General features: G+C 34.7%; 6 protein-coding genes across 10 annotated transcripts; 3 read left to right on the plus strand and 3 right to left on the minus strand.

Annotated features, from left to right (window-relative positions):
* Positions 1-1473: 1473 nt before the first annotated feature.
* Positions 1474-5342, plus strand: LOC122281581 (probable cinnamyl alcohol dehydrogenase 1). Its single transcript, XM_043093199.1, has 7 exons — positions 1474-1626; positions 2070-2170; positions 2582-2695; positions 2769-2999; positions 3595-3880; positions 3984-4134; positions 4802-5342. The coding sequence occupies exons 2-7, from the start codon at positions 2082-2084 to the stop codon at positions 4996-4998; spliced, it is 1068 nt and encodes a 355-aa protein (XP_042949133.1). The 5' UTR covers positions 1474-1626; positions 2070-2081; the 3' UTR covers positions 4999-5342.
* Positions 5343-8044: 2702 nt separating this feature from the next.
* Positions 8045-11897, plus strand: LOC122282802 (probable cinnamyl alcohol dehydrogenase 1). Of its 3 annotated transcripts, none has more exons than XM_043094837.1 (7): positions 8045-8283; positions 8665-8765; positions 9229-9342; positions 9416-9646; positions 10227-10512; positions 10616-10789; positions 11144-11319. In XM_043094837.1, the coding sequence occupies exons 2-6, from the start codon at positions 8677-8679 to the stop codon at positions 10772-10774; spliced, it is 879 nt and encodes a 292-aa protein (XP_042950771.1). In that variant the 5' UTR covers positions 8045-8283; positions 8665-8676; the 3' UTR covers positions 10775-10789; positions 11144-11319. The 3 variants fall into 3 exon arrangements, with proteins under 3 accessions (XP_042950771.1, XP_042950770.1, XP_042950769.1); XM_043094836.1 differs by lacking the exon at positions 11144-11319 and adding an exon at positions 11431-11897 and having other exon boundaries at positions 8046-8283; positions 8671-8765; positions 10616-10766; XM_043094835.1 differs by lacking the exon at positions 11144-11319 and adding an exon at positions 11431-11897 and having other exon boundaries at positions 8047-8283; positions 10616-10766.
* A 1250-nt stretch (positions 11898-13147) lies between these two features.
* On the plus strand, positions 13148-16735 carry LOC122280786 (probable cinnamyl alcohol dehydrogenase 1). Of its 2 annotated transcripts, none has more exons than XM_043091806.1 (7): positions 13148-13431; positions 13959-14055; positions 14646-14759; positions 14845-15075; positions 15562-15847; positions 15987-16137; positions 16241-16735. In XM_043091806.1, the coding sequence occupies exons 1-7, from the start codon at positions 13365-13367 to the stop codon at positions 16435-16437; spliced, it is 1143 nt and encodes a 380-aa protein (XP_042947740.1). In that variant the 5' UTR covers positions 13148-13364; the 3' UTR covers positions 16438-16735. The 2 variants fall into 2 exon arrangements, with proteins under 2 accessions (XP_042947740.1, XP_042947742.1); XM_043091808.1 differs by having other exon boundaries at positions 13154-13447.
* A 185-nt stretch (positions 16736-16920) lies between these two features.
* LOC122280785 (WAT1-related protein At1g43650-like) lies at positions 16921-19046 on the minus strand. Its single transcript, XM_043091805.1, has 6 exons — positions 18852-19046; positions 18532-18711; positions 18184-18442; positions 17921-18079; positions 17652-17803; positions 16921-17444 (listed from the first exon to the last, which is right to left on the minus strand). The coding sequence occupies exons 1-6, from the start codon at positions 19022-19024 to the stop codon at positions 17270-17272; spliced, it is 1098 nt and encodes a 365-aa protein (XP_042947739.1). The 5' UTR covers positions 19025-19046; the 3' UTR covers positions 16921-17269.
* A 3721-nt stretch (positions 19047-22767) lies between these two features.
* Positions 22768-24566, minus strand: LOC122282808 (60S ribosomal protein L9). Its single transcript, XM_043094842.1, has 3 exons — positions 24152-24566; positions 23523-23645; positions 22768-23154 (listed from the first exon to the last, which is right to left on the minus strand). Exons 1-3 carry the CDS (start codon positions 24521-24523, stop codon positions 23068-23070), a joined length of 582 nt encoding a protein of 193 aa, XP_042950776.1. The 5' UTR covers positions 24524-24566; the 3' UTR covers positions 22768-23067.
* Positions 24567-26799: 2233 nt separating this feature from the next.
* LOC122281020 (nuclear pore complex protein NUP98A) lies at positions 26800-38513 on the minus strand. 2 transcript variants are annotated; one of them, XM_043092211.1, is made up of 14 exons: positions 38355-38511; positions 38127-38189; positions 37890-37960; positions 37127-37453; positions 35295-35981; positions 34902-35123; positions 34224-34813; positions 33404-33491; positions 33070-33130; positions 30262-30400; positions 29977-30093; positions 29693-29870; positions 28313-28375; positions 26800-27743 (listed from the first exon to the last, which is right to left on the minus strand). In XM_043092211.1, exons 3-14 carry the CDS (start codon positions 37906-37908, stop codon positions 27115-27117), a joined length of 3120 nt encoding a protein of 1039 aa, XP_042948145.1. In that variant the 5' UTR covers positions 37909-37960; positions 38127-38189; positions 38355-38511; the 3' UTR covers positions 26800-27114. The 2 variants fall into 2 exon arrangements, with proteins under 2 accessions (XP_042948145.1, XP_042948143.1); XM_043092209.1 differs by lacking the exon at positions 38127-38189 and having other exon boundaries at positions 38355-38513.
* Between the last annotated feature and the right edge of the window lie 17106 nt (positions 38514-55619).

The following is a 55619-nucleotide window of genomic DNA, read 5'->3' on the forward strand; positions in this document are numbered from 1 at the left end:
TGTGTATAGTGTAAGCTTATAAATTTATTTTTATAAAATATATTTTTGAGTAAAATAATTTTTATTTTAAATATAATTAAATTTATAAATGAGAATTATTTAGTTTACGTATAAATTTTAAGTAATATATTTTATATATAATTTAGAAAAAAATTTACATTAAAGTCTTACACCACACACTTTTATCTAATTAACATTTAATTTGTTGTTTTTGACATTCCTTACTAATACTTAAATATGTGTGCGTTTAATTAGAAGAAAAAAAAAAGCACATATTAGTTAGAAGGAGATGTGTAGTATAATGTTTTTTTGGAAAATTTTTCTATAATTTAATATTATCTTTTATATTATATTTTTTTTACCTTAAAATAAATGTAATATATTATGTTAAATCAACTCAAATTACCTTTTGAGGCTGGATACGTGAATTCGGATAATGCATTTGAATTACCATGAGGTTTAAATTGTACCTCCATCAATTACATATCAATCATCTTAAAACAATCAAAAAATTGAAAAGAAATAAATTATCCAAAACAATCAAAATAATGGTTGTTTATTTTTTTTCCTAGAAAAATGGATGTATGTGACTATGTATCAGGCTGTGGAAAATGCTTGTATGCCCCTTCCATTTACTCTCTCAAAGTGACCACTGGTCACAAAAATTTTTATTTTAATTTTTTTAACTTAATAATTAAGGAGTGATTTTAAGTGTATTGATATTTTTTTTTATTTTTTAAAAATGTTTAAATATATTAAAAAATATGAAATGAAAAAAGAAAAAAAAATACAAAGGGCAGCATGCCCAATGGTAAACACTAGGCGGCATAGTAGCATCGTCCATCAGGCTATTTATGGTGGCAGGTGCTCCACGTATAACGATCTGTTCGTGATTTTTACATCCATTTTTGGCCTATAATTATTAGTATACACAATTATTATTTATTATTTTATTATTATTTTATATATTTTTTGCTTTTTTATATTACTATTTATTATTATTTAATTTTTTTTGTTATTTTTTTACTACTATTCACAAAATATCTGATATCATCTTACTACCCACACACAACTTAAGGTGGGATTTGGTTTGATGAATCTTTGGGATTATTTCATTTCATTTGATTTTATGTTAATATTTAAATAAAAGTATTATGTAATTTTTAGTTTTTTCATCTTATTATAATATTTTTTTAAAAATATTTATATAATATATAAAAATAATTTAAATTTTTTAAAAGTTTAAACAAAAATAATATTAAAAAATTATACTTTAATATTATTTTAATTTTAAGAAATGCTTTGGACCCAAAACCCAAATTTAGATCCCGAATATTTTTTTTACTTAATGTATCAACGCGCGTCTAGTAACTGAAGACAGAATTGTCTTTTGACCCGAGTTGGACGCAGCTGGTGCAACCTAGAATTTGTTAGAGCAACTTAATGATTTAAGAAAATAGAATCTACTTAAAAAAAAAAAAAAAAAAAATTTACATGTAATCTATTGATTTAAAACTTAAGCGAGATATTCTCTACTATAAAAAGAGGAGATTGCGAAGTGAGATTAGGGGGGTATCACTGTCTCACACTCACCATTCTCGAAGTATTCTTCCTCCGTCGATACCGGTAAGCCTACATATTCTCGTCGCTGCTGTCTGTTCTTCTTCGAGTTGTCGAGTGAATTACCCACGTCTCTGTTTCTTTCTTTTTGTGTTTTGTATCAGCTCACAACATGAGAGATGCCGAAAGTATTTACAAATACATATACAATCAGGATCTTTCTTTGACTTTATTCTATCTTTAGAGAAACCTTCGAGAATAGAATATCCCGTGATTTTAATTTCTTAGCATAAAAACGGAGTCTTTTGTGTACTTAGCGGCTGTGCACTAAACATCTGTCTCTTAAGAAATATTGAGCGAGCGTCAATGATCACGACTGTCCTCTTATGCTAGAACATCATTTTCTTTGTTTTGTTATTAGTAGAAGTGGGAATGCTTTATAACCTTCGGGTTTCTTTCCCCAGTTATTTTTCCTTCGGACAAAACTGATGATTGATTGTTTTGTGCAGAAATAGTCAACAATGAGCTCCTCGTGTGAAAATGCTGACTGCCTTGCATGGGCAGCAAGAGATGAATCTGGATTTTTATCACCATACAAGTTCAGCCGCAGGTATATTTAGGGCCTCTTTGGGGGTAGAAGTTTCAAAAAGTATTTAAATAATAAATAGTTTTAAAATTTTATTGTTAGAATAATGTCATACCTCAAATCTATTTTAGAATAAAAATAATTTTACAATTTGACATATTACGTTAAGTCAAATCAATTTGTAAATTTATTTTTGTAAAATTTATTTCTGGACCGAGCAACTTAGAGAAACTGAGCTGGAAGTGAGTACAAGATATGGATTTCTCATATCAGTTGTTGATAAATATATATGATCCCATGTATGCTTTTTCTATACAGTTTTGGGAACTGTGATGAAAACTTAATGCAGATTTACATCTTGAATACGTTTTGCTTGATTTTGTGCTGTTTTGTCTGAAATTCTTATACATAATCAATGTCGGAAATCTAATTTAGGGCTCTTGGAAGTGACGACGTTTCGATAAGAATTACACACTGTGGAGTTTGCTATGCTGATGTAAATTGGACAAGGAATCTACATGGTGATTCGAAGTATCCTTTAGTGCCTGGGTAAGTGGGCTAATTTTATACCATGAGTAGTCTTAGGTTTCCTTGAACTAATGCATCTTTAATTGTTCACCAGACATGAGATTGTTGGAATTGTGAAAGAGGTCGGTTCAAATGTTCAGCGTTTCAAAGTTGGTGACCATATTGGAGTGGGAACCTATGTCAACTCATGCAGGGATTGTGAGTATTGTAATGATGGTGACGAAATTTATTGTGCAAAAGGAATGACATTCACTTTTAATGGTGTGGATGCGGATGGTACTATTACAAAAGGAGGATATTCAAGTTATATTGTTGTGCATGAAAGGTATGTGCTCTCTGAAGCTGTTTTCTTGATCTTATTTTCCTCAAATATAAAGTTCATGATTATAGAATAAAATATCCCCCCCCTTCCAGTTACTGCTGAATGTATGATGCTATTTCTCATATTTGCATAGAAGTGTTTACATCTAAAACTCTCAACCTCATGTACTTGCGAAAAAGGAAATATTCAAAGTTCAGACTAAATGGAGTTAACATGGTAACGTGGAAGTTACTTGCCAATGTATATGAGATTTGTTTCATGTTGATGTTGCATGGAGCTTGACAGCTTGTTGATGTTGGTGACATAAGGCTTGAGGCTTCCTGTGGATCTATGCCATTGTCAGAATTGGCAATGGTTGGGCATAAGTTATAGAGGGTTATGAACATTATCTTTATCAAGTATGTCTAGCTTCTCAACATCAATATATAGATCTGCTTGCTTGTGATTGTGTGTTTTAGAGCTTGCATGCTTCTGGGAAGTGGATACAATTTTCATTGCTGAGGTTCTTTTAACAAGTAACCTGATTTTGACCTATTAGCTTGGCAATCAAGGAATTTTACCACAAATTACGGATGTCAATTTTGGTGTTGGAATACAGGTACTGCTTCAGCATACCTGACGACTATCCATTGGCTTCAGCAGCTCCTTTGCTTTGTGCTGGAATTACTGTGTATGCTCCCATGTTGCGCCACAAGATGAACCAACCGGGTAAATCTTTAGGAGTGATTGGACTTGGAGGTCTTGGTCACATGGCTGTGAAGTTTGGTAAGGCTTTTGGGTTGAATGTGACAGTTTTCAGCACTAGTTTGTCCAAAAAGGAGGAATCCCTGAGTTTGCTTGGTGCCGACAGATTTGTGCTCTCATCTGACCAAGAGCAGATGAAGGTTGAATTAGATAACCTTGTTGTAAAGCTTATGTTGTGTTGTTCACATTAGTGATTTCGAACTCGATGACATATCCTGATTGTTGTTGGATTGACTTTTGCAGGCCCTGGATAAGTCCTTTGACTTTATAATTGACACAGCATCTGGTGATCACCCATTTGATCCATACATGGCGCTGCTGAAGACTGCTGGTGTTCTCGTTCTTGTGGGGTTCCCTAGTGAAGTCAAATTCAATCCTGCAAGCCTAAATCTTGGTACTTTAAAGAACTTTGATGAAATTTAAGTACATTTTGACTTGGGGCTCGTTAGGACATTTGGAATATCTTAGAATTTTGTGAATATTAGTAAAATAGTTTGTGGATAGTTGTGAAATGGTTTGAGTTAAGGTGTTTTATTGAATTTTTGAAAATGAGAGAGAAAAAGTTGAATAAAAAATATTATAATGTTGAAAAACTGTTTGAATATAATTTTTAAATAGAATTTTTGTTTCAAACTTTAAAAAAATTGTATTAATTTTGTGTTTTTTTTTTTAAATTTGTAAAAATTATAATGGCTAAGTAATGGTTAGATAAAAAAGTTGAAGATTTGAAATTTGGAAGTGTTTTATGTTTGAGTGATTTTTGAAAAGGAAATTGTACGAAGTTTTGAGAATTTCTCATCTCATCTTATTACTCAAATGTACCTTTAGTTACGGTTGTAAGTTTTTAAAGTTCTGCTAGTTGTAACATCCTAAGTGAAATACCTATGCAACACCATAGACAGTCATTGATGTTTAGTGTTGCATAAGCCATAAAAAATGCTTGGTCTGACTGCTTGTGATGTCAGCGGGTTTCACGGGTGTTATACTTAAAGAGTGTTGCAAGTAGAACTCATGGAGTTTCTAACATGTGTAATGAACTGCCTGAATTGAATTTTTGGCAGGAATGAAAACTGTTTCTGGTAGCATAGCAGGCGGTACAAAAGTGACACAAGAAATGCTAGACTTCTGTGCTGCTCATAAAGTTTACCCAAAGATAGAAGTTATTCCAATTGAGTATGCAAATGAAGCTCTCGAGAGGCTAATAAAGAGAGATGTGAAGTACCGGTTTGTGATTGATATTGAGAAATCTCTGAAATGAACTGCTGGAGAAATGGGGAGTTCTTCTTAATGCACATATTCATGGTTTTGTGAACGTTGAATGCATTGATCACTTTGTTGCAACTCAAAAGCGCATAGGGGTTGGCTTTGATTAGGTTTCTGGGTTTGATCTTCTGTATCATGCAAGTAGGTAGCTTTGTGATGTTTTGTGATGTTTCTGAATGGCTCATAGCTTTGCACTTTGCAGCGTATGAGAGGCTGTAGCCGCTATGGATTGCTGTGAAAATTGATCAAAAGCTTGTAAAAAACAGGTTGCAGTGTATCTTTTTCGTTTTAAAAGCTAAAGAAATAACCAACGGAGAAGCTCCGGAAAGCTTCACCAAAGACGTCTAATTTTTATGAACTTGCCATGTTTGGTTGGTAGGGTCATCTCATGGGAGTCTGGAACTCACTATTTTTTCAACATTTTATTAAAAAAAAAATTAAAGGGTTAAATCTATCTTAATTTATTTCATATATACATTCAAACACATATATTAATTTATTTACATTTAAATTTATTTTAATTAGACTTATAAAATATTATTATTTACAGATCAATTTAGATCATCTGAGATTATCTTAGTATTTAAACGCTGCACAGTTTGATTAATAAGTAGGATTTATTCACATTCTCTTTTTCTTTTTTTTAAACAATATTCTTTTTTTTTTTTTTAAATATTAATAGGGATCCGGGGAACCGCTTGGAACTACCGCTTCAATTTTTTTTAATGATTAAGAAAATATTGTTTAATAATATTGTGAATTTTTTTTTAAAAAAAAATATTTAAAAGTATTAAAAAATTGATGTAAAAAAATAAAAAACAAAAAATTATTTGAACTGGAGTTTCCGCTACCAGCGGTGGGTGTAGACCCACCCAATTCATAAAGAGTCAGGTAAATTGCGCAGTCCACCTTCATGAATGCGTCCTCTGATCAATAAAATTAACCAGAAGTTGCTAGTTGGCATCATCTTCAACTGTCAAATTTATTCATTTAGTCAAACAGTTTAGATAAAATAAGATATTTTATTAGAAATTATATAAAATATTATTATAATATAATTTTTTAATATTAATTTAGTTTTAAAATTTGAAAAAGTTAATTTATTTATTATATTTTATGTAAAAATTTAAGAAAATTATTATGATTAGATAAAATAAGATAAAATGAGATAGTTTGGCATTTGATAACCAAATCAGGTCTTAAATAACTACTGTTAGTTAATTTTTAATCCACTACAGTTTGATACAGCATATAGATAATTTGTTGTAACTGTGGCTGAAGGGATTGCATATAAAATTACAGAAAGTATTAAATATTTAATTTACATATAAAGTTGAAGTAATAAATTTTATATATAATTTAAAAAAACTCTACAGAGAAGAAGCCTTATACCGTATATATCCACTTAATCAACTCTAATAAAAAGTAAATGGACCTTGACCAGAATAACACTCATATAAAAAAAATAGCTACAGGCCCACACATAACCAAGGGACTGAGCCCAACGATTAACCCTTTATTACACAAACCCAAGCCCACAATGCGTTGGTCTGGGATGTTCTGAACTGTGACAGAAGGAGTGGTCTGGCTCATCTTTGTTTCTTGCGGGGCCACCTACCCAGGCTACCCTTCTAAGAGTTCCGGCTGGGGTGGGCCACCTAACCTTCTGGGACTTCCGCTACTGCAAGTTAGATACGACGGGTAAGTGGAAACTTTACCATAAAAGATGTCAGTGCGTTCGTCAGCATTATTGGCCTTTCTTCTAAAATTTTTAACTAATTACTATCATTGTTAAATAATTAAATTAGATTTCGCTCCTAATTATATTTCACTCTTTAGATATTATTTTTTTAAAAAATTTATTTATTATTTTTATACACCACACATTATATTTTTATTTATTTATTTTTTTATCAAATATATGCTATATAAATAATGAGTAAGATAATTAAATAAGTTTTAAAAAATAAAATATTAATTAATTAATTAATTAATTAATATGACGTATAGTATATGAAGATGATGAGTTATAGAACTCTAAAATAATTTTTTTCTTTTTTTAATATTTTTTCTCTCACATTCTTTTACAATATTAACTATTCATTATTTTATCCTTTTTTTTTTTTTTTTTTTTTTTTTTTTTTTTTTTTATGTTTTGAACTGTTACTCTCAATTAAAAATCCAAATTATTTCTTTGTTGGTATAATAATATTTTCAAAATAATTTTTTTTTTGTCAAAATTCATCTTCTCTAACAATAATATTTTATAAAGGTTAAATTATAAAAATTAGTAGAAAATTGAAATATATTATAAAATTTAAAATAAAAAATCTAAAAATATATAATCATTAAGGAATTCAAATAATACATATCACTGTAGAAATATGTGTTTGCTTACTGCTTATAAAAAAAAATTAGTTAAATGTTTAGTAAAGATGACTTTATTTAATATTATTGAAAGATATAAAAATTTTATTTGTCTTACATTAATAAGAATAATAAAGTTTAATTTTTATAATATTTTATTTGGAAGAAAAAATAAGAATAAAAAATATGTCTAAATATTATAAATTCAAAAAGCAAGAATGATTTAGGATTATTACCGTTATTCTCTAAATTTATTGTTCTCAAAGTTTGGAGAGTAACTATAACAATCTTAAAATTAAAAGTTAATGGTTTAGTTTGTTTTTATAAATCTTTTCATCTCATCTTATTTAATAATTATAATTTTTTTAAATTTTTAAATAAAATAAAAAATTTGAAATTTTATATTATAATAATATTTTATTCAATTTTAATCTTATCCATCTCTCTCATATAATTAAACGAGACGTTTAAATTATGTTTAGGTAGCGAGGTGATTTTAAATTTCTTATAAATAGTAATGAAAAAGTATTAAAAGTGGTGAATAGTAATACAAAAATAATAAAAAGTTAGTAAAAATAATAATAACAGTAAAATATTTTTAGAGCTGCACCACCTGAACCAGCATTAGACTATTGAATTAGCTCAATTTTTTCTTCACTCTACATATTTGTTTTCCATAAAATTTGGCTAAGGAATTACAGGGAGTCGGATGGGATGCGAATGCTCTGGAGAAAAGGCCACCAAACCGATTTTTAAATTAATGGTCCATAGTCCACTCTCTGGTACGAATTTCTACCTATAATAAAATGAGGAGATTGGGAAGTGAGATTCACTCGTCTTGCCTGGGTTTTTGGAGAGTTGGGAGTGTATCTGAGTCTCTCACTCACGAAGTGTTCTTCCTCCATTAATCCCGGTAAGCCTATATTTTCTCATCGCTTCTGACTGTTCTTCTTCGACTTGTCGAGTGAACCCACGTCACCGTTTCTTCTTTTTGTGTTTTGTATCAGCTCACAACATGAGTGATTGCCCAAAGTATAAGATTGTGTCTTTACGGTCTACCCAAAAATGTCCCAGTTTTTGTGTATTTAGCGACTGTGCACTAAACATCTGTCTCATATTTCCTCTCTTAAGAAATATTGAGCCTCAATGATCACACTGTCACCCCTTTTATGCTAGAACATCATTTTCTTTGTTTTGTTATTATTAGAAGTGGGAATGCTTTATAACCTTCAACGGTTTCTTTCCCCAGTTATTTTTCCTTTGGAAAAACCTGATGATCGATTGTTTTGTGCAGAAACAGTCAACAATGAGCTCCTCGTGTGACAATGCTGACTGCCTCGCATGGGCAGCAAGAGATGAATCTGGATTTTTATCACCATACAAGTTCAGCCGCAGGTATATTTAGTGAATCCTCTTTTATCAAAAAAGAGAATGAAATTACTTGTGTTCTCAGGAAATGAAAACGAGAAAGATCCTTTATGTGATTTGCATCATAATTCACTATGGGTGGTTATCTTCAAAAAAGAGAATGAAATTACTTGTGTTCTCAGGAAATGAAAACAATAAAGATCCTGTATGTGATATGCATCATTATAAACGAATTTTCTAAATTTACTTTTGTAAAATTTCTTTTTGGACCAAGCATTTCACTTGGAGAAACTGAGCTAAAGTGAATACAAGATATGGATATCTCGTATCTGTTGTTGATAATTATGATCCCATGTATGATTTTTCTATACAGTTTTGGGAACTGTGATGAAAACTTGGTGCAGATTTACATCATGAATACGTTTTGCTTGATTTTGTGCTTTTTTGGATGATATTTTGATATATAATCAATGTTGGAATTCTTATTCAGGGCTCTAGGAAGTGATGACGTCTCAATAAGAATTACACATTGTGGAGTTTGTTATGCTGATTTAATATGGGCAAGGAATGGACATGGGGATTCAAAGTATCCTTTAGTGCCTGGGTAAGTGGACTAATTGTATACCATGAGTAGTCTTAGGTTTCCTTGAACTAATGCATCTTTAATTGCTCACCAGGCATGAGATTGTTGGAATTGTGAAAGAGGTCGGTTCAAATGTTCGCCGTTTCAAAATTGGTGACCATATTGGAGTGGGAACCTATGTCAACTCATGCAGGGATTGTGAGTATTGTAATGATGGAGACGAAGTTTATTGTGATAAAGGAATAGCATTCACTTTTAATAATGTGGATGTGGATGGTACTATTACGAAAGGAGGATATTCAAGTTATATTGTTGTGCATGACAGGTAAGTGTTCTCTGATGCTATTTTCCTTCTTATTTTCCTGCAAATGTAAAGTTCACAATTATAGAATAAAATATCCCCCCTTCCAGTTACTGCTGAATGGATGATGTTATTTATCATATTTGCACATTATTTACATCTAAAACTCTCAACCTCATTTACTTGCAAAAAACGAAATATTCGAAGTTCGGAGTTGACATGATAATGTGGAAGCTACTTGCCATTTATATGACATCTGTTTCATGGGCGGTGTTGCATGGACGTTGTTAATGTTGGTGAAATTAGGCTTGAGGCTTCCCATGGGATCTATGCCATTGTCAGAACTGCCAATGGCTGGACATAAGTTATAGATGGTTATGAACATTATCTTTATCAAGTAGGTCTGGCTGCTCAACATCAATATATAGATCTTGCTTGTGATTGTATTTTTAGAGCTTGCATGCTTCTGGGAAGTGGATACAATTTTCCTTGCTAAGGTTCTTTTGACAAGTAACCGTGATTTTGACCTATTAGCTTGGGACTCGAGGAACTTGGCAAGGTTTTACCAAAAATTATGGATATCAATTTTGGTGTTGGAATACAGGTACTGCTTCAGCATACCTGAGGAATATCCACTCGCTTTAGCAGCTCCTTTGCTTTGTGCTGGAATTACTGTGTATGCTCCCATGGTGCGCCACAAGATGAACCAACCTGGTAAATCTTTAGGAGTGATTGGACTTGGAGGTCTTGGTCACATGGCCGTGAAGTTTGGTAAGGCTTTTGGGTTGAATGTGACAGTTTTCAGCACTAGCTTATCCAAAAAGGAGGAATCCCTGAGTTTGCTTGGTGCCGACAGATTTGTGCTCTCATCTGACCAAGAGCAGATGAAGGTTGAATTATATAACCTTGTTGTAAAGCTTATGTTGTGCTGTTCACATTAGCGATTTTGAAATTGATGACATAACCTGATTGTTGTTGGATTGATGTTTGCAGGCCCTGGATAAGTCCTTTGACTTTATAATCGACACAGCATCTGGTGATCACCCATTTGATCCATACATGGCGCTGCTGAAGACTGCTGGTGTTCTTGTTCTCGTGGGCTTCCCTAGTGAAGTCAAATTCAATCCTGCAAGCATAAATCTTGGTACTTGAAAGAAATTTTATAAAGTTTAAGTACTTTTTTACTTGGGGCTCATTTGGAGACTTGGAGTATCATAGAATTTTGTGAGTATTAGTGAAATGGTCTGTGAATAGTAGTGAAATGGTTTGAGATAAGGTGTTTTATTGAATTTTGGAAAATAAAAGAGAAAAAGTTGAATAAAAAATATTATAATGTTAAAAAACTGTTTGAATATAATTTTTGAATATTATTTTTGTTTTGAACTTTAAAAAAGTATTATTAATTTTGTGTTTTGTTTTGAAATTTATAAAAATTGTAATGGCTAGGTAATGATTAGATGAAAAAGTTGAAGATTTAAAATTAAGGAGTGGTTTATGTTTGAGTGATTTTTGGGAAGGAAATTGTATGAAATCTTGAGAATTTTTCATCTCATCTTATTACCCAAATGTACCTTTATTTCAGTTGTAAGTTTTTAAAGTTCTGCCAGTTGTAACATCCTAAGCGAAATACCTGTGTAACTCCATAGACAGTCATTGATGTTTAGTGTTGCATAAGCCATAAAAAATGATTGGTCTGACTCCTTGTCATGTCAGCGGGTTTCACAGGTGTTATACTTGAGTGTTGCAAGTAGGACTCATGGAGTTTTTAACATATGTGTAATGAACTGCCTGAATTGAACTTTTGGCAGGAATGAAAACTGTTTCTGGTAGCATAGCAGGCGGTACAAAAGTGACGCAAGAAATGCTAGACTTCTGTGCTGCTCATAAAGTTTACCCAAAGATAGAATTAATTCCAATTGAGTATGCAAATGAAGCTCTCGAGAGGCTAATAAAGAGAGATGTGAAGTACCGGTTTGTGATTGATATTGAGAATTCTCTGAAATGAACTGCTGAAGAAATGGGGGGTTCTTCTCTATGCAATATTCATGGTTTTGTGCACGTTGAATGTATTGATCACTTGCAATTCAAAAGCGCATAGGGGTTTGCTTTGATTAGGTTTCTAGGAATTTAGTCGTAATAAAAGTCATCTGGGTTTGATCTTCTGTATCATGCAAGTAGGTAGCTAGCCTGAAATAAGTGAATGAGTGGTAGGGTGGTGTTTTGTGATGTGTATGATTGAATAAAAAATAGAAGTACGGACTTAATGATTCTCATTTCTATCGTATTGTTGTCATGTATGCTTGCAGGGCAAATCCATTTGGCAATGGATTTGCTTTATTTTGTTTTGTTTCCAGGAGGACTAAAAAAATTCCTCCTCCACCAGAGCAGGGAGCCAACCTTAGGCACTAAGTTGAAATCTGATACCAAGTTTTGCAACATTTGAAATTCAAAATTTCGAAGACCTCAAATTGTTGACATGGCCCTGTACTTCAACTTGTTCAACGAAAGAAACGAAAGGTCACTTCCATCATAGCACGAGAGAGATGGAGGCAAAGCTCCCTTCTGAATGGCTCGCAGCTTTGCACTAAGCAGCGTATGAGAGGCTGTAGCTGCTATGGATTGCTGTGAAAATTGATCAAAAGCTTGTGACAAAACAGGTTGCAGATCAGTAGGTGGTTTTTTTTTTATTTTTTTATTTTTTATTTTTTTATTTTTTTTTTAAGTTTTAAAGGCTAAAGAAAGAACCACTGAAGAAGCTCCGGCAAGCCTCGCCAAACCGACGTCTAATCTGTGAGAACTTTGTTTGATTAATAAACAGGACTTACATTCTGCAACTATCATTGTTTTTTTGGTCTACATTTCCGATATATAAATTTGGTGGTGTCCACCTTCATGAATACTTCATTAGGAACGCATGCTGATTAATTGGCAAGTAGAACATTTAATACAAGAGAAATGTTTTAACCACAAAAAGAATTATACAAAAGAAAATCTATAAAGTGATGTAGTTTGATGTAGTATATTAGATCAAAACAAAAAAAAAACTCAAAGGATGTCACGGCCAATATCCGTGTCTGGATGCCCTTAATTTGTACAACACGAGGATGGTATTCGTATAAATTTCAATACTAGCTGTAATTAGGTGTTTACGCAGTCAAAAGGGCATATGCCAAATGAGTCTTGTTGTATCATCTCTAGTGTAATATCCCAATAACATCGTGAAGGGGTTATATGATAAATTTAGGATACAAATAATATGGCATATATAAGGATATATCGATGATTAAATGTCATGCTATCGAAATAAGTACTCTGGAAGGACTATATTTTAATGATATAAAATGTGTCTTTATTTTATATATCTAATAATTATTTTTTAATGGAATATTACGTAGCCTTGAGAGATGTTAGTTGTAAAGTATTATAGTCAAATAAAGAAGGAAAAAGGGGAAGCGAGATTTGGGGTAGACAATTTGTTATACATGCAGTGAAAGCATAACAAAGGGTAGATGGGATCAAAACGGAAGTCATATTTTATAGGCTACTTCCAACGGTATTATCGGATCATGTATTCCTATGATCATGTTTGTCTCTCTCTGACTCAGTTTTATGGATTGATGGTGGTTGTGATCACTTCTTTTAACGCACTTTTCTTTTAATTTGGAAAGAAAAAGTAAAACAAAATAAAATAAAGAAAAATAGAATTCATGATATTGAGAACTCTACGAATGGTGAATTTTCAATGCGTGCTATTCGGTGTGGGCAAATTCCTGTGAATTTTCAATCTAGCTACAGCGCTGTAGTCCCGGGTGAGCCACCCTTTTGGTAATGCAATCTTTCTCTTTACCCTTTCTTTTCAATCTGGTCATGAATGTTTGGGAATCTCTCGTTCATGGTATATATTATATATATTATATATATACACACACAGCGGAGAGATATATACATATACATATTTACACACACACACACACACACACACACACACATATATACTGCACTAATGTTATCTTTGATTCACAAAAGAGACTGTTTTCTGCATTTTGAAGATTTTATGTATAAGGTGGCAAGAGATGTTGAAATGGAACTTCTTGCACAATGCTGACTATGCGTGAAGCTATCATTTTAGTACACAAATGTTTTTTGTTTGTTTTTTTCACCATACGTGGTACTGAGTGTTTGTTGATACATTGCATGTCGCATGGTACAATGTGCAATTATATGGTCTATATTTTTGAAGTGGATGGTGCTTACAGCATTGATGGATTTCTTTTTGTTGGCTCCCATTAGTGAAAGAAAACTGATGTTTGCTATCTTTTATGTGGTGGATTATAAGGAACAATGAGCTCTGCAAGTGAAAATGAATTAGACTGCCTTGGATGGGCGGCAAGGGATGCATCTGGTGTTCTCTCGCCGTACAAGTTCAGCCGTAGGTATGTTGAGTTAATTTTTCTTTTCGAGGAAATAAAATAAAAGAAAACCGTACTTCCCAATAAAGTGTTGACAAGGAGAGAAGAGCTTGTTTCCTATAGCATTTCTCTTTGTTTATTGCCAATTTATATATCCAAAGCATGAAAATGCTACTTGCATTTTAATGTCCTCTATTCAAATGGTAATTTCACCTTGTACCGAGGGAAAAGAAACTCAAGAGTGTGTTTGGTCTATGTTTAGCATGCCTTTGTGTATCTTATACGGTTGTTCACACCTCTGTAACTCTGTTTTGCTTCAAGATATCTAGTAACCACTCAAGTCATTAGGCGCATTTGTTAATGGCAAGTTCACTTATGTTGATACAGATGGAGTGGAACATAACATGCTTACAGACTTTCTATATATTCAAACTGGTGATTTTTGTAGATAATTTGTTAAACACTGATGACCCATTACGTGTGATTTGCCTTGTGATTTCAGCAACTATTATTAAGAAAACTTTGAAACTTGCATGCTGAACTTTTCTGCTTGATAGTATGTTGCATATATTTCAATCAAAGGATTAATTAACTAGGTTGGGAATTTTATTCAGGGCTGTTGGAAGAGATGATGTTTCAATAAAAATCACGCACTGCGGAGTCTGTTATGCTGATTTAGTTTGGACCAGAAACAAAACAGGAGACTCAAAATATCCTCTAGTGCCTGGGTATGTGCAGTGATTTACTGATACGAGTAGTTCTTACAGTTCAGCAGACTGATGTATCATTGATTATTGATTATTTGCACGCCAGGCATGAGATTGTTGGAATTGTGAAAGAGGTTGGTTCCGATGTCCACCGTTTCAAAGCAGGCGATCATGTTGGGGTTGGAACTTTTATTAACTCATGCAGAGAATGCGAGTATTGTAATGATGAGATAGAAGTTCATTGTGAAAAGGGAGTTGTTTCCACTTTTAATGGCATCGATGTGGATGGTACAATAACAAAAGGAGGATACTCCAATTACATTGTTGTCCATGAAAGGCAAGCATTTTATGATGTTGTTCCTTTAGGTATGAAATGCAACAATATTACAGAGTATGATCTGGGATATTGTTGCAAGTTTTCTGTCTCCTGTTAACCTCACGCACTTGGAAAAATTTCGATGCTGATGGTGGTTTCTAGAACCTGCATCTGTGTTCCCTACACCATTAGGAGGAGAAAAGTATCATTGCCTTGCTAAGCTTCATGGGCATTCAGCAAGAACTCATTGTATCTTTGATGTCCAGAACATGACAAGGAAATTGAATATTAGGTTTTGTGCAATACTCTTTACCATCTCATTGCTAGGAAATCTGTGGTTTTAGTGCAAGATTGTAATGTGGTGGTTTTCAGTGAGTCAGTGACAGAGATTGTGCCAATGGCTGATGAATTACTGATGCCATAAACATCACCTATTCACCTTATATAGGTCAGGGAATTTTGGCAAATACAACAAATGAAGATACTAATTAGGTCTTGAATACACAGGTACTGCTTCACAATTCCTGACAGCTATCCATTGGCTTCAGCAGCACCTTTACTCTGTGCTGGAATTACAGTTTACGCTCCCATGATGAGCCATAAGATGAATCAGCCTGGCAAATCTCTAGGAGTGATTGGCCTTGGTGGTCTTGGTCACATGGCAGTGAAGTTTGGGAAGGCTTTGGGGCTGAAAGTGACAGTTTTCAGCACAAGCGTATCCAAGAGAGAGGTAGCCCTGAGTGTGCTTGGTGCAGACAGATTTGTGGTTTCATCCAACCTAGAGCAGATGGCGGTAAAATGCATCAGGCTTATTGAGAGCACGTTTTTCCCTGATGGCATATGCAATATTAAAGTTGATGACTTATCCGTTTTGTTTTGTTGGGTTGATGATTCTTACTATGTTCTTTCTCTTCTTTTTCTTGTTTTTTCAGGCCTTGGCTAAGTCATTGGACTTTATAATTGACACTGCATCTGGTGATCATCCTTTTGATCCATACATGTCACTCTTAAAGGTTGCTGGTACTCTGGTCCTGGTGGGTCTCCCTAGTGAGGTCAAATTCAGTCCACTAAGCCTTTTACGAGGTAATTTGGCAATTTCATACTTGAGAGCCTCTTGATATTCACAATTTAATGTGTTAGTACTGTATCTTGGTTGGTTAAACTCTATGCATTGGCCTCTTGGCAGGTAGGATTACTGTTTCTGGTAGTGCAACTGGAGGTACAAAAGAGACACAAGAAATGTTAAACTTCTGTGCTGCTCACAAAATTTATCCTGAGACTGAAGTAATTCCGATTCAGTATGTAAATGAAGCGCTTGAAAGGCTGATAAAGAGAAACGTCAAGTACCGGTTTGTGATTGATGTGGAGAACTCCCTGGAATGACACCATGTAGAAAAAGTGGGACCTCTCTTTCAATATATACACTAATAAGTTAAAAGTGGATTTTAGGAGCTGGACCAGATAGATTAAAACTCAAAAGAATAAGGTCATTGGTGATATTTCATTTCTGGGTGGCATAACATTTGCTTTTATGTAACAATATGTAGGCCTGAATCTTCTGCATAATTCAAGTAGTTGAAATAATTTGAAGTTACGGGGTTATATTTGCTTTTCCCATTAGTAATGAATGTGTTTTCATCTGAAACTAAATTAATAAATAGGATGGAATTTCGATAGTTAATGTCGTCAATTGTTTCTGTACTGTGCTTGAGTTTATATGTTAGCTTGGTTGGCTTGCTTTCTTTTATTTAGTTCTAGGAAACAATGCTTTCAAATGGTTCATAGTACAAAATCACAACAAACCATCAGGGGATATGCATGTCTTATGTTTGTGCAATTTGTTAACAAATGTGAGATATCTTTGAATGGGAAAGAATGGAGGAAAATCTGATGGGAACGGTTGATCATTTACAGTACAATTGCAACTGGGTCAGATGGGACAGGTTGATCATAATTCATAGGCTTATACAATATATTGTGCACTCGTGTCATTGTGGGGACTCGAAATCCTATCAATGGGTATCTTTCAGTTCCAAATATCACCATTTAGTCCATAAACCTAGACACGTCCACGATCACTAGTGAAGAAAGTTCAAATTCACTGCAAATATCTGAAGTTCTTTAATATGAGGTTACAATATGCATCGTTCACTTGCTGCCAAATGTGGATAAAACTAAAGCATCTACATGTTTGTTTCCAACGAGTGCACTTCTTTCATTTCGTTTCATTTGTGACGGAATTCCTCACTGTCTCATTGATGGAAATCTCCAGCATTGTGTTGTCATTCAAGCCTTTTCCATTCTCTGGCACTCCAGTGACAACATTGTCTGCATGTTTGGCCCAAAGTACAACGTAAAGGCCCACGATGATGAGAAACGCTCCTGCCAAGCTGGGCAAGACAAAATATACAAAAACAGATTAAAATCTATGATGTTTAATTTGTGATATTTATACCAAAAATAATGGCAGGCATTTGTGAGACAGCCAGCATTGATCAAGTTGTATGTTATAAGGAAATTGGTTAAGATAAGAAAAATCAGCAAGTTGCCTCAGGAATAAAGAACCTTTTGTGTTCTATATAGATAGGATACCCCACCTTCCCAACCGTAGTCGCTCTGCAAAAAAAATAGCCGAGAATATTCCCACGATAATTAGGAGTAGTGGACTAAACATTGCTGCAAAAACTGGTCCCTTATTACTGATACACCACGTTTGCAGGTAGTAGACTATTGCTGAGATCACCACTCCCTATTATAGAAGTAATCAGGAAGAGATGAAGATATAGATAGATCTTGCTATTGTTACAGCTTCAAACGCATCATATGCACTCAAAGGCATGCATCTGTGAAAGCAATCCACACTCACACTATAAATGATTGTTAATAGCTGCATGTTCCATTCCAGCTTCCATAAGGTTGGATTCCTTGCAAAAAACAGGGCAAGGAAAAAAGATTGCAATGATGCAAAGAAGCAGATCAACACAGTCAGCGATAATCTTGCTGGGTAGACTTTCGAGACCACAGCCTGAGAATGAGCAGGTGAAAAATGAACAAAAAATTAAAAGAAGGAACTTTTCAGACATTATATGTGGTCCTATATATATTGTTTGAAGATATATAGCTTGTCACCTGGAGAATCAGCCATGCACTCCATGCTACGTGACTGGTCAGAATAAGTGCTGAACCCTTGATCCAGTTATCCTTGCCATGGCTCAACTCACAAACAGAAATATTGGTGCTACAGATGTTTATCAGAGGCCTCTGCACAAAGCCTTCTAAAAGGTATCTTCCTTTCCAGAAGGTAAAAGTCAGTGCCCCACCTATGCAAACGAGTGTACCCAACACCTTAGCTTGACCTCTAGTACTTGTTATCTTCACTGTCTCCATCCTTGGCAAGAGATGTAAGAAAATCAGTAAAAACGGCATCTGGGGAACTAGTGCTGAAGTTGAAGGGATGAGGGAAGAAGATTAAAGTACCTGAGTATAATTGCCATGAGAAAGGTCAAACAAGGGACAACATTACTCAAGGCACTTGCAACAGTAGGAGAAGTGTATGCTAAACCAGCATAGTAAACATTAAGGTGGATGGTAGTCCCAAATGATGCAAGCAAAAAAATCTTTGTGATCACTGAGAAGGAAAGTGGAGGGCGATGTTTCCTGACTTGCGAGAACAAAATAACGTAAGTTTTCTATAATCCCGCTTGCTGCTATGGATCAAACTCAAAGAAACAGAAGCAAAAACAGATGCACATTACTCAAGCTAGGCTGACAATGACAATGACACAAGGATAGCTAACCTTTCAAGCACATAAGCAAAGGGGCCTAACAAAAGCATGGCAATTATATGCCGGTAAACCACAAAAACTAGTTGATTGAGTCCTTTCTCAAGGGCAATTTTTGTCAGGATATTTGCTCCACCATAAGCGAACTGAATTAGTATCATTGCCCCATAAGAAACATAGGCTTCCATAGTTATGTAGTAGTATTGCCTCTTGAGGTTCATCTGGTTTAAGTAGTCATGGGAAATCGACCTCAGCCACTTGTTCAAAGAATCATTTTTTAATATGTTGTAGGTGGTAAGAATGACATCTGTGCACATGCTAGTGGGATGCATTATCAGGCTACCAATAATATGCTAGCAAAGCATGATAACTAGCTTTCATGAATCAGAAGTGCCAATTGATAAGATGCTGCTGCTTTTACCAATTGACATGCATACTCAGCTTCCCATATAATTTTATGGGCAAGTACGTGAATACAATTAAGATATATGAGAGAAAAACTGGAAGGGAATAGGGGGAAATGCTCACTTTTAGAACTGATGTGGCTGGAAATGGTCCATTAATTTTGCTACCAAAAGTGATGCTTATTTACATTTTATTCACGGTCCATGATACTACTTTCCTAAGCATCAAGGGTTATTTATATGATTACTGAAAATATGTGCCTATTTATTAACAAATAAATAAAGCCCTATAAAAAAAATACTATCGAAGAGATTTCCAATCAGCTTGGATTTTGAATGACTTGAAAATAAAAAGCCTATAATAAATCATTCTTCAAATTAGATGTTTGAATAATTTTCTGAGAGGATTGGGTTTTGAAGGATGAAGAATCCCTTGCAATGACTTAATTAACTTATGATCTACTACATCTTACATTTTTCAAGCTCCTGTTTATCCACGTCTTCGCAGTCTCCTCCATGATGTCTGATAATTACCATCTATACCTTCTCGAAATTTTCCAGTTTTTTCAAGGCAAGTCTTTTGGTTCTCTCAACTCATTTTTATTATATTTCAATTTTGAAAGCATTAGCATTTAGAGAGTTTTGCTCCTGTTTATCCACATCATTTTCTCCCCCATGATGTTGGATAGCCATCCATCCACCTTCTCAAATGCTCCTAGAGTTTTTTTAGAATTTCTCTAATACTGTCTTTTGGTTTTGATCTCAACTCTATACTTTTAAATTATGTAAAATGATTATTGAATTTAGAGGAAGTTAAAAGAGATTATTAAGTTACAACTCTTGATAAATAGTTAACTTGACATTGAATATAAAGGGCTCTTGGTCTCTCTCCATTTAAGCAAAACTTGTCAGATTTGGAATCACTAATTGGCTATTCTAGGGGAGTTTTTGTAGTGCACGTATGAATGATGTTAGTGTTGAAAGTTGATTCGAAATTGATTTTAGTAGAATTTCTACATAAAGAACTCTTACTATTTCAAGATATGTGTGTTGGTATTCTCAAATGTTGGGTGCGATGAATTTTGAATATTAACAGAGAAATTTTATTGCTGCACAATATGGTAAATATTTCACACAACTTTACAATCGTTTATATAGGAATATATACAAATTACAAAATCTATTCTAATTAAGAATCCCAGAATTATGGCTGACTGTTACAGGAATGTTGACTAGAAATTTTATAGTTGTTACATCCTTGATTAGTTGCTAACAATATGCTTGCATTGTCTTTTACTTGATTTGAGGAATCTTCCTTTATAGGTTGGGTATATTTAGGATGCCCTTTCTCTTGTATAAAATATGTAATATTTTCCAACCACACTTGCTGACGACATTTCTCGTAAGGTGGTAGATATAATTTGATACAAAAGAGCACTGAGTTTTGAGGAAACAAGTATAGATGTAAATAGCCAAGAGCATGTGGCTCCAATGGCATGAGACTTAACCTCCATAAGAAAAGTCCTGCTTCGTTCCCCTCCCCAAATTCCCTAATAGCAAAAAAAAGTATAGATGTGAATAATGAACTATATGGATGCGCTAATGACGTAAGATGTGTTGGAGTGGGCTTACTTTAACCATATCTTAATCAAAACAGCAGGTTCCACAACATTACAGCGCAAATGGCTAGTGTTTTTTGTTTTTTTCAGTCAATGGCCATTTCTGCTATTTGTGCATACTGAGGTGGCCATTTCATGTCGTCCAAGGCAATTAGTCAATTATCTTCAAACAAGTTGCACTAAAACATTTGTCTTAAGCAATTTTCTTTTATTGACATCTGCACTAATCTCAGGGATCCACATAGCCAGAAGCATTGTTTATTTGTAGCATAAAAAGATTTCATGCACTAGTCCTTGGTTTTGCGGCCTTGTCCACCTTTACAAAACATCCTATCTCATCTCATTTAATCATTACAATTTTTTCAAATTTCTATATAAAATAAAATAAATAATTCAATTTTTTATAATTCCAATACAAAAATAATATTAAAACAATAATTCTAATAATATTTTATTCAACTTTCAACTAGGCCTGATCAAAAAGCCCGAAAACCCGACTCGACCCATTTTCCCGAATTAACCCGATCCAATAACCCGAACTGTTTGCGGTTAAAGTCAGAAACGGATATTACCCGTTACCTGATTTTAACCAAGATTTCCTGCCATCGCTTGAAACCCTAACCCAATTGAGGGAGGCAAAGACCGGGAGAGAAAGAACAAGACGATCCGTTTCAAGAAGAAGCGCGAGCACATCAGTGATGGGCATGGCCATATCGATAAGCACAGGAAGCACCGATGAGGTAGGGGAAATGCCGGAGGGATGCATCACCACTGCATCCTCTTCGACAAGTCCCATCCGATTTCAATTTTAACCACATGAACAAAATACATATACTTTCGGAAGATCTACAAAAGGGTAAGCCCCATTCGTGGCTGGATAGTCTATCTTCACAGTTTTTCTCCTGCATGTACCATTGCTTGCTTGTCAGCCTATATTCCATCCGATCTTGTTTGACTGCTTATATGCAAGAAAAGTGAACCATTTCATATCTGTTGTCCCAACGGAAGGGGTGTTGAATTCTATAGGCAGAAAATGCTTTCTATACTATCGATCCGCTCTCAATCTCTCTACGTGAAAGAGCTGGTTCTATAGCCAGAATGTTTGCAAGTGAAGCAGAAGGGGTTGTTACAAATGTCACCGGGCATTCTGTTCTAGGTATTTTTTCCTCTGATGAGCAATTCGCCTTAGCAGTTGTAAGGTGCAAAACCTTTCATTCTTTCAGAACCTGGTTTTTTCTTAGCCCACAAATGGGATTCATCTTTCAAGAGCTTACTGATTCTCGTGGGTTTGATTGTGATTGCAACTGGGATATGGATATTGAGAGAAATCTCCCCCGCCCCAAATCCAAAAAAAAAGGAGTAATCGGGTAATCAGTTAACGGGTCATCGGCACGAAACAGATTCGGATCAGGTCGGAATTTGGTGTTTTCGGGTCGGTGAATAGTCCTACTTTTAACTTTAATCTCAACTCATCTCATTTATGAAAACAAACAAGGTTTAAGCGGACCAAAAGGCAGCTAACACATTATGACCTTTAGAAATTTAGATATATCCATTCAGTATTTGATAAGCTACTTTAATTTAAATGGTACTAGACATTTAATATAGAAATATTTAAAAAGAAAAGTATTTTCAACTATCATTCTTTTATCATCATCGAATAATTGGGAGATGGGTTAAAGTAACAAAATTTTTTCAGTCATTTCATTCCACATCTAAGTGACTATAAAAGATCGATGACCTACATTTCTTTTCCTAAATTATGAAAAATGACATCACTTGACTACCAAAAATTGACAAATCATTTCCTCATTCAACTTCTGATGTTCAGATGAATGTCGAATCTGGAACAAGAATGTCGAGTACACAAAAATTTGTTTAGGATGTTTGGCGGGATAACAAAGCACATCAAAACTACAAATTCCAAAGTTTTATATGCACTTAATAAATAACCAAAATCCAACACAGCACAAACAATAATTAATATAGACATACGATACCTCCTTATCCATGAGTTCCAAACAAAGAAAAGAAAATATGTCCTCACGCTCGGGGGGCAAAACATTTGTGAAGGGAAGATTAAAACTGTAGAGATTTTCCCCATAACATAAGTACTAGTACCACTGTAACGATTACTTTTTTTTTTTATAAGTACCAATGTAACGATTGCTTGCTAGTATAAATAGTATAAATAAGTATAAATAAGGATCAATCTTCACCAGCTACTGTGCCTTTCTCGCTGACATAGATACCATCAAGGAATTTCCTGATATCTTTGTTCTTGACATGGCATTTCTGTTAACAGAAAAATAAAACAACATACTCAGAACAGGGGTGTCTCATAAACAAGTTGTGTGAGCATCCGAATGTGACTGAAATGATAGTGATATAACTAATTTATATGCAAGCAGTCTCTCTCCTATCTCTCTCATAGTAACAAAAGAGTAATTATTAGGTAGTCTTGAAAGACATGTGGTACTCATATCCTATCACAGAATCAGAATGATGTATCATTAGAAGCAGTGCTTATGTAGACAATCTTTTTTTGATAAGTGCTTATGTAGACAATCTTAATATTATATCATCCTATCACCACGGCATAATTTCTCCCAGGCAACCTAATAATCTTTTCACACAAACACTCCCAGAGTGTGGGAATATACCTGGTTTATAAGGGCAGCTGAGCGTGAAACAAGTTCGATATCATTTCCGTCCAAAATGAGCTCATCCTTGACCTTTTCTGATCGAAGAATTGAGACACCTTCAAGCATATTCACTTTCCTAACCTGATATGACCGGAATAACACAATAATAAGCACAATGATGTCAATCAAACGCCAATACCAAGAAAACAGCAACCGCCCGCACAACTCAAGTGGGAAAGTTTGGAAATTCTCGCTAGTTTTTTGAACAGAAAATCTTGCATTACTCAATACTTGCATATTTCACTTGCAAAAGGAAAAATCTTTGCCCTTTTCATTGTGTCGGATATGTAGTACTTTCCCATGAAAACAAAGATAAGATTATATTTATAGCATACGATAATCATTAAATTGCTTGAAAGTTGACAACTATTTTTTATAAGTAAAAGTTGACAACTTAAAAAACATTCACCAACATTAACAAACAGGTGACAAGGTTCTATCATGAGATAGTATCCAAATATACTAAAACAATGCAAAAATCAGAGCAATTAAAAGGACTTGGATTCCATATTATGCAATCGCAAGAATCCAAAACTGCTTTTTTAATAGGTAAAAAGCTGTTTAATTAAGAAAGAGAAAGAAGAGACCTTCTTCTCGCCAAGGAAATTACGGATCTCGATGGAGCGGTTGGAGTTGGTTATGGAGGCGTTGATGGGAAAGTGGGCATAGACGAAGCGCATCTTGTAGCGGTAGCCCTTGGTGACGCCAGTGATGAGATTGCCGACGTGGCTGAGAGCGGTTCGAATAGCAGCGGAGGTCTTCCTTGTTCCGAACCAGGCCTCGACCTTGAGTTTTCTGTTGCCTTCGTCGTCCGTTATCAGCTGGAAGTCTAAGTTGAGATGCTTGAAGTTGCGAGTTAGCTTCCCCCGCGGGCCCTCCACCTCGATCAACTTGGCCTTGACCTTTATCTTCACCCCTTCGGGGATCTCCATCGTCTCCGATGACAGTATGCTCTTCATATCCGCCGCCGCTGTGATGCCACCAACAAAAACCCTACTCCTAGGTCACCATTTAAATAGCCCGGATCCCTTTTGGATCTTGGGTCCAACATTCACTGGGCTTCAAAGTTTCACCCTACCAGGGGCTCGGTACCATGGGCTGTCAGCAGACGAGTTATATACCTGGGGAGCTATGTTTACCACCAAATCTGTCTATCAAATGTATATATTATTATAAAAAAAAAAATTTATTTTATTTTTTAAATATCTTTAACCATTAGAAAAAATAAAAAAATAAAATTTACTAACATTCAATTTCTTAACCAGAAAAAAAAAATATATATATATATATATATATAAGTGAGCATATTTAATAATCATATTATCATTTTCATATACATAATTATATATTCTATTTAGTCTCCCTTTAGATGGTAAAAGTATTTAATCTCATCTAATTATTACTAATTTCTTAAATTTTTATACAAAATATAATAAACAATTTAATTTTTTCAAATTAAAAAAAAATAATATTAAAAAATAATATTCTAACAATATTTTATTTAACTTTAATTTCAACTCATTTCATCTCAACTTACTATCCAAATGGCAACTTAGTAAAATACATGTTTTCTTATCTCTAATGATACTCATCGATGTGAATTATTTTAAATAATTAACATAAAAACTACCTCAACTGTCTATATTAGTTCTCATAAGAATGATAAAATAACTAATAAGGTTGGAGATTGAAAAGTAGTAGCATTGTTCTACACATATATGTTATGTTTTCAATCTTTAATGTAAATGATTCGGTCAATAGTTACAAGTAAGAAGGTTCGTTTGTGTTGGGAGAGCAAGCATCGAGATTTCACTCGGCTATATATATCTGCATGACCCTACAAGGCCGGTTAAGAATGGCGATCATCTGCGTTTCACACGGCGCATGATTCTATGGATAGTTTCATTCGACACCGTGATGGAGGACATAGCTTACGATCATCGGCTTTGATCATGCCACTAGGCATTTGATTAGGACATTGAATAATGATCTAGTTTGTGTGATGTGATTAGCGGGTAGTCAATTATATTAATTTAGAGTTCTTCTACAATTAACGAAGAAATCACTTGAAAAAGTGTTCGAACCGTATATTTCTTTTTTTTTTCTTTTTTTATGCATTTTTTAATCATTATAAACATTTAAAGAAAAATAAAAAGATCATAACATTATTTAAAAATACTTTCTTAATCATTAAGTTGAAAAAAAAATTGGGACACACGTTTGGGGTACATATTCGGGACAAATAGTATTTCTGATTAATTTAAAATGTTGTTTGGATAGTGAGATGAGATGAGATAGTTTTAGATTAAAGTTGAATAAAATATTGCTAGATTATTCGTTTTTAATATTATTTTTATTTTGGATTTAAAAAATTTAAATTAGCTATTATTTTTTATGTAAAAATTTTAAAAAATTGTAATGATAAGATGAGATGAGAGTATTTTTTAATTCAAATAGCATCTAATAAATCTTATTCGAAAGAGTTTAACTTAAGCCTACCACCACATTATTGATAATGTTTGCGAATGTTTCATTATTTTTCCAGCATCTTAATGTCATATCATAATTTTTAGTTGCATCAATTTCACTCTATTCGATTTTAGAGATAATCACTAATACTATTTATCAAAGAAATGTTAAGAGAATGATAAGAAAAATACGAAAAATAGAAGTTATATTTCAGATAATTCAAAAGGGTAACATCACACAATGCTATTCATTTCTTATATGCATATTCTAACACAAGGATCGCCATCAGATATCTGATTATAAAATAAAAAATGATAATTACAATTTTGAGTGCGTCGCATAATTATTTTTAAATAAATAAATAAATATAAAATTTACATAAAAAAATTAATTTTTTAATTATAAATCTCTTTTTCAAAATAACTTCATAATATTTACGCACTTCACGACGACATATAACATTACTCTTTTAAAAGAAATATGTTTAAATTAAATAAAAATTGAGAATTTAGCACAACATAACTTATTATTTCTTCTACCAGTCCAACATTTATTATCTCGTTAGTAATCATATTTAATACATATTAAAAGTGAGTACGGTAAAAAGTTCTTGAAGGTTATTTTAAAAACAACTAGTTCCTAGGGTACCCTAGGAATACATGGGATATTGCAAGACATATCACATGTAACAAAAAGGAAATCCTCTATTTCTCCAAAAAAAAAAAAAAAAAAGATATAATCAAGTATAAATAATGCAGGCGCAACAAAACCAAAAACAACTCAGAATTGATTGAACGTCAAAACGAAGTCCATTCGAGCCTGGCAAGATGAGAACACAAAAAAGGGCGATGACACAGTGCAATGGCTCAAATTTATATACCACAATTTGACAAAGTCTGTACAAAAAGAAGAAAAAATACATCAATCATCATTCAGAACAAAACTCAAAATGCATCACACACGTCTTCTACCAATATAAAATACGTAGCACATGGAATGTCGGCACTGGCACTGGCACTCCCTTGTCAGCAAACTGGGGCAGCACTTGTGACCAAATCATCTTTCACCTCCCAGCTCTTACTCAGAAGTGATTGACTCTGAACTTCCACTCTCCTTTGATGGGGTCGTAGGACACAAACTCGGCGCCTTGATCTTCAGCCTTTCGCTTCAGCATCTCCTTGTATTTTTCAATTTTTGCCCCTTCTGTATACTGCTTTCCAGTCTTCTTGTCAAAGCATTTTATGTTTAGAAGTGTTACCTCGGCAGGCTTATTTAGACCTTGTCCTACAGGAGGTTTCTTGCTGTCATCCATGTAAACAATCACCTCACGGTTATTAAACTGAACAAGAGCCTCAAGATCAAGCCGCCGCACATCTGTGTCACCCAAGAACTTGATGCTGCCGTAGCCATGACGCCCAACCACAAAGTCCTTGACATGGCGGCAGAACCCTGGTTCAGCCCTTTCCTTGGCTGCTAATTCTTGGACTCGAGGCTCCGTGTAGTAATCAGAACGCCGGAGCTTTGGCATTAGTGCCTCAATGTCAGCCCCATGTTCATATACAATGGCAGCCTCACCAGCTCGATGTCCACTGAGTGTCATGTAAGAATCTCCTTTTTGAACAAAATGATCTTCATGAACTCCATTTGCTTTCTGGTTTACTTTGAGAACATGAACATTTTCCCTTGCTTGGCCATTTTCAATGGGATTTTCTGCAACAGTTCCAGAAATTTAAGACGACTGGTCAAAAACAAAGATGGTTATTCCTCCAAAACTATTGGTTACATAACTCTTAAGTCAACAAAGCAAAATTTTCATCAACTTTACACAAACTATTATAATTCTAAGATCCATAATTTGATTACTTATCAAATAAAAAATTCCAAGAACCAAAATTATGTTATGCATCTGGTATTACTACAATGAGCATACAAATGAACAAAAGACTACTACAGGGCTCACAAGCACGTCTGCTTGACACTCCCTTACTGCAATTTTTTTTTTTTTTAAATCAGTAAATAAGAATTTGATTAAAATAGGCGCTCTTACTGCAAATTAAGTTTATGAAGTCCTTTTAAAGCTAAAAAAGAAAATAGAAAGCTCTGGTATTAACTGGCTGACCATCCGAAACTACCCTACTACTGATCTTCCAGGAAATGGTCAGCAAAAAGTAACAGGAAGTGGAAAGAATCCCAGCACTACTCATGAATTTGGAATCATCAATTCACATAAATAAGGAATTACTAGATAAAATGCGATCACAAAAAGACAATATTCTTACTATCTTTATCCACAGAGTTGGAGCCACCTTGGGGAGGAACATGGGCTTCTCGATAAATTTTCCCTGAATCAACATTGTAATTGAAAAGGTCAGCAAAAACTATTCATCTTGAATTTTCTCAGCGAATAACAAAAATCCCCAAGTCTGACAGAAGGGGGAAAAAAATATATAAAAAAAGGGAAAAGGGACAGTCCTGAAAAAATAAAATATTAACCCCAGAATGCCTCTGAATGAGGCCCTGCATTAGTCATCAACTCATTTATACACCCATCAACTAGAGAGAGAGAGAGAGAGAGAGAGAGAGAGAGAGAGAGAGAGAGAGAGAGAGAACAACACTGGTACACATTTAAAGCAAAATTCATTTGTCAGACTTGGTATCCATGGCTACCAAGAATAAAGAAAAGATCATAAGTACCATTCACAACTTACTCATGATACACTGTATGTGATAAGGATAAAGGTAGGTGGTGTATGAGATCCCACATTACTTGGGATGGAGAAGTACTTGCTCTTTATAAGGTTTCAATAGAGCTCCAATTGTATCATTGACTAGTCCATTTGGAGTATAAGCTATGTGGTTTGGGCCTTTCATATGGGCGTTACAAATGGTGTCAAAGACTATCACAACCATAAATGTGGGACATGAGTCGTGTCACCTACGATAGACAGGACGTCGGGAATTTAAGGGGGGAGATTGTGATACCCCATATAATGAGGATAAGAGTAGGTAGTGTATGTAATCTCACATTGCTTGGAAATGAAAAGTTCTTACTCTTTATAAGATTCTAATGGGGCTCTAATTGTATCATTGACTAGTTCTTTTGGAGTATAGGACATGTGGTTTGGGTCTTCCATTAGGGCGTTACACACCTCAAAAATCAAGAATTTGAGGATTTGCACAAGTTCCTAATAGGATCCAAAATGAGAAGTAGCATTCCGAAAGGACATAAAAGGTTGAAAAATCAATTCCAAAATGAATCTCAGAACAACTTATATTAAATAAATATTCTTTTTGCATGGACTACCTATCATGATTGAACACTAAGAAAAAACTTTTAGGCGTGTTTTGTGTTTGTATTTGAGTGATGGGCTCTATTGAAAAGATGTTTGGAAAGAAAAAACAAGTGAGGAGCGCTTTTGGTGTTTTTGTATGCACTGTTTTATATTTTGGGTTTTTGTATTTAAAGTGGTGGGGTCCACTAACAATTAGGACTTTTTGGGGTTGGGGAGGTAAAGATTATTTTGGGGGTCAAAACATGTTTGAGTTGACACTTGATGGAAATAAACATATTTGTATTGGCAAACAGTCTTTGTTTGTACCCCCAAATACATCTCAAGCACAACTTAAGCCAGATGGAACAAAATGTAACAGGGTTTTACCATTCTCATGAACTGGAGTAGATATATCCTTCAATGGAGATGCTTTCTCAGCACTAGCTCTCAGAGGTGACTGCTCCATGGGACGAATGACCAGTGCTCTTGGGTTTTCCCTAGGAATGAAAAGAGCATCTGCCTTTGGTGTGCTGGGTGTTTCTTCATCATCACTAAAGAAAGGAACCTGTGGACAACAAGAAGCAATTAACCTTAAGTGCAAATTCAACGTGTAGAAAAGTAATCGTCCCTCAAAAAACCAACTTAACATTTGACTGAAGCACCATTCCCACCTTTGGACCATCATTCTTAGCATGATATTTCCTTGCAGGCAACCTAATCCGTCTTTGTGACAGGTGTCGAGAGGTCAGTAATGATGAGATTCTAACAGGAGCAGGTTTATCAACAACCTAAAAGGAAAAAAAAACCAATACCAAGTTCAAACTCATCTCATTTTCCTTTGCAGAAGAAAATGATAAAACAGCACACCTATACTCAAATATCAACAAATAAAACCATATACTATTTCAACTCAAATATATATGACAAACAATAGAAGTTCCAGACAATCGTATTACAGGCAAGGCAGAAATTCCATATTGAATCGAAGGTCCTGTTCCAACACGACCAATTGACATTTGAGGCATTGCAGGGAGTGTTCCAAATGGATTTACAGCCGGCATTGGTTGAGCAACCGCAGAGCTTTGAGTAGCAGATCTGTTAAAGATGAGCAAGCAAATTAAAATCATTATTATGTATTGTAGTTTAAGTAAATGGTATCTTGCATAAATTTTTGGATAGGAAGAAAATTAACATGCCTAGCCAGTAAGGGTCAAACTAGATACAACAATATAAGCAATGCGGTGTACATCATAACCCAAGCCAATCATATTACTATTCAAGTGACATGACAATTGACCAAAAATAAGGAAAGTTTCTCATATTAGATAGTTTTCCTCATCCTAAATCTCCGCAAATTAAACTCAACGTAAGATTGTAACATCCAGACCCAAAGTTTTTAGGCTTTATAAGTTTTGGGCCCAATTTGTTACAGCTAGAAGGAAGATTATTATTGGACCATTAGCCCATTTGTATTATTTGAGGATCTAGTATCGAGGATATAGGATTGGATATGCCATTATGGACCTAGATTCAAAATGGAGTAGGTTTGGCCCATTATGCCCATATATGGATAAGCCCAAGTATTTTCTAGCCAAAGCCCATGCGATTTTTGGCTGTTAAATTTGTGATAATTGAAAACCAGCACTTTTTGGAAAAGTTAGAACAACATTAGGTGCCAAGAAGCCCTCTAGATGAAGGTTATCCGCACTTGGGTTGTTATAGAAGAATTCTTGTACTGATAGGAGTCTGTTACAGCCTTTGAGGACTCTATTAAGATAGGATTTGAGCTGTTCCAAATCTGAAGAAGTAGAAATCAGCCCCATTTGTGACTCCTCAATGGATACAAAGAATAGTAACATAATTTACCCTAGAACTCCCAGCCATTAGCATTCTTAGAACCCATTTTCAAGACAAACTGGGTTAAATTCGTACAGCCCTATTATTAGGTTTTTCAGGTCTCATTAAAAGGACAATGGCCTGAACACTAGAAAAAACAGAGGCTGCTGTGAGTCTGGAAAGTTTTTATAGCAATCCCATGTGATGTTCGTAACCCATCCCTAACCCTAGTTAACTGCTGCAATTTCAGAAGAATGAAAAAAGAACCAGCCTCTTCCTATCAAGTCCAACCCTTTTCCAGCAACTTCAAGTAGGTGATTATTGACGAGTTTGTTATAGATAGAAGCAAAGAGATAAGTAGCATGATCATACCCTTACACGTATGGTAAACAATGTTTTTTTTTAAATATTATGTATATGGCCCTTTTTTGAGAGCTCCTTTTTACGTACCCAATTATGATACGATGAAAGTGAGTTTCAATGTCATGTAAACATATGTTTTACATGCATCATGATGTGTTTTCATTAATGATTATGATAAGCTATGTCATTGTGTGTTCTACATGCATCATGATGTGTTTTCATTTATCATTACGAAAAGCTGTCAATATGTGTTCTAAATGCATCATGGCAAGAAAGATTTTTTTTTTGACAAAGTTATGAAAGAACCTTTAAGAATGGCCATAAGAGATGCATGGTACCAATGCAATTATTGGTGGATGTGCAAGCCATGGACCTAAGCATAGTCTACCGTGGTATATTATGATAAGTTAAGCAGTTCCCCTTGTGGCCATAGGCAATGAAACCAGTACACAACCCTGCACACAGGGGCTAAGGCATGCTGGCCATTAAAGAAAGGGAAAGAAAAATTTAATGAGTTGTGCATAGTACATGTTACATGTTTATGTTAGTATAAGTACTGACCTAAAGAAACACTGCATCATTGTGTTGGATTGGTGCTATATGTGCAAGAAAAGTGGGGAGTCCGTGGACCACCTATTATTGCATTGTGTCGTAGCCATGAGTTAATGGAATAACATCTTGCTAGAGTGGGGCACCATTTGGTGATGCCGTGAAGGGTGGTTAATTTACTGGCCAGTTGGAAAGGCATCCAAGGTAAATAGCAGCTATGTGGAAGATGGTCCCGATCTGTTTATGGTGGTGAATATGGATGGAGAGGAATGGTCAGAGTTTTGAGGATCGTAGACAAACAATGGACGAGCTTATAATGTTTTTTACTAATACCTTATTCCATTGGTCGACTTTAATGGCATAAACATTCATGAATTCCTTGTATATTTAAACACTCCAGCATAGTAGTTGCGCTGGTATATGTCCTATGTACTTGGCTATGCCTATTTTTAATAAAGTTTTTACTTATTGATTAAAAAATAGGTATAGGTATTAAGTATGAATGCTTTTCAAGAAAAATCTTATGTTTATTATGTTTATTGTATGACGTACCACTTATTGAGTATCCAAGTCATTTTGGTTTTTTTTTTTTTTTAAAACGTCCAGTTAAAGAAGATAGTGTTGACTAGCTAATGACCATGCATGGATCATGTGTCAAGGGATTTTCAGACAGTTCATAAGTGTCTTTATTCACAAAAAGATCAGTTTTAAATTTTCTTGCCATGAGTCTATATTTGTATGTTATGTTATTTTTTTGGGAACTTATTTCGATAAATTAGGTATTTTTATTATGTTGGGTCTCTTTAACTGGCATAGTTATGAAAGCACGTAACACACCTAACCCATGGGAAGGGGGTGTTACATATGAAAGTACCTAACACACCTAACCCATGGCAGTCAGAATTGACTGCATGTGTTTTTGGGTGTTTATGTATAAATACATTATATATGTGTGTGTGATCAGTAACTCTGCATGCACAAAGCAGTAACTACAGGAGGAATCAGGAATGACATACAATTGTCCAAAGTTACTCTGACCCAAAATGCCTGGCGTTCCACCAAAGAGACTTCCACCAGCTACAAGGCAGGAGACAATAAAGTCAGCACACTATCAGCTGAAAACCTCAATGGCTATCAATTACAAAGATATAACATAGAAAAACACTGAGGGCTAGTTTTCTTCAGTGGGATAGGACCAGGAAGGGTTTGGGGTTACTTCTGCGGTTTTTTTCTTTCCCTTTTGACAAGGTGGTTTTCTTGTGTAATTGGGTACACCATTTGGTTTTTAATAAATTTTGAACACTTGACAAAAAATAAAAAAAAAGATAGGAAAACACTAACTGAAGTTACCTGGTTGTGTTGTACCAAAATTGCCAAGGCCAAAAGTAGTATTTGTCTGAGCAGGCTGAGATGGTTGAAAAGGCATTGAAAAAGAGGGCTACAGCAAAGACAGATTTCAGAATCATGGATAGTTTGAGCATCAGGCTTAACAAAGCATCAAAACTGGATCAAAGAGCCCCAGAATCAGACAACAGAAGCACAAGGAATGTGCATGAAGATGGGACTCATTCTAGCATTAAGCAATTTATTACGTAGCATAAGACAGCTAGGCTAATCAGCGACCAATAAATGAATTGTAATGAAGAAGCAATCTAGAAAATCTAGAAACAGTACACTATAAGTTTCTAAGAAAATAAGATAGCATTGATGAGATCCGTCAGAATATACATGTGCATATACTACACTATGAATAAATAACAAGTCTCACAACATTCACATCTCCCATTTTTTTATTTTCTAAATCAGCACATTACAAAGTCAAATTTGAGTCCCCTCCATTCTTACATCTTATATTTCACTTCCTATCCAGTAACATCCCAAGCATCGAATCGAGATTTAACTCCAAAACAAAACCCACTAAAGATTGAAAGTAGTGCTGATTGAAAACAGAATGGAAGGAGAAAATGGCTAACCCAACTGACACAGAGAAGGACAAATAAGCATTAGAAACAGAAAATAGGCATCACTAAACCAAACTTGAAGACAGACACACCAAAAACCGTATTTTTTTTTCAAATTTTAACAAGGAGATAAGCCTCTATTAAACAAATGGAACAGGGAGATCAAACCATCACCTAATCAAAACTTCAATAATCTCAGAGTAACTTACATTTGATTGACCAAAGCCTAATGTGTTGCTCGAATTAATAAGCGATGGGGTGCTCGAGAAAGTGTTTACACCAAATCCTGGGGTAGAAGCACCAAGCATTCCTTGACCGAAGGGTGAACTCATACCCTGCCCAAAGGAAGTAGTTGTCTGTCCAAAAGCAGAGCCCGTCTGCCCAATTGAAGGTGCAGAGGATTGGAATAATGGAGATGACTGAGTGTTACTACCAAATGCTGTATTTGTTGCCTGAGATGGTCCAGAACTAAAGAGGGGCGTGGATGAACCAAAAAGTGATGGGGATGAGCCAACACCAAACGTAGATGATGTTTGTAATGATGTTGATCCAAAAAGGCCAGATGAAGTTGATGCACTGAAAGGTGAAGAACTGAATGTAGGAGTAGTTGAGCTTCCAAAATTCAAACCACCAATGCTAGGAGTTTTTGGTGCGAACGGGTTGGAAGGCATTGAGGCAGAGAAAGGACTCGCAGATGATTGGCCAAATGTTGTAGAAGGACCAAGAATATTTGAATTTGCAGGAGTCGAACTAAATCCCATCCCACCAGCAGGCTGAGAAGTGGCAGGAAGTGGTCCACCTGAAATTCAAAGAATAATTTTTTTGTATTAGTCAATTATTAATAAACAACATAAATATTTCAAATTTTGGGAAATTTTCTATAATGCCTTTATCTCCCAATTGATAGTCCTCCCATCTCAGCTCCTCGTGGCTTTTATCTTTGTAGACAGGCATGGCTGATATGGACTCTAACTTCCCAGCAGCCTGGGTACCACTATCAGCTTCAGTTGTTGGCGTGTAAGGAGCTACTCTACTTCCCCCACGTTGAGTCCCAAAAGGTGCCTGCCCAAAGCCAGTGCTGCCAAATGCTGGTGTTGTGGGCTGGGCTCCTATACACAGCTCATAAGGATAAAAAATCCAGTAATTATAAAACAAATATAACAAATAATGGTGCATGACCCAATAGAAGTTCCTCGTCAAACAGAAAAAATAAGAATGCTTATCAGTAAGATAACAATATTCCAAATCATATAACCAGTTAAACACATGAATTAACTCACCAAATGGAGAGCTCTGGGCTCCAAAAGGAGTAGTTGTCGTACCAAATGGGGTGCTACCAAATGCAGAAGCCGATTGGCCAAAAGCTGGAGAGGACCCAAAGTTGAAGGAGGGGGTACTTGAAGCCCCAAAAGCAGGAGTGCTTGAGGCCCCAAAAGCAGGAGTGCTTGAGGTACCGAACGCAGGAGTGCTTGAGGAGCCGAATGCTGGAGTGCTTGAGGTACCAAATGCTGGAGTGCTTGAGGTACCAAACATAGGAGTGCTTGAGGAACCAAATAAAGGGCTGCTTGATGCTCCAAATGCTCCACCAGATCCAAATACAGGAGCATTTGACACACCAAATGCAGTCCCTGTGCTACCAAATGCAGGGCTTGCTGTTGTACCAAAGGCTGGGGTGCTTGTAGCACCAAAAGCAGGCGTGCTTGTAGCACCAAAGGCAGGGGCGCTCGAAGCACCAAATGCTGGGGTGGTTGTAGCACCAAATGCAGGGGTGGTTGTAGCACCAAATGCAGGAGTGCTACTTGCACCGAACGCAGACTGACTTGTCGCACCAAATGGTGAGGAGGAACCAAATATGCTACTCCCAAATGCTGGTTGTGATTGTTGATTTGTGCTTCCAAAGGGGCTTGCTGGAGTAGAAGTGGATCCAAACCCTCCAAAAGAAGCCTTCTGACCAAAGATAGAGGATCCTACAGAGACAAAAGTGACATCAATTCCAGTAGAATTTTACAATAAAGAAGGAAAACATATTATGTATATAACAGGGCATTTTAGAAGAAGTAAAGAAGAAATTACTCTACTCTAATGAAGTCTACATCACCAATATTAGAGAATGGCCACTCAAGATAGACAAGAGGAAAAAACACCAAGGTAAGAACACTAGTGCAAGGAAAAGGAATAAGCAAGCATCCATGTACTCAAAATTCAAGCAAATTACTGCCTCAATTATTGTTTAACAATTCATTCAATTTCCAAAGAAGAAACTAATTCCTCACCAATGATGATTAAAAAAAAACAGCTGCAGCAAGAATAAATACTCAATGTTCTAAATTTGTAAGTTTTATTGCATCATTTGTGATATATATATATATATATATATATATTTTTTTTTTTATGTCGGGGAACCTCTCCAAGGCAGGGCCCTTTGGACCCACCCCTGCAGAATAAACCCCGGTCCCGTGCACCGCACCCTCGGAAGTTTCCCTACACGGAACTGGTTAAATCGCTGGCTTTTCACCAGGGAGTGTAGCCCCAAAGGATTGTTTGCACCCATGAGGTGTTGAACCTTGGACCTTGAAGGGAATGAGACCCCAAGACCAAGGCCTTCACCACTTAGGCCAACCCCTTGGGGTTTGTGATATTCCTTTGCCTCATGAATTCATGCCCTTGTCCTTTCCTAATGAATTCCACATACAAGATAGAAACGCATCCAAATAATGTAATAAATACCATAAACTAATGAATAACTTGTCCAGTAAGGAGAGAACAAGTACAAGAGACATGATATCCCATTAAAACAGTGAGAAAATTTCAAGTTTCCATTAACACAAACTTATTTAAAAAATCAGTCAAAAGCTTTCCAGTATTATACCAACTACCTAGGAATATTAGTTAGAGGACATTTTCAAAAAGGAAAAAAAAATCATATTTAAGCCCAAGCATAAAATTGTCTTCCACAGACGGATACTCGAGAGTTTGGAATACCGTTTGAATGTAACAAAACAAGATCTACATATGCATGCCCAAAATTGTTTATCTCATTATTCATATAGCACACCAGGAGAATGTTACAATGCTCACACATGGACCAGTATAAAACAGCTGTTAGATATACCACCAAAAGCAGGAGTAGAAGATGCTCCAAAAGCAGGCACTGTGCTCCCAAAAGCAGGGGTAGAAGATGCTCCAAAAGCAGGCACTGTGTTCCCAAAAGCTGGGGATGATGAAGCACCAAAAGCGGTTGTCGAAGAGAAAGGTGAAGAAGATTGGGCTGTGCCAAACACTCCTGTTGAAGTACCCCCAAATATAGAACCCCCAGTTTGTGATCCAAAAGGGGTTGGGCTACCAAAGGGTTTTGGAGCAAAAGGATTGTTATTTGCATTGTTGTTCTGCCCAAAGACTGATGGGGACCCAAATGGGCTACTAGATGACTGCCCAAAAGCTGTACATTAACAAACACATTAACTTTTTCCCTTCAAAAAGGAGCTCAAACAAAAACCTAAATATAGCCCAAGATGTGCAGATAAAAAGGAGTAAAAAATGACTAAAATGTGAATAAATGCAAGTACAGCTCACACTAAGAAAATAAACATAAACATGAATGTTTGATCTACAGAAAGAGCACAACAAAACTACTGAAAAATAAAAATTAAATTTAACATTGATGGCAGAAATCCAAACTTTTTGTTTGCTCTATGATCAAATTTAAAAATTTAAACCATTTATGAGATACTCAATATACAAGAGCCTACAAACAAATCCAAGTTCCCTAGCAAAAGATCACTTCGCACAATCCAAAACCAAAAAAGAAAAGAACGGCTATGGTAAGCAAGAGTGTCATCTAAGAACATGTTATAAAAGTTATAAATAATACTTACGGTTACTCGAACCAAACATCCTTCGTCTTAGCTCTCTTGCCCAATTTGATTATGATGTTTCCGTTCCGAAACTGAAATAGAAAAAGAAAACAGATCAAACGAAGAATGCAATGTGTCCGTCAATAACCAGGTATTCAAAGGCCCATTATTCCATCTGTGCAAACTATTATTATACAACAAAGGTCGATACGTAATTGGAAAATTGAAAAATTTAATAAACCAACCTTAAGAACTTACCGACAACGGACTCCGGAATTAGAAACCACTTCTACTTTCAGATTGGATAAAATCTATTTTATTCTGATGAATCGGAAAAAGAAAACTTTGAATTAAACCTAGTACATTAAGCAGCAATCCGCGAACCCTAGTAGGAATACCAATATAAAGCCTAACACTGCCGACGAGATTGAGAGAGATAGAGAAAGAAAAGAGGGAACGTATAATTAGGGTTTCAAAGGCTCGTACCGTCGAAAAGTCGATCTGTGTGAGCAAGAGAGAGCAGCGAAGGACGCAAGAGGAAGGGCTTCTATTGTATGTTGCAGCGAGACGAGGGTTCATCCGCGTAGCGTAAAAAGTAAGTCCTCTTGGCCTTTAGGGACAAAATGCCGTGGAACCCGAAGTCTATATAAATCTGATTTAGGTTTTTATAGTTCGGACTAAATTCTCGAAGGTAATCTGGTGTTAAAGCTTTTAGGACAAGAAGAGGTAATTCAAAGTTAAATAAGATTTTATTATAATATAATTTTTAATTTAAAATTAAAAAAAATTAAATTATTTATTATAATTTATATTTTATAAAAAATTTTAAAAAAATTATAATTATATGAGATGAGATGAGATAGTTTTATCTATATAATCAAACCAAGCTTTAAGTTTTTGCAATTATTTTACAAGGTGTTACCTCATCAAAAATATTAAAAATTCTTTTATTTAATATTTTAATTTTATGTAATTATTTTCAAAATTATTAAATAATTATAAAAGAGTCGTAGACACATCTTGACTATTAATAATAATAAAAAGAAATGGCATCATTAATATAAATATTGTTGACCTGATTTAATGTGCATATAGTCTATATTTCCTTTATTATGTGTTTTAAACTTCGAATAAGATTTTTAAGGAATTCTATCTATTTTTTCAAAAATATTATCATGCAAATGAACGTACGAGATTGACCATTGAAGTGAGTAAATAAGCAAATTTCTTGGTTTATTTTTTAACTTAACACATTTAAAATCTATTTGTGTGAATGTAATTGTTCTTAAATATTCTCATACTATTTTATTATTATTTATTATTATTAATAAATTATTTTATTACTATTTATAGATTATTAGAAATATTCGACCTAGCGATTTCTTTTAGACTGCAATATCTCATCTACACTCTATCCCTTTCCAAATCCAGCATCACGACTGTCATATACTCAACCTTGCAAAGCAACCGATCCTTCCCTACCTTACTCCGTGCCATTTTCCTCTCCCATGCAACGTCAATCCACAATCCTTGCACAACACCAAAAACTCATTCAACTGCCCTTCTGCGCGCAGCATCCAGCTATTTTTGTGCCATTGACTCCTGTCAAGGGGTGAGCCCCCCATGACAGCGCTCCCATTCCAACCCTCGTCTCCGATATTAATACTCACTTTGGCATGCATAACATTGTTAATATAATACAAATAATTATATTCATATATTTTCATCAATTTAAACTTTTGAGACAAATAATAATTTTACAAGATATCAGACTAGAAGTTATAAGTTCAAATTTTGAAATATTCTATTTAATAAAAAATTTCGTGTGTTGGACCGACTTATTAAAGTGTAGCTTGACCTACGCATGATGGAGAGAATGTTAAGAAGCATATAATACAAATAATTAAATCTATATCTTTTATTGATTTAAATTTTTTAGACAAATAGTGATTTCACAATAACCTCTACCTCCTACAACTTTTCAACAAATCTTCCATGCAATTCATAAAAAAGTTATAGTACAAAAAAATTATTGTTCATTACTTTTTTAATCACATTTCTCTCAACATCTCATGGCGTACCATCAACTGATTAGCAGGGAAGTAAAATATAAAAAAATAATTTTTTAATAATTTAATATCATATCATGAAAAAATGAAAGAATAATGAATAGCATTATTCTGATAAAAATACCATAAAATACATACTTTTAACATGCTACAATACCAACATGTGCATCTCCAAAATGTTAAGGAAAATATTCTAATTACAAAAAAATTATATAAAAATAATCTCACAAACTGACATGGTTTGATATAGTTTGTCAGATTGTAAAATTATTTTTATTATAAAATAAATTTAACACATAAGATAAAGCTTCGTCAATTTGTTAAATTACTTTTCAAACTTCAATAATGCTTTGTGAGAACTGAAAGCGAAGCATCTAAGCTGATTTGGGGACATAACTTTAAGCTAATTTATCAAACACTTCATGGAAGAAGAATTGCGCCATAAGTTAGCTAGTAGACATGAAAAGGAAAGCATAATCCGGACACCTCCATTATTTCGAATATAGAAACGTAATTATCAATCTAAATCACTCACCCCCATTTTTTTTTTTTTTTTATGATGTGTAATTAATTAAGAAAAATAAAGAAAGAATAAACGGTATAAAAATCACACGGGCAGGAATTAGAAGAACACGTAACTCTCTCAAATTTAATAAGAGACTTTTGGCCAATTAAAAATAATAAAATGAGAAAGCAGCCTTGTTAGTGATTCGGGAAGAAGTTATGTCAAAAAACAAAGAGCTAAAAGTGTATTTCTCAAAAGTTAAAGGTCATGGAAATTGGAACCAACCTTCCTTTCCCCTCTAGCTTTCTACGTTGATTAGCCAGATTCATATCCCTTCTCGACTTTTCCTCTACCGGATGAGAGGAAAGAGCCACGTTTACTATTTTTTATCCTTATCTATATGGTAAAAAAATAAAAAATAAAAATACAACTCTATTACTTGTTGGTCTCTTCTACTTTCACACGCTTGGGGAGGCTAACCGGTTCGGTTTTGTACTTTTTTTTTAGAATCAAATCAATATACACTAATTTTAAAAATTTAAGAACTAATTCAATACTTTAATCGAAACTTCTCATTTTTCTGGTTTCTTTGGTCCGGTTTTTTAAATTTTAAGGATTATTTATGTTAATAATAATAATATGATATTTACATATATTAAACTATTAGTCTATTTATATTATAGTATCAGTACATTATTTAATAATAATTAGTATATATTAATATGATATTGAATTTAATTATAGTCTATATAAGTTCTAGACTTTTTATACGATATATATAATTAAATGTATAAAAATGTATTTATAAAAAGAATATATATATATATAATAATAATAATTTATTATACCAAAAATGTATTTATTATCTCAAAGAGCTCTGTGGACCCCACGTGCCACGCATGCAGACTCTTCGACCTCATATCTTTATGTTCTACAAGCCTAAATCCCTCCATGCCCTACTAATGCACCCCATGCGCTGGTGTTATTTTCTCAAAAATCAAGGGCTAATATAGGCGTATCTATAGAGACAAAATGAAGGTATGATATCTGTAACTACGACTCGCAAACCACTACCACCATGCATCGAGACCATGCTACAAATTCTACCGACCACGACCCATAAGCCCCACATTTGTTTTCAAATTAGTCTCCAATATAAATGAGAACCACACATCTTCTTAGAGAAGTACCGAAGTATTGTGACGACATTTTACATGATGGATCTCAGATTCTCGATCAATTATCTCATTATAAACAATTGTTCTCCTTTATTATGCAATCATGAGGAATAGGAAGTGTGTCTCTCCACCAACTAATCTAGAACAACAAAGTGCAAATCCCTAAAGGTATCCTGCAATGAGACTTCAGTCAACCTCCCTTGGTCAATCAAACGACAGTGGAAAAGGGAGGGGACCGATCTATTGGGTACCCATCCCACTAAATGAAGGGACGACGTTTTAATTTTTTTGTGTTTGTGCTATACTAATTGCAATTGGGTGTTTGGTACCCGTCCCATTAAGACTGTTCATCCGGGTTCCAACTCGGGAACCCGGGTACACCCGGACCGCAACCCGGGTCTCAAATCCGGGCCGGAACCCGGACCGGGTTAAACCGGGTCAGATCTGGTCCGGAACCCGGATGCATCCGAGTTTTAAAAAAACCGGATTTCGGGTTCCGGATTGAACCCGTTTTTTTTTTTTTTTTTTTTTTTTTTTTAAGTCTGTATGTTATTATTGATTTTGTAGGAAAATATGTTTATAAAAAATCCTATATTTTATTACAACGAAATAAAAAACTATTTTTTATTCTAACTCTGAATAAAAAACAACGAAACAGTCTCCGCTTTCTACATTCAGTTACCTGGTCGAATTGACAACGAAATAAAAAACTACTGGAATACAAGAATGAAGAGACGCCTGAGATCCGGTTTGCCTATTTACCCTCAAGAAGTTCAGCAAGAAGCTGCAGCGTTTCACCTATTGAAATAGCAGCAGCAGCAACAGCACCTCCACCAAAAGCACCAAGATCATTCTTCTTCTGGTTCATTCTCAGCGCTACTCTCCTCTTCTCAACCTCTTGAGCTCAACTACAATCCCTCTCTTTCCCTCTTTGAGGGGATGAATTTCTCTTCGGCTGCAAACCATCTTCCTAACCAGGCATCTTATGACTCCTACTCCAAACCTAGCAACCAATTTAGGTTTTTCAGTAAAAACAATAATATTTCAGGCTATACTTTGCCACTATCCCCCATTTCTCCTTTTGAATCATCATCGTCCACCGTGTTTAACCAGAATATTGCATCCAAACCCATTTCATCTCCATTAATTGAATTCAGTTCAGAGAGTCTTAATAGGAATTACAATGTCGGGGGCATATGGCTGCAAGAGCTCCATATGAGCCATTCGGTGTATCTCAGGAACTAGAAACAGAGCCCCATTCAAACCAAACACCACCGCAGTCAACAACTCATGCTTCATCCACATCCAGTGGCAATGAGAACTTTATGAGGGCTCCAAGCAATGCTAATGACTGTGAACTGGAGACGCCATTGTCGCAAGATGATAGTGGATTATTGAGTGCTCTTTTAGTGGGATCTCAAACTCTTTCCGAGAAGCCCAAGGGAAAAGCATTATCGGCAGCCTCTTCCGATAAAGGGAAAAGCGTGGTGGTGGATGCACTCAGTAAGGAGGAAGACACAATGCATATGGAATCGACTATGAAGATTAGTGGTGAGACGAGCGCTGAGAACCAGTTGGATGATTTATAACACCCGGGTACCGGGTTTTAAAATCCGGTACCCGGACCGGATTAATCCGGTTTTTCGAATCTGGATGCCGGCCCGGATTTGATCCTGGCCGAAAACCGGAACCGGAATCCGGTATAACCGGAATTATCCGGGCCGGGCCGGATTTTATCCGGCCCGATTGAACAGCCCTACGTCCCATGCCAGTGATTTGGTGTCTCAATTATTAGTAAGAGCATTTTTAATGATTTTTTTATCTTATCTTTTAAAATATATCACTAAAACTTATTTTTTTATTTTACGTATTGACTTTTATAATATATCATATATCAGTTTATCAATTTTTTTCTCTATATCATCTAAATATTATATTTTTTAATATTTTTTATTTATTTCATATATTTCCTCTAACTATCAATGATATTATCATTTTTTTTTATATTTACTACAATATCTCCTCATATACAACGTCCTATAATTATGTCATTTTTAAGATTAATCCAAATTTATAAGCCAAACCAAAATTTAAATTGATTCAATATATATATATATATATATAAGAAATTATAATGAGAGAATATTCTCAAAATATATTATGAGAATATTCATTTTTAATAATTGTAAAAAAATGTTTTCAAGATATTCATAAGTATATTGTGAGAATATCTATTTTCGATAATTCTGAGAGAATAATTTTAAGATATTCTTAAGTAAATTCTTGAGTAGTAAAAGAGACTTAACATTGAGCCCTAATTCTATTACGCACCGTAAATTCATTCCAAGAAACTCTTTTGAATGCTACCAACGCCTTTTCTCATATTATTTTATTAAATTACTTGTATATCCTCCAAATGTATTTTGTAAGAGGTTTCGAATGCAATGTCCTCTTTTTTTGCATATTCAAGTTGTAGTTGAGCCATATGAACAATATTTCATCCAAAGAAGAGATGTTGTTAGAAGGCCTGGACATTTCTCCCTTCAAAAACTAATAGTTGCAATGAGAATACTAGTTTATGAAGTGTCTAGTGATTTTTTAAAATTGCGGACGAATACTTGAGGATTGCAGAAAATACAGCAATAAAGTGTTTGAAGAAATTTGTTAAGGTTGTTGTTTGCATATTCTCCAATGAGTCCTAAGGTCACTAAATGACAGTGATATTGCTAATTTGCTAGATTGCTAGTAGTTGGAGAAAGTCGTGGATTTTCAGAAATGTTAAATAGTATTGATTGCATGCGTTGAAAATGAAAAAAATTACTCAAGTTTATGGAAATGAATGTATTGTGGTCACATTTATAAACCAACGATAATTTTGAAAGCTGTAGCGTCATATGACTTTGTATATAACATATATATTTTGGATTACCAGACTCTTATAACGATATTAATGGCCTATAACATTCTTCTATTTTTAAAGAGTTTGTTGAAAGATGTGCTCTGAAAGTCAACTACTCAATTAATGGAAATGACTACACAATAGGATATTATCTTGTTGATAGTATATATCTTTCATGGCTAACATTTGTTAAAACAGTTTATGTTTCGCATGAAAAAAAAAAAAAAATACATTTTGCTACAGCTCAAGAGTTGATAAGAGAATATGGAGAATGGGCATTTGGAGTGTTTCATGCCCGATTTGTAATTATACGTGGACATGCACGTTTTTTTTTTTTTTTTTTTTTTTTTATAACCAAACGTTAAAGGAAATTATGATAACATGCATGGTTTTGTATAATATGATCGTAGAAGATGAACAACATTCATATGTTCGAGTAAAAGACTTTGTTTATAAACAAAACGATGAATATATAAAGATCCAGTGTCCCATGAGCATACATATAAATTTTTCGACTTCATTGAATGTCATCCTCACATTCGAGATCGATAAATTCATTCTCAACTGCAATTGAATTTCATTGAACATTTATGACAAATATATAGTCAATGTTAAGACTTGTATTTTAAATTTCATTACGTTTAGCCTAATCATACTATATTCTTCTTTTGTAGAAGATGTAATTTTAACTTCAATAAGTTATGTGTGTTGTTAAGTCTGGATGTATGTTATTAAACTTCAATAAATTTCACTAGCATTGGATCTCGATGATCAAGCCGCGAAACAATGTCCCGAAATTGCATCTAATAATAAGCTAGCACTCTGAATCCTCTCCTCCATATTTTCAATAAAGGGTAGGTTCTGTATTGTCATAATATAGAAACAAGATGAATCGATACTATTTTACTCATAATGGAAGAAAGTAAGAGGGCACCAAATATGATTATAAAAATGATTAACATATAAGTTAATTTCCCACTAATAAAACAAAGCCTGAGTAAGAAAATATAAGATCACACAGTGTTGTGTTTGGTCACTTGAAATTTTCATCTCAAATTCAAAATTTTCATCTCATCATTACAACTTTCCCAAATCCCAATACAAAATATAATAAATAATTCAACTTTTTCTTAACTTTTTCAAATCTCAAAATAATAATAATATTAAAATATAATATTTTAATATTTTATCTTAAAACTCAAAATTTTCATCTGAAAATTCTTAGTGGCCAAGCAGAAATTTCTAATCTAACATTATTTCATCCTTATGTTTATCTGGGGGTTTTGAACAGTAGGTCATGCTATTGACAATTATTTGGTTAATTATATTTAGCAGACAATTCACCAATGTGCACAATCTGATACAATTTCAAAAATGAGAAATATTAATAAATTAAAAAAACCTTGTATATCACTTGAGCTGAAATATCAAATACAACTAGTGTTTTCAAATAGTATGCATATTTCACACACATCAATTAGTTGCACTGTTTCGACAAAGAAAGCCAATATACATTTCTAGGAATCACCATTTTTTATTATATAAACATGCATAAAGGTTGGGTTATCAATAAACCCTTTTAGTTTAGAAGTTTGACACACCAACACACATTCTTGACCTCTTCTTTAATCTCATACAACACATGATCAATAGAAACAATACATTGTATACAAACACATAATTCAATAAGAAACCCTCTTTAGCTCCCATGCTTCACATAACAGAATACTTTTTCATAATGCTTCGCATAGTAGAATACTCTTCTCCTCTATGTGCAGACCCTCACAAATAGCATACAGATAACTCCATTATCCTCCTTTCATTCTCAGAAAGAGCTAAAAGATCTAAAATGAATAAGAAATAAAAGACCATTTCTAACATACAAACAACCCATACATACATACGGCTTGTCAATATCATATGTACAACACCTATAGTATAAAACAAAGGCCCATAATGTATACATACAACCCAGTATTATATGACTAGTGCACCCTATCATTTGCATACAATAGAAGCCTCACAATTTGCATACGATTGAGATCTCATCATTTGCACACATACATCCATAATATTCATATATGGTAGTACGTTAATATTCATATATCCATAATATTCAGGAAATTCATACACTATTGTCAAAGTCTACAAACATAACAAAGTTGTTATGATGGAATGACGTACAATTTATTGTGCTACCCAGCTTATCATAGAGAACAACACAATCTAAGCCGGCCTGTTCTTGTAGTCAGTATGCACGCACACATGAGTTTCTTTACAAAAAAAAAAAAAAGAGAAAAAAAAGAAGAGAGAGAGAGAGAGAGATCAAAATCTTACTATCTAAAGTAGGTGCTTTTATGTAGTCAGTAAAAACTCGCACGTGGGTTTTCAACTTTGAGTTGTGTTCTTTACCAAATAAAAAAAAATGATCAAAATATAATTATCTAAAGTAGATGGTGTGTTGTAGTCAATATGCATTCACACGTGTGCTTCTAGGTTTTATAGTCAATATCATTAATAAAAAATGATCAAAATATAACTATAAAAAATGGCTGCTCAAAAAATATTCATTTGTAGCCTATGTTGAACCCACAGTCATGGTTTGTTGACCTTCACTTCTCAAGTAATGGAAATCTTCTTGCTACATTGTAGGCAAAGTTAAAGTATCAATCCTCATAATTTCCTTCTCCTCTCTTTGTTGGTCTATCTTAATTCTCTCATTTGTGAGGTGGATAATCTCTTTCCTATATTCTCTTTTCTTAACATTTATTCTTCTTCTCCTCTTTCATCTTATTCACAAAGTCAATAAGATTAAAAGTTCTGATACCTTGTCTCTTTCCTTTTTTCTCTCGCTCTTTTTCAGCCTTCTTTCCAATGGGTCTCTCCAAATCCACATATATAGATGAAGACACCATATCCATATGTATAGATAGAGACATGGTGTCTTCATCTATACATGTAAACCCTGGCATATGAGCTTTTTCAGTTATTGATCTCCTCTTAGTTTTCATCTTCCCTTCATCTATTGTCTGTTTCCATTTTGGGTGGTACCTTAGAACTCCTATAATGAAGGAAGTTGAATGTGGTGGAGTGATTACTTCGATAAAGCTCCTTTTGCTTGCTCAAATTGAAAATTCCATAAATGAGATTGGTTAAAATATCCAATACAATGAATGGAAAGTATATGTAGATAATATTATTTGTGCACCTTATCTTGCTTAGTAACCCAACTTGTCAACTTTCTTCGATTTGGTTTAAGTCCCCACAAAACTGGTTAGTGACATATTAGATGGTTGACCACCTATTCGTGAAAGAGTTGGCACCACGTTCACAAGAAGTGGATTTCTTGTTTTCCTTATAGTATTCATGTACCCTAATCTAAAACGAATGCTTAAATTGATCAACTCCATGGATTGGGTCCAAACTAGTATTAATCCAAATGATATTAGTAAATTTTCATCTTCTATACTAAAGTTTCCTTTTCTTGATTTTATATTTTTAGTATTCGTATGTTTTGATTTGGGAGGCAAAAACAGACGTAAATGTGGTACCCTCTCTACCTAGTGCAAAAATAAAGGCAAAAATTGATATGGTTTGTACAATATTTGTAGCTACTATATAATAAAAAATAGTTTATACATTTTAGTTTTCTTCCTCATAATGTGGAAAGGAATGAAATTGGTATGCAGTTCTATTTTCTTTTTCTTTTTTATACAAACATACAGTTCTAGTTTATCATTTATTTTCTTTAGACACTTTTAGATCATAATGATAATGCGAATTGACATATCAAAATGTATGGGCCAAACATCAATATTTATGACATTAGTTATTATTTTTTAAATCAAATAGCTACAAAATATTTACAAACATAATTATAAAGCTGATCAACGAGATTTTTTGTGAGGGATTTGGTAATGCTTGAAGTGTTGGGACATGCAATACTAGGTTACAAACTTGCCGCTCATGACAACTGACATGCAATGCACCTAACGTGCTTTTAGCAGTATGAATAAATCGTAGCGGAAAAAGAAAAGGTTTGAGCAATACGTCATGGTACCAAAACATAATCTATTACTCTCAAAATATATCATAGTTTAAACATCCTCGCAGATATAGGGTCCCAAAACCTTCACATTCATCAAATATTGTTTTGAGTTACATAATTAAAAACATTATCCTTCATTTCCTAAGACATCTTGGATCTCTGTTATCAATTTCAAAATGGTATTTATAAACTTATCAATCGTCACAATGCAATTCTCAAAAGTAAGGCCTTTTTCAACTATTGTTGACTAATGGGGTACACAATTTTCTTCTAGGATCCCCTTAAGATCCTTTAACAATCGTGTGATGATTTCTATATAGAAATCGATTTCTTCAAAATGGGCCTGGAGGGTATACTCATCTTTTTTCATATTTGATAAGAGATCTGTTATACTAGCTGCCTTATAAATTTGTCACAAATTCTATCATCCTAGAGGGAATGGTAGTGGAAAATACTATAGTGAGATTTCAAGAAATCTAAGCAAGTTAAGCCAAAAATTTAAACAGACTTCTTTTTCAAAACAAAATACTGAACTTGTAATATTGTAACCTTTTTGCATTAATTTACCATTTCTTATTCAATCACATACATTCTTGTTCAATATAAACATCTAAGGATACCTCATGGTTACCCCTACAAATCGTATGCACCTACTAGTTACTACACCACATCACAAGCATTTCAACCAGCTGTGAATACGTCATATGAGAGGTACCCAGGCAGATTGACACGCTTTTACCAAAAGTTCAAAGTCAATATGGTAGTTTGTAACACATTTATCGTATTAACCATATTTTGCACCAACTAGTATTAGGTGCTGCTACTTCGCTCCATAAACCTTGTGGTCCCATTCAAAACTTGTTGATTGTACTTCGTCAACCCAAGAGTTATCACTCTATCTTTAGTCACTCAAAACTGGATAAGAGAGTTCCACGAAGATATTCCCCTACCTTAACATTTGGGGTTGTATCAAAACTTACTTTAATGCAAAACCCATCAAACTTTGCATGACAAGAGATAGGAACATGTAAACATAACATGGCATGTGAAATGCATTCAACATAGCAACTTAAAAATGAGAACATATAATGGGAACATGGCCTTTACACTTGGACATACCATGAGCACATATTATAATGACCCAATGTAACACTTAAGCATGATTTGCAATAATCAACCATGTCACATAGGCATGATTCCAAATATTCGCAAGGTTTGAATATAACATGACAAACCGAGCACACACATGATTCAATATGGCATGAATCTGAGCATGTGATATAACATAATAAGAATTTAACATTTATAGATAAACATAAGTGGTACAAATGCAAGGTTTACACGAAGACATGAGCACATTAACAATGAGTAAGTTAAAGGTGAACTTACAAACTTTTTGTTTTTAGAGTGCCAAACGAATTTACAAGCTAGAAAATAACATTCTAAGTGTTAGCACCATCGCATAAAACTCTCAAATTGACCAAGCTAATCTATGTATTTTTACTTAGTGGTTCTTGGGAAAAATCTCCCGAAGTGCTTCAAGACTTACCCGCCCAACACAACCCTCTAGGCCATAAATTTCATACTTGGTTAAACCATTAAAGAAAAATCCTAGTGATGATCAACGAATAATTTGCTCAACCAAGGTGGTTTTCCTTACTCACTTTTCATCCTAAAACCCTAGAGAGACACAATGCATATGAACCTGATTAAGACATGGCTTAAGTCCTCAAAGAGGAGACTCATACATCATAGGAACACACACCTCTCTCTCTTTCCATTATTCCCTCTTGCTTCTTAGGTTTATATCACCATTACATGAAAAGAAAACATTCACAGATATACAACTCAAGACCTTAAATCCTCCTAACCCTAGGTATTTCTCATATCAAGAAGCTAGAAAAATGAATAAGTTTAGGGTTTTCACACCGAGCTGAAGTTTCCTCAAGTGCTATCTAAATCCTTCACTTGGTGGTTTGTGAGACAGTGTTTGGAGAGAAGGAAAATGATTAGAGTTCGTCTTGGAGATGGGTGAGAAAGGGAGGAGCTGAAGGAAATTACTTTTTAGTTACTTCCTCTAAGGTGTAATCTGTCGGCCATTAATTACTGGAGTTTAAATACCCTTACTGATTTCCTATGTTTTCCTCTCTCTCATCATTGTTCTGTTTCAAAAATTCAAAAGGCCCTCACCTTATTCATGCATGATTGCCAAATGGCCTAGCTGGATCCTCCATTCTTCTCCTCATCATTGTTTCTCTTGATCTCATAAATTCTCCTTGCATGGGTACCACGTGGCATGGTCGAGTAACACTCTTTTTCCCTTCATCATTTCCTCTCTTGGAAACCTAAAGGTCTCATGGGTGCATGGGCATCAGGTGGCATGGTCGAGTATTACCCTTCCTCCTTCATCATTTCCTCTCTTAGAGACCTAAAAGGTCTTATGGATTCATGCACGCCAGGTGATATGGCCAAGTATCACTCTCCCCTTCCTCATCATTGGCTTTCTCGAAACCCTAAGTCTATCTTACTGCATGGATGCCAAGTGGCGAAATCTAGCCAAAAGCAAGTACCATTATTCCTTCCTCATGATTGCTCTCTTGGAACCCTAAAAGACACATTGCATGGGTGCAAGTGGCTTGATCCAGGCAAAATCGAGCACCACTCTTCCCTGTTCCTCATGATTGCTCTCTTGGAACCCTAAGGAACACATTGCATGGGTGCCAAATGGCCTTGCCAAGGTCTCTTCTAGCTAAAAAAATGATTTCCCTTTATGAAAACTCAAAACCGAAAACTATAAATCCCTATATCGCTTGGGCGATCACTCACTCTAAGTTTTGATGAACACACCCTACAAATAAATAAATGAATTCCATACCATGAATTCAAGACCCTAATTTAGAACAATCAATCTCTTAGGCCATAGTTAAAAAACACTAACAAGTTGGACTAAAGATTTCCTTTAAGTCCGAGTGGTTTGACAAGTGCATTTTAAGTTGCCATGGGCTTAAAATCCACTTATTCAATAATTACTTGGGCCCAAAATGGATAGATGCAACTTTAAAACCCTAGTTTTTTTACTCGGGCGTCACTTTTTTTTTTTTTTTGTGTGTTTCTAGATGCAGTAGCACATGAAAGAAAAGCCATAGTTATTTCGTGAATCAAAAATTTTATGTACAGTTATTTTTACATACTTTTTTTTATACTCCACCGATATGATTGGTTGAGTATTAAAAAAAATGATATAGCCAATCACATCATTAGAGTGTACAGGAAGTACGTAAAAGTGACTATATATAGTATTACTCATAAAGAAAATCCGAAAATGTTATCCAAGAGTATCCAATTTTGTTGGAGAGCCTATAATAGATGTGCAAATACATAGACATCTACATATATGGTTTAAACCTCAATGTTTCTATCTTAATAATATTCATGGTTTTGATTTACAAAGTTGGACATATTTAAATATTGAAGTAAAGTTTGGAGATGACTCTTTTAGAGTCACAAATGGTTAGCATATAAGGCCTATAAATAAGTACCGGTACCAAGTGGAAGAAAACTAGGAAAATTCATATTGTGGACTTTGTGGACAAGGCTCTAGTGGATGGGGGAAAGAATGATGAGTCTCGGAGATCACATAAGTGAAGATAATGCAAAACAGGGGAGGTAAATCATCACATGTTGAAATTGCATTTCAGTTACTAGGCATTATATGCATGAGCATGAATGTGTAGAGTGGCATGCAGCAGTTACTATGTAATTAAGTTTTATTTTGAACATATATATGCACGCGTGTGTGGAAAATAAGTAGTATTATGGCAGTTAGTAGCAGTTTTACAAAGAAATTACAGGGGTCTTTGGCATTAAGCTTGTGTAGATGTAACAAAAGGGGTTTCTAAAAACTTGTCTTGTCTATTGCAGCTCCAACTTGCACTCGAAGTGAAATTTATCTTTTATCTTGTGGTTCACTCTCACCCGAAGACAATAAAATTATTAAAGATTTGTTTTATAAGTGTAGCTCTGACTGGGACCCATCACAAAATTCGGCTAGATATCACATAATAGCCAAAAGAGCAAACTCAAACCAATTTTTGAAATCATATATGCAATTAAATCATTGTATCAACCGAAAAAATATAGCAAATACATATATGCAATCAAACCCAACAAGTGTTGCGAGTTTGAAGAGGTAGAAGTTGTCGTCCCAAGCAAAATCTAACAAAAATTGATAAATATGCAACCATCGCCAAACTTGCAGAAAAAACCAAAAAACATACCAACATGCTCGAAAATCTCATATTTTATTCACTATCACATAGTTTATTGGAAAGAGAATAGAGAGAATGTGAGAGAAGAGGCTAAAGCATACCAAAACAGACTCGAAGAAATAGGAATGATGTGGAGAATTTTTTCAGAACCTCCATCTAAGGATTATGCCAACACAAGGGGACAAACCACTTTCCAAGGAGAAGTGGAAGGCAAAGAAGAGAGCCTTTCCTTGGGATGATGAAAGACGAGGAGTGGAGTCCTACAAAGTGCAAGTATTCCAATAGGGTGAGTAGCACAATGTGGATGGCCGGGTTAATACACCTTAGCATAGGGTGAAATAGAGGATTTGTCGCCCGGAACTGGTCAAGTAAGAAAAGGCATCAATAGTACAAAGGCAAGAAAGACTGGTGTAGAATGCAAAAATTAGGAGTTGAAGAGGTTGGTAGCTCGGGTAAAGGCCGAGGTATAAGCCTAAGGCAAGCAACAGTCAAGTACAAGACCAATGCAGATGTATGAGCTTTCCCTAACACGGGAATGATCAAAATGCAGCAGTGTCGTACGTAAAGGCTCATACTTCACATGAAAGGTCACATCCGGAGTGAGTCTACAAAAGGAAGATTATGACTCTATGGGCCATATCATCTAAACCCAAAGGTATGGTTTAGCGTCACGTGGGAGACCCATATTCGAAGAGGGACTATGGATTGAAATCAAGATAAGCTACAAGAACGTGTGTACCTTGTCCCATTAGTTTGTCTTTTTCAACCTGTAAATAGACGACTAAGACTAAAAGACTCATATTCAAGCACATCAGTAGTTAGAAGGATGTTAGAAGGACACTTGATGATCCTGTCTTAAGAAATGGTTTAAGGTAAAAGTCAAAATCTCACTTTTGAGATCATGAGTGTTGGAGTTTCTTTGGAGTCAAAGTCTTCAAAGAGAGCAACGAGCGAAGCAGCATCAACACAACTATAGTATTGTAATATTGTGAGGTATTAGCTTCTAAGACAACACTAGGAATGTGAGGTAAATGTTGTGGAATGTTGTGAAATTTAGCCTTGCATATTCTATAACTTTCTTCATTTCTTTCATGAAAATAATGTACATCTTCTTCATTATGTTACAGACTATATTTAAATTGTAATTTTGAGATGATAAGTGTGAATGATTCGGGTTGATGATGATATGGATTTTTGGGTGCATGAGTCTTATTGTGAGTTAATCATCATGGATAGGTTGAAGAGTTCCCATGCCATTCCTACGACACGTTGCTATGAGTTGCATATGAAGGAGTAAGGGTCCTTGTGATGATCGAGGTGAAGCACCTTTCGTATTAGCCTAATTTGATAGATGGGTCGAGAGATTCCTAGAGCATATAATGTGTGGTAGCTTTGAATTGGTTGGCCAAGTAGAATGTGTTCCTAGTGCAACATGTATACTTTAGTGTGTGTGATGGATGATTTGAAACAGGCTAATCAACTTACACGTTGGCTGGGAGGGAGTGATTCCTTGAGTCGAATGGTGAAGTGACTTCCTCTGCTTGGTTTTCTATGTGATGAGATGAGATTTTATATAATGAGATTTGATGAATTTTACACGCTTGAGAAAAGGGTAATTCCTCGCTTCTGCAATACAAATATATATGTACTTGAAATTTGCACAGGGGGTAATTCCTCAGAGGGTGATTACTAGTTATGCTTATATACTTGTGTTTTATTCAGATAATGATTCTTTGTCATGCACAAATATATGTGTTTACAGGTCTTTTATATGAAAATGGGCATTACATCTTTAAATGCACTGTCTCTCATTAGCAGTTTTGTCTTAATTGTTTAACTTATCTATGGTTTTATTTATCGGAACCTTAAACTTCGATATAGAGTTAGCCTTAGGAGAGATATCCGAGGAAGAAGGACTAACTCTGCTTGAGCAATAGTAGCAGAGACCTCTCTTTGTTAGTGCAATTTGTATTGTTTTGGAGATGTATCATTTAGTCAGATGGAAAATCATGTTTGCTTTGTTGTACCTAGACATAAGAAATACATAGTTGGTACTGTGTAATATTATTTGGAAGTGATAGTGATATATGTATATTTTTGTTTTAATGAATGAACTTATTTATGGTTTAGATCTATGGTATATATAATATTTAGTCTTTGAAAAAACCTTTTCTCATTTCATTGTAACATAAATGTCTATTTATGTACATGTGCACTTCTTTGTGAAAATCGCACACCTATTCCCGATCTAAATCTGGAGTGTTGTTGAGCGGCTAGCACCCTTGGTATTTTGCACCATGGATCCCCACGAGGTTCTTAATTGAGAAACAAAGTGCCATACTTGACCCTCAGGCCGATGACATGATGCTTGAGTCGGAAATGTAGAGATTTGAAGCACTTCCAATGCAAACTGTGGTTGATGGAAGACAAGGAGAACCCAACTATGAGAAAGGAAAGATGGCGCGAAATAAACAGAGGGGCTGAAATGAAATAAAAAAAGCTTCAGCAGTAGATAAGAAAATACACAGAAGAGAGAGAAATGAATTAAAAATGAAATATATTTGTGCACAGTTTATGCTAGATGTAGTGGTAACACTATAGCAATTTGATAATTAATGATGAAATATATCATCTATTGGACGGGTCTTTTGAGTTAGTCTCTTCAAATTTTACAGAAACATAAGTTTTACATAACTATTGGGAATGCTCTAATATGTTTGCCCATATAAAAAAGAGTAATATTAGATATAAGTTCCAAATAGATAAGTCTTATATAGACCATTT

The sequence above is a fragment of the Carya illinoinensis genome, chromosome 11, assembly GCF_018687715.1.
Source record: "Carya illinoinensis cultivar Pawnee chromosome 11, C.illinoinensisPawnee_v1, whole genome shotgun sequence".
NCBI lineage: Eukaryota > Viridiplantae > Streptophyta > Magnoliopsida > Fagales > Juglandaceae > Carya > Carya illinoinensis.

What these genes read in the sequence shown, in the direction of transcription:
- LOC122281581 (XM_043093199.1), top strand. Translation starts at nt 2,082, where the DNA reads ATGAGCTCCTCGTGTGAAAATGCTGACTGCCTTGCATGGGCAGCAAGA. An exon ending in AAGTATCCTTTAGTGCCTGG is followed by an intron (nt 2,696 to 2,768) that starts GTAAGTGGGCTA and finishes ATTGTTCACCAG; the next exon opens with ACATGAGATTGTTGGAATTG. An exon ending in TCCTGCAAGCCTAAATCTTG is followed by an intron (nt 4,135 to 4,801) that starts GTACTTTAAAGA and finishes AATTTTTGGCAG; the next exon opens with GAATGAAAACTGTTTCTGGT.
- LOC122282802 (XM_043094836.1), top strand. Translation starts at nt 8,677, where the DNA reads ATGAGCTCCTCGTGTGACAATGCTGACTGCCTCGCATGGGCAGCAAGA. An exon ending in CCATACAAGTTCAGCCGCAG is followed by an intron (nt 8,766 to 9,228) that starts GTATATTTAGTG and finishes ATTCTTATTCAG; the next exon opens with GGCTCTAGGAAGTGATGACG. An exon ending in TATATTGTTGTGCATGACAG is followed by an intron (nt 9,647 to 10,226) that starts GTAAGTGTTCTC and finishes GTTGGAATACAG; the next exon opens with GTACTGCTTCAGCATACCTG.
- LOC122280786 (XM_043091806.1), top strand. Translation starts at nt 13,365, where the DNA reads ATGCGTGCTATTCGGTGTGGGCAAATTCCTGTGAATTTTCAATCTAGC. An exon ending in CCGTACAAGTTCAGCCGTAG is followed by an intron (nt 14,056 to 14,645) that starts GTATGTTGAGTT and finishes AATTTTATTCAG; the next exon opens with GGCTGTTGGAAGAGATGATG. An exon ending in TCCACTAAGCCTTTTACGAG is followed by an intron (nt 16,138 to 16,240) that starts GTAATTTGGCAA and finishes GCCTCTTGGCAG; the next exon opens with GTAGGATTACTGTTTCTGGT.
- LOC122280785 (XM_043091805.1), bottom strand. Translation starts at nt 19,024, where the DNA reads ATGGAAGCCTATGTTTCTTATGGGGCAATGATACTAATTCAGTTCGCT. An exon ending in TTTGCTTATGTGCTTGAAAG is followed by an intron (nt 18,712 to 18,851) that starts GTTAGCTATCCT and finishes CTCGCAAGTCAG; the next exon opens with GAAACATCGCCCTCCACTTT. An exon ending in GTGCATGGCTGATTCTCCAG is followed by an intron (nt 18,080 to 18,183) that starts GTGACAAGCTAT and finishes GCTCATTCTCAG; the next exon opens with GCTGTGGTCTCGAAAGTCTA.
- LOC122282808 (XM_043094842.1), bottom strand. Translation starts at nt 24,523, where the DNA reads ATGAAGAGCATACTGTCATCGGAGACGATGGAGATCCCCGAAGGGGTG. An exon ending in ATTTCCTTGGCGAGAAGAAG is followed by an intron (nt 23,646 to 24,151) that starts GTCTCTTCTTTC and finishes CGGTCATATCAG; the next exon opens with GTTAGGAAAGTGAATATGCT. An exon ending in CAGCTGCCCTTATAAACCAG is followed by an intron (nt 23,155 to 23,522) that starts GTATATTCCCAC and finishes TTCTGTTAACAG; the next exon opens with AAATGCCATGTCAAGAACAA.
- LOC122281020 (XM_043092209.1), bottom strand. An exon ending in CTATCAATTGGGAGATAAAG is followed by an intron (nt 34,814 to 34,901) that starts GCATTATAGAAA and finishes TTTGAATTTCAG; the next exon opens with GTGGACCACTTCCTGCCACT. An exon ending in TACTCCAGTTCATGAGAATG is followed by an intron (nt 28,376 to 29,692) that starts GTAAAACCCTGT and finishes ATGTTGATTCAG; the next exon opens with GGAAAATTTATCGAGAAGCC.